Source organism: Symsagittifera roscoffensis, chromosome 5, assembly GCF_963678635.1.
Source record: "Symsagittifera roscoffensis chromosome 5, txSymRosc1.1, whole genome shotgun sequence".
NCBI classification, from domain to species: domain Eukaryota; kingdom Metazoa; phylum Xenacoelomorpha; order Acoela; family Convolutidae; genus Symsagittifera; species Symsagittifera roscoffensis.
In genome coordinates this window covers 4,154,130-4,224,230 of record NC_087066.1, presented here as the reverse complement: position 1 = coordinate 4,224,230, position 70,101 = coordinate 4,154,130, and the positions used below count along the sequence as shown (strand labels likewise).

Sequence of the window (70,101 nt, the reverse complement as noted above, 5' to 3'; positions counted from 1 at the left end):
CGTCACATCGACTCACTGCAGAATATAAATGGCATCATCCTACATCACTATAGCCTTCAAATTCTTTCATTAATCTGCACATTGAGGATATGACTTAAGATAAAACATATTTTCTGACTTCCAGTGTCAATATCCCGATTGAAACTTTTTCTCCTAGATTTAAAAGGTGTTGGCTTGCAGGACAGTCCTGCCAACCAACAAGCTAAAATTATCCTACTATGCTCCTTCCCTTCGGAAATCTTGCTTGTTTATTGTCCTGAATATTAAAACTAAGGAACTTTGTGGTTAGAAAGAACAATACAACAACCTCCCTCCTCAAGAAGTTACTCAAGTTTTTCATGTCACCACAAAGTGATCAGTCTTCCTAAGTGATTAAAAACAATCATGCAGGCTGGAATATTTAAATATACTCTTCCCTCAAGCCTTTCTAAATAAATAATAAGTGAGTGTCTCTAAAGCCACTCCAACTAAAACCAAAATGCAAATTTATAAATGCAACAATTTCCAAACTCAACTTAAATGTTTCAGTTTTCAATTACAACTTGGTTGCTTGGTTTCTCATTTGAGTTTTTCACACACATAAAACAATTTTGAGTTTTAACTTTTCTTCATCATCCCTTTGTTCTCTTCTTTTTTCGTCGTTTAGAAGTTCTAAAACTTCTAAATTCTTCTAATTTTCTTTCTTGTTGCCTCTTGTTTTCTCGACCATTCATCAATGCTCCATTTCCTCCTCCTGTGACGCTGACTCTGCACTCTCGGTCTCCGTGTCTTGTAGCACGTCATTGACTATCCTGACGCTGTTGGAAGCCGTCCTCCAACACTTCTGCTCTTCCACCCTCTGTTTACAGCAAGGTAGGGGGTCCACGTTTGATTCTCTGTTTCTACAGAAGCTGTTGTGGAGACACAACGTCACGTTTCTCTCCAAATCTTCTTTCAGCATCTCTGCCTTCTCATTTCCACTACGCTCGCTCGTCCTGGAAATTCTTTTCACAGCGGTGGTCACTGCATTCCGATGGGTCACGAAAGCTCGCTTGAAAGCTCCTGCCCCAATGTCCAGCTGATATTCACTGTACACTCTGCCATGTTTCGACATATGCTTTTTCGCATACTCGTACAACCATGCAGTCATGTTAGCTCTGAACCATGGCATCAATCGTTTTCTTGCCCATATCTTCTTCACTTCCATCGGAATGTTTAGAACTTTGCACATTGTCTCAAAAAGATCTAAATCTTTAGAGACAATCTAATTTCTGCAATTGTTCTCTCGTCGGTGCTTCCTGTCCATTATTTTTCTCTCACATGAGCTTCCAGCCATCGTATCGCCATCATAACTCCCACTATCACTATTGTTATGGGCTGTGATGAATCTGGGTAAACCCATGGAGAGCAGCTCTCCAGAGTCCCAGATCAACACCAGATTACTACGCTTGGGATACCACCAGGTCTGCAGCAAGCAGTGGCAAGGAAACTCATCATGTGTCAACATGATGCTCCTCCAATTCCGTTTTCCGGAAGCTTCCAGCAATGGCTCCACTTCCATCATCACTCGGTGGATCTCATCATTCTCATCTACTGCATTGTAATCTGTGACAGTTGATCCTCTCTGTTTCTGTTTTTCAAAGTCACTGAAGTTCCCGCTCACATATCCCATGAACTTCTTTCCTAGTATTGACTCCAACTCCTCTTTGGTTCTTTCTGGAACTGCTGAGAAAATCTTACACAGTAACTCGTAAGACTTTTCAGACATTCTTGCCAACCTCACGCACTTCGGCACTGAAAAGGCTTGATCCACGATCGTTCTTGTGCTCTTCACGTCCACAGCCACGAAATGTACAGGGTATCTGCTCTTGCACATTGGAGCCAACGTTGAACCCACCAAATATCGTGCTCCTGATGGTCTACAATAAGTTTCGCTGTGTCTGATGTTCATCTCCGTTTCGATTGCTTCCCTCCATTTTCCTATATACTTCTGCTCAGTCTGCAGAACTCCTGGGAATACCTCTACGCTGATGGCTGTGACCATCTCATGTTTCTGTTCTAGATTCAATAGTGACTCTAAAGAACCAAACATGCTGTAGAATCCTAGTGCTGTCACTAGATTCACATCGGTTCCTCCATGGCAATCTGCTATCAGTTCCGTTTCCGTTCTTGCTTTCATCACTACATTTCCAAACAATACCGTCAACTGCTTGTGTTGTTTCTCCAGGGTTTTCACACAGTCTAGACTTCCACAAACGTGACCCTCTAGTCCACAGACTTCCGCCAGACAGCTACCAGGTTTGACCCAGTCTTCTGGTCCCCAGCCAGGCAACTCCACTCTATCTTCTCCGTTGCTCTTAGAGGCTGTTATCATCACATTATATATGATGTTGAGGTCACGCAGGTTACAGTCCACATTCAGTTCCCTCTGTACGTCCTGTGTCGCCCGTAATATTGAGTCAGCGTTGGGACTAGGACACCACGATGGCTTCATCAATTCCCACACTGCCATCAAGCTCGTTCTCAGTAATTCATCTGAGAATCCCAACCCAAATTCCACTCTCTTGTCGGATTTTGGTACTGAAGGTGCAGTCACCTCTTCTTCCAAGACCAATCCCAATTTGGCCTGTGGATTGTTAACGCTCTTAGTCGTCACAATTCTGGACGTCCAGAATCTTAGTAACACCGCCTGCTCATAATCAAAGAAGCAATCACGTATGTCTTCACTCAGGAAAGGATTGTATGCTATCCCTATAATCCCGGACACATAGCTATAGGACTTCTTCTTGATCGGTCCACAGTATTCACTGGATTTTGGCAATGCTCCCATAGATTCTTTAGTGAGCCTCAACTCCTTGTTTGAGAATCTCCTGATCTCGTCTATCTTTTTCATGGGTTCCAGTTCTTCAGGTTCTTTCATGTTCACCCTCATCGGTTTACTTTGCTGCATATCCAGCATTGCTAGTAAGAACATGGCTTTCGTTCGCTCATCGCCTTCCTTCAACATTTTAACACAAGTGCTTAATGCAGGTACTGAAATCTGCTCTATCAGGAATCGAATGAAACAGAGAGCGTCTCTCCGCTTTGCACACGCTACTGCTGCTCCCTCCTGGACTATCAGATCCCTCAGATTCGTCATAAGGAAAACTTTTTCCTCCTTTGATCTCTTCCTTTCTCCCGAATCATATTCTTCGCTAGTCAGTCCCATCATGCACCAGGCGAGCCTGAGTTGTAATTCTGTCCTTACGTAAGGTACTGCCACGAGAGCATGTATTCTTGGCGTAGTCCTCATTTCCTCTTCGAAATACCTCAATACTACTGCTTTCCATGGAAGGCTCACCAACTGCTCGATCGTCTCCGCCTGTACGTCAGACGACGCCAAAGTTCCGTACGCCTTCTGCTTGAGGGTGGTGCCTTGCAACATTGTTTCCAGATAACCCTCCATGGCTTTTTCCTCTTCCAGGGCCATTACATGCCCTCTAGCCGAGTTTCGGTATTCCAACATCTCCATGTATCCACCGGTGGGTTCATCTATCGACACTGTCTCAGACACTGTCAGTCTGTTGTATTCCACTGGTGTTAGTTGTCCTGCAACACTTCCCTTTCCATGATTCATTGGAGATGGCTTGAAGTCCCTCATTTTACTCTCTCCACATTGACTGAGTATTTCCATTTCCAAAGTCGCTCCAGTCAGAGTGCGGTCACTCCTTTTGGATTTATAACCGGTTGACTTTAACCCCGCCATGAGAATGGGTGGCACCATCGCTATATCAGTTAATATTCTATCTGTGCCAGACAATTGGTAATCACCTTGCCCCAAATCCATGACTTCCTCAACTCGTTTTCTTTTCGCTGAGTTACCAGCTTTCATCGATATTTCCGAATCCACTTTCGTCTTTCCAATCCTCCTCGGCATCACTCTGCTGCCTAACTTCATTTTCATCGCATTGATTTTATCAATCACCATTTTCGATCGCATCGTTCCTCTCCTGGTCCTTGACAGGTACACCACCTCTCCTTCATTGTCCTGCGGTGTCATCTTGATGGGAGAATTCGCTTCACTCTCATCAGTGGCTGAGTCGATCAATAACTCACTCAGTCTCCCTTCACACTCATCAAGCTTGTCAAGTACTTCTCTCACCAAGGGTTGATTGAGACCTGTTTTGAGAATGGACTGGGTCCCATAGCTCTGAATCACAGTCCAGACTTCTTCCATGAACGCCACTCTGTCCAGCTTACATCCCGTCCTACTCTCGTGGTCTCGGTGATGTACTTCCCATTGTTCTTCGGGTAGCGTTCCCAAGAAAGGTACTCTGGCTGAGGCCTCTATTCTTCTCCTCCGAGGTGATTCCATGAGGATTCTCTGATCGTTATTTCTTGTATTGCCAGGAGAGCTGCTCTCCGGCAAATTCCGTTTCATCTCCTCAAAGGCTGACGGAGGTTCCAGTGTCGAGATGCCTTCATCCGCTGGCTCAGTCGTTTCCAACGTGTCTGCATTATTCTCAAGATCACTGAAGATATTGAAATCCAGGCTGGATGTTCCTCCTGTCGATGCCCTGTCGTCCTCCCCACCAGCTTGATCTTGTTGCATGGGTTCTTCCGTCTGACGGTTTCCACCCTGTCCGTCATCTCCTTCTGACTTGTCCCCATTCGAGTTCGATGGTCCTTGTTTGTCATCATCAGCTTCTTCCTGGAATCTCGGTATGAGCAATGTACCGGCTGATTTATCTTCCTCTTCTCCATGGACCACTTTAGTTTCTTCGCAGCCAAAGGGTGCTAGGAAAATTCTCGTCTGCAATATTCCCGCAACTTTCATCTCTTTTCTCACACTAGTCAGGATTACTGAGGCTTCAGGCAATTCAGTCCTGCCTCTCATCCTCATTGGAGCTGAGCCTAGTCGTCTCCATTCCTCATCAAATCCTTCGGGCTTGGGAGTAGCGCCGCTGCTTATTCGCCCTCTCGTCGCTTGATCCGTGTACGCAAATCGTGTGTACTGTAACACGGCGGCATTTCTCCCCACGAAGTATGGATCCATCGTCGCCGAGAAATTCCCTACTCTCCTTTCATTGGTTTCGAATGCTCTCAACCTAGGAGTTTGTACTACGGAGACTGCTCCGAGCAACATCCTTCTTATCAGAGGGAATTCGGGGATTGCTTCGGGTAGCTTCTTGTAATCGCCCCAGTCCTTCGTCTCTTCTCTCACCTTGTGATACGCTGCTGTGAGACGAGGCACTCGGGTCATTTCGCCATTCGTTTTGTCATAGGGCCTCAGATTCCAAAGCTTTGGAAACACCTCGATGTGCCCTCTCTCTACTTCTCCCATGCGGTCACAGAAGTGATCGTCAAAATTGATGACTGTCATCTCTGGCTCCGATATTTTCGCAAATAACAGATCTTCACTCATGAGCTCTCGCAATGCGTGCTGCTCACACCAGTTCAGTGTACTACCGTCCACTGCCGATATGAGGTTCAGGTGCAACACCGACCTCCTATATGCTTCCACTTTAACGTCAGGGAACGCAAAGGTGACTGCTGGTCCATAGATCACTGTCACGAACTCCGTGACTCCTCTGATCAGTGCCAAGGGATCGATTCTCATAGCTAAGCTCAAATCTGTTAACAGCGGCATGCCTCCAACATGTCGTCTAACATCTTCCTCTCTTTCAATTGTCTCGTCTTCTCCGGTTCCAAAGCGATTTTGCTGCAAGAGATACTGGATAAGAGTGTGTCTCAGGTCTCTTATTTTGTTCCACGAGTCTGTGGATTTCTTCATATCCAGATTCCTCACTCTCTCTTTCATCTGCTCTGGACAACGTGCCAGTTTCATCAGCCCTCCCAAGTTTCCGTGGGTTATTGCGATCAACGTCAAAAGTCCATCTAGTCGCAGGTTCTGTATTCCATCCGTAAGCAGTATCACCGGTCCTTTCACGAAATTCTCCGCTCCAAATGTTACAAACAGGGCTATTAATTCCACTATCGATACTTTCACTACCGCTTGGAGGAATTCCTTTATCAAGTAGTGCGAGACTTTCGGGTAGACTTTTGCCAAGAAGGACGCGGTCCATCCGGCTCCCAATCCTTCTAGCATGCTGTCTGTCCTTTCAAATCCCTCCTGTCCTTTCACTTCCTGGGTCCAGAAGGTTTCCAGAGTAATCTGACACATTCTGTTCACGAACTCAGCTGTCTTTTCCCCGGCATTTTCCGCCAGGTTCACCTCCTTCAACAAGTAGGCGTATATCTTAGTGATCATTACTGGGCCTTGCTGAAAAGCATCTGCACCCAATGCCGCTACTCTCGGATTCAGGTGTAGCCACTGGTTTGCTTCCGGCTTGGTTCTCAGCACCATCGCTTCCAGATGAGCTCTCGTCTCCAGTGAATTCTTTCTTCTCGTGTCTTCACTCGCCACTTCCATTGCTCGGAACCACAAGTCGTTGGACATTGCCGTAATCACTCGATGGTCGTCATCTATTCCTGGTTTCAGTTTGAGTTGCCGACTGAAGTTGGACAGTTCCAACCCCAGCACTTCGTCCAACACCAACATGTGTAGCGCGTGGTCCTTGAACCCTCTCATCGCGTTTGAGATATCTGACCATACTGCAGGCAGTTCAGCCTTAAGTGGCCTCAGGTTCTCCATTTCTATCATGCGATTCGGGGCTGATATGATCACATCATATTTTCCCTCCGAAAGTAAGGCTACCATTGCATACACAAATTTCAGTCCATCCGGGAGATATGCATATCCCGGAGACAACGCAAATACTACTCTCAACGCCACTTTGTTGAATGTTCCCTCCTTTGTCGCGTCTACCACTTCACCCATTGACTCCAGGATGTCTTTTATCGCGGGCCATACTGCGTTTTCTGCTGTTGCAGGATCTCTGAGCCTGCTCAGAAAACCTCTACTGTGTAGATGGTCATTGATGCCAGCAAACACAATCGTTATCGGGTTCATCTCTGTCTGCCTCTGTACCCCTATAGCCAATGACACTGATTGCAATAGGTCCAGGTCAACTGCGGCCAGCATTATGACGTCCGGCCAAAACAAAGACTTAGAGGTGTACACGAACTCTGAATTCGCTACTACCATGATCTTGGCCTTTCTCATTTCTGCTTTGTCGTAGGCGGCGAAGATGCTCTCATCTTTCTTTATTGCTGTCAATCCGCCATATCTCTGGGCATCACCATCTTGGTTCACTTGTTTTGGGTATACTCTCTCCTTCACATGACTAGGTGGTGTCGTCAGTTGCTTGAATATCTTCACGTGTTGTCCAATTGGCGCTCTCGCCGTCAGGAATCTTCCTGGCCTTTCCTCACGATTCCTCTCCTCATGGTTCAATCTGACATCCTGCAACGGTCTTGCATTCACAGGTCCCATTGTGTTATTGGAGGGCAGTCCTTCCAAGTCAGCAAATCTTAAGGCTGTCGTGGAGCTGAAATTTATGCTAGCGGCTATCAACCAGTCTACGCCGGTTATTGAGTATAATCTGCTGACGGATAGCGTCGCTCCATTTAGCATCCTCCTTGCATCTTCGATGAAGCTTACTTTCTGCAGGTCCAGCTTCATCAGTTCTTCTTTGTATATGTGCCAGGGAGACGGCATGGGTCTAGACCATAACAATGAGCCTCTGTTCGGTCTCTCTTCTCGACTGCTACTCGTTGTCTCCGATCTAGTGTCTGATCTGGACGTGCCTGCTACTCCTTCGTTTGGTTGGTTGACGGGTCCTATCCTTCTCCTAGGATGAATTGTCCTCCTCGTCGGTGCTTCTCCCAACCGATCCTGCACGTCAGTTCTTCGACCTGATTCGCTGGAGCTTTGTTGCCGGTAATTTATTGCGGCTGGGACTGTACCCAAACGCGTTTCCAGGTTAGGAGGCACAAAGGTAGTGATCACCGTATCATTCACCGTTCCCTCTTCCTTTAGTACTCCTGTGTCAGAGAGTTCTGCTTCTAACTCGTCCAACCGTTCTTGGAAGACTCGATTCAACCAAGCTTGTCCCTCGATGGTGTCAAAGTGGATGCCATCCGAAGTCAGTCTGGCTTGCTCCATGGCTCTCAATTCGTGTTCAATGTCCATAAGGATCATTCTTCCGGCATTTCGATTTGCTAGGTTTCTTATGATGTTGTTCCATCTCATGACTCCCTCGTTGTGCCTTCTTCCTGATGCTGTCAGGTTTCTTGCGTTCATTGGCACCGTGCAAACGGTCAGTACCGCGCAACTGAACTTCTGCCAGAGAGTGGTGAACAAACACACCATCATTGATTCCCACAGTGCTTCCTGCTCATCTGATCCTCTGGAGATGTCATTCGTCCCAACTAAGATCATCACATTGGGTATCTTCCCTGGATTCATCAGCTCCACCATGCGATATAATTGGGCAATCGTCGCGCCTCCAAAGGCCATCACCGTGGTGACCCACGAGAACCTCAAATTCGACAGCACTCTGACTAAGCTGTCTCCCAATATCAGGTGAGATGTCCCGAGTGGTGGTTGCTGCAGGTTCACAGCCGGGCTCCAGGTAGCTCGATTGAAGCAGGCTCTCGGATCTGTCTCCGGAACTCCCGTGAAATTATACTTTAATTGATTATTCTTCTGCACGTCCATTACACGAGACACTTTCTTCGCTGGCATCTTCCTTGCTTTTCTCTCTGTGATCTTCGAACTCCCCCTGAGTGGCGTCACGTCACTTATCCCTTGTCTGATTATTGTCTGGGAGAGTTGTACTCTGCCCGTATCGTCAATCGTTCCATAGGGTGCAGTCACCCCGGAACCTGGTGCATTCTTGTTAGCGACCAATCGTCCAGCGGTCTCTATCAGTTTTCTCACTGTCTGTTCTACGACGGGATCACCCAAGGTGTCACTAGGATCCGGGATTGTTACTCGGTTCGTCTCTGCTGGAAGCCGTGTCTCCGTTGTTTGACTCATTTCTCGAGGTGTCAAGAGCTCCATCGGGGACTGCCCACGAGGAATATCCCTTGCAGGTATCACTTTCTCAATGGACGTCGTCAACGCCACCTGCTCCGATCGCTCTTTGTATTCCTGCCTTAAGCGTTCGATCTCTTGACCCTGCTTTTTGTTGCAGTCTTCAAACAACTTTCTCCACATGTCCCGGTCTTCCTCCATCGCCAGCATGGTCTTCGTCATATCGTCTAACTCCTTCTTCGTACTTCTCAACTGATCGTTCATCTCGTCCAGATCTTGTATGGTTTGGTTCGTCTGAACCTTCTGTGTTACTCTCGCCCCTTTTGGTGGCACAGCTACTCTCAGTGGTGAACCAGACGAGGTCGCCTCACTGTTCATCTCCTGATGCATTCTCGTCAGCCCAGGTTTGGGCTTGGAGGGCATTGGCATCTCACCTGGTTGGTAAGTCCTAGAACTTCCCAACCCAGGCTCATTCGCCAAGTCACTCCCTGAGAGAGCCCCGTTTCTCCACCTCATCACTCTCATGTTCGGGCGGTCTAGTACTCCTCTTTCTCCATATGCTGCCATCAACAGGACTTCCGTGGGGCAGTCCCCACGGTTGTCGTGCCCCAAGATGTTAATCAGGGCGGTCAGCAACATGACCACCTCTGGGTCCTCCAGAGCGAAGTCTCGTTCGATCAGCCGACGATAGATCGCATCTACCATCGGTCCTACATATGCCTCTGCCAGGTCCATCAATTCATCCAGGTTGAAATTATCCATACTGTTCTTCTCCAAATTTATTTTGATTTCGATTTCAAGTTTTGACTCAAGTGAGCAATTAAATGATCAATCAGGATCTAGAAAAGAAATCACGAATGTCACACTTGTCAATTTCACCTTAACATACATCGTTAAAATCTGCTTAAAGACAGTTCAGATAAAAAGATATTTATCCTAAAATTTATTAAAATCAATTGGTTTCTAAAATTTTGGAATTCGACCTAAGATTGGACAATCCAAACTTTGGATCTATTCCCAAGATCGTCATCTAGTTGTTCATGGTCACTAACCCCTACTTACCCATGATCTTAATAACCTAACACATAACATAACCTAACATAACACACATATCACATATTACATGCAACTTGGTCCTTTGGCCTAACACCCTCTCGCACATCATTCAGCCTATACTTAAGTAATATTTCTTATGTAGATATACTTGTATGTTCGTATCAGAGAATATCACGTGTACAAGCGCGTACAATTCCCGAGGATGCAGTCTTCCTCTATTTGGATCGTACACTGGAAGCGAAAGCTCCTTCACGTCCATTTCCACAAGGAAGTCCCTCAGCCTCGTCAAAGACAAGACTAGATTTTCTGGGTCCACGTGTTGCTTCTCTGTCGCCCTCGTTACCAGGAAGCATAAGTACTTTCCCGGTATTTGCGACACCGCCGGGGGTAAGGCTGCTACGCCCCCTATCCCTGGTCTTTGCTTCCAAAGGAATTCCACGTTTTTATATTCCCTCTTAAAATCTGCCGCTAGCGCCGTCCTAAAACTCATGTCTGCGGTGATAGCTACCGCACATGTTCTGTTTGTGAGTATGAAATCACTGTCTGTTAGTATTATGTTACTCGAATATTCATTTGGTAAATTAAAATATGACTCAACTACCCTGCCTATGTCAGGTTTCTTAGGTTCTTCACCTGTTTCTGCTTCTAAGTTTCCTGTTTCTCTTGCTATTCTCAATTTTTTTATTATCAAGTTTTCAGTGTGGGTAAGTCCTACCCCCACTCCCCGGACAAAAATATCCATCGGCGTCCCCGTCGATCGCATACCGGGTATTAAGTCAAGATTAGAAGCTGGAATGAGAAGTTGTCCTTCCTGGGCAGCCCAGGAAGGATCATCTCGTTCGGTCTTAATGTATTTCGCGCTTTCGCGATCTACGTCTTGAATCGTAACGCTGGTCTTTTCAGGGTCTGATGTCATTTCGTTCAGCCACTCTAAGACACGCAGGTTCGTCAGGTCTTGTTCATTTGACTGCTGTTGCTCATCGTCGAACTCCACCTCGGGTTTCGACCAGTCGTCAACCCACTCATCGTTGTGATCATCGACTATGTCAATGTCCTGTGACACTGTTATTTCCTCTAAACCCACTACTTCCTCCACTATTTTCTTTAGATCTATCCTATCCACTACAAAGTCGTCACCGTAAGGATTGTATTTCTTTCTTAGTCTCGTCCCGTCTTTCTGACGAGTCTGCATCGTGAACGGAAGATCTGGTTCCATGTTCTTGGGAACCTCTGTCTGTTCGGAATCCTGCCAATCTTCCTCTGCGTAGGGCAAGGTTTCATCGTCCGCTTCGATCTGTTCGTTTGGATCCAGGTCCAATGGTGTATCCGTACCTTCCTCTACGACTTCGTTTCCATCGTTCTTCTCCCTGGTGCCTTTTTCATTGACCTCACAAGCAGGATCCATCATTAGATAATCCCCTTCTTCCATGTCTGCAGGTATACACCAGTCTTCTGTCGATGGATTGTGTGGCTTGATGTTCTCGTAGTGGGCGGCTCGGCCAGTACTCAGTCTATAAAAGCGTCCCTCTTGGTGCACCTCTGTAATCATGAAGGGTCCCCTCCACTTCTTCAGAAGCTTTTTTGTCCCTTTCGGTGGTATAACGTTCTGAAATACCCATACGTAGTCTCCCACCGAGTAAGCCTTTGCACCAGCTGCTTTCTTGTCGAATCTTTTCCTCTGCCTTGCCTGTGCCTGCTGAGTGTTTCGTCTACACAAGTCGTTCAACTCCTGTTGGCGTCTGATCACGTCCCTCACGTAGACCTGTGGGGATGTTTTCTTTCCCTCATACTCTGGGTAGAAGAATGTCAAGGGTAAAGACTTCTCGTGTCCCGTCAGCATCATGTGTGGACTGACTCCAGTGGTGGAGTGTTGCGTGCTATTATAAGCTCCCATCACCTGTGGAAGGTATCTGTCCCAATCGGTCATGTACCTGGAACAATATACTCTCAGCATCGACACTAACGTCCTATTCTGTCTTTCCGCTAAGCCATTCGTCTGAGGGTGGTATGTCGTGGAGTGAGCCTGAGCGACTTGTGACCGTCTCATAAGCTCTTTCGTAAGCTCGCCTACGAAAGCCGTTCCATTGTCCGATTGAAACGTCATTGGACATCCGTGTCTTGCTATCCACGTATTGATCAGGTGGTCGCATGTCTCTTCCGCCGAGGCAGTTATGCAGGGCACGGCCTCTGCATACTTCGTGAAGTGATCTATCATGACCAAGACTTGGTTGTAACCGCTGTCTGTCATGCATATCTTCTGGTGATCTATCTGCACCACCTCGTTGAATTCAGACGACTCAATTGATTGTAAAGGAAATCGCAACTTCCTAGGATCCTTGACCTGTTGGCATGACAGACATGCTGTCACCCATTTCTCGCATGCCTTTTTCATCCCAGGCCACTCAAAGCGCTTCAGGATCCTCTGATACACTTTGTCGATCCCTTGATGGCCCATCTGATCATGCGACCTGAATAATAATTCTGTCTGATAGAGTTGCGGCAACACTATCGCGTTATATTTGTATAAGACCTTGTCTTCTTCTCTTCTCCTGCAAGCCACGATCCCGTCCTTGTTCAGATATAATCTCCCCTCCTTCTGCATGAAGTATTGTCTTAGGATCCTATAGCTGTCTTCTTCCAGGTCACCTTTGTCAGGTGCACCGTTTTCTATCCACCTTTTTAGGTTGCTTGTCATGCGATCATTTCTCTGCGCCCTTAGAAGGTCCGAGAGTCTGTATCTCGCCTTCAAGTACGTCTTCATGATTCTCATCTGACTGTTCAGCTCGTTGGGCTGATGTGTGTCTTCTTCCATCTTAACGCACCAAATCTTCGCCAACGGTTGTGTTTCTTGTTGAAACGGCTGAAGATCAGTCCTGACTACCTCTTTCTGCGGCAACAGGCTTATCGAACGTTTCGATACCGCTATCGTTTCTAAGTCATCCGCTGCGTTGTCAAAGACTCTTTCGCTTGGTATTAGGTAGCGATCACTGTCAGGATCCTGGTACACCTCTCTGTCCAGGTTTCTCGCCCGAGTTTCCACTAGTAGCGTGTGTATCGCCAGTTCTGACAGTTCTGATCCCGAGGTCGAATCCCTGTCTGAATAGGTGTTCATTCTCGAGCTTTCTGACTTATCATCCGTCGAAGGTGTTGTACTGGAGACTGCACGCTCTTCCAGATCATGTCCGTATTTCCTTCGCATCCATCTGGACTCCCCGTACAAAACTTTGTTCTCTAGGTCCTGTTTCTCATCAGGAATTTTCTCGTCTATCTCGGACTCCCCGGACAAATTCACTTGTCCCGGGTGTTGATCTTGTGATTGCTGGTTTTTCTCCTCATCCTTCTCCCCGGACAAATAGTCTTGTAGCAGATTTTGTTCTACCTCTTCACCCTCTTTTTCCCGGTCTACAAAGGTGACGGTTTTCTTTCGCTTGCTGCTCCCCTGTTCTTTCCGTCCGTAAGAAGTACTGGTTAAAATCTCTTGGGGTATTGAGGATACTAGTTGCTGAACTATTGTCCTACAATCCCTCTTGTTCTCTTCGTGCTGTTGTCTGGACGGCATGATCTTCACTTTCTTACTGACTGTTAGCGATGCCACTGCTGCTGTCCACTCGGGGTCATCTCTGGTCACTTCTCTTTCTAACAATCCACCCAGCATCCGCATTACTTGTGGTGTGACTTGCACCGTTTTATCCAATAATGAGAGGCTGTTTATATTCATGCGAGAGAGTTCTTGCTGGACCAGGTTCGAGCGCAGCAACAAATCTAAGGGGACTGGATCCTCCTTGGACAGGATCTTTATCTCAGCTGCTTTCTCTACAGGTAACTCAGGATGCCCTGGAATTGGATGTCCAGACTTATCCAACCATCTCGTTAAGGGAAGCGCTTCATAAGTTTCTTTGTCCAGAAACGAGAATCCCTCCTTTACTTCCGCCTGATTGGCCTGCTTCTGCTCCAATCTTTCATAGAACTCAGTTTTCTTGCTGAGACTGTCAGCATTCTGATGTTTATCACGCATCCTATGTTCGATTATCATATGGTAGCCATCCAATCTGACTATCCATCTACCAATATAACTCTGATCCATCGAGTAGGTCTTCAACCAGGATAACGCTCTGTTGTCCACGCGTAACTTGAAGGGAGCGCTCCCCAAGTATGCACGGTACTTTTCCACGAAGGTGACTACTGCAAACATTTCTGCTTTCGGTGCGCCATATTTCATCTCTGTGTCACTCAAGACCTTGCTGCCGTATGCAATGGGACGGAGGACTGTTCTTCCGTTCCATTCTTGCTCCTGATGCAATATTCCTGAGATGGCCACTACCGATGCGTCTGTGTCAAGGACATACATGCCCTTTTCTGTAGGCATGCCCAGCACTGGCGCTTCGCACAGTTCCCGCTTTATGTTCTCGAAAGCAACTTGTGCCTCATCGTTCCATTCGAACTTTTTCCCTTTGTTGCGCATCAGCTTCTGCATCGGGTACACCTTGTCCGCGTATCCTTTTATGAATTCTCGGTAGTAATTGGCAAACCCTAGGAAGCTCATGAGCTGTGTGTCCGTTCTAGGAGCTTTCCATGTCAGCACAGCCTCTACTGCTTCTGGATCTGGCCTCACACCATGCCGGTCCACCATTCTCCCCAGGTACTTGATCGAATCCCTAAGGATTTCACATTTCGATGGTTTGCATTTCAAGCCTGCTCTTTTCATACATCCGAAGACCTCATCGAGTCGATCAATGTGATCCTCCAGGGTTGGTGTCGCTATGACTACGTCGTCCACGTAGCACATCAAGAGATTCCCGTACTTTTTGGTCACTCCTGTCAAAGCCTGAGCCATCAGCCTTTGAAAGGTTGCTGTTGCATTGCACAAGCCGAAGGGCATCCTCTTCCACTGGTACAACCCCAATTCGCACGCGAATCCTGTTTTCTCCCTGTCCTTCTTTCGCAGAGGAACCTGCCAGAAGGCAGAACCCAAGTCCAATGTGGTGAAGAACTTTGCATCACCAAGTTTGGATAGGCTCTCGTCTATTCGCGGTATCGGGTACGCATCTTTAATCGTTACCGCGTTCAAGTAACGAAAGTCGCAACAAAATCTAAGCTGCCCCCCTTTCTTTTTCGCCATTACTACTCCGCAAGCCATGGTGATTTCGAGGGTTCTATCATGTCGTATTCAAGCAACATTTCTATTTCCGCTCGGCACGCTTCCGATTTATGTGGCGTCATTCGCCTTGCGCCTTCCCTATGGGGAACGGCGCCCTCTTCTAGTTCGATTTCGTGTTCGACGAAATTACAGCAACCGATGTCCGCCTTATGTTTTGAAAATACTTCGGCGTTCCGATCTAGGAGGTCCCGCAATTTTTCAAAATCTCCCTCACCTATTTTTCCTTTTAAATGTTCTATTTCTGGCAAAACCGGTTTGTCAGAATCTAGTTCATATGACGAGGGGCGTTCCGGAAAATTCGAGCAGCTTGATAAGCCGTCGTCCGTTTCGGATTTCATTGAAAACAATTTACGAATAGATTTTAATTCATCAATCCTCTTTAAAATTTTATCTTTATTTGCATGATAAGGACAGTCTTTCACACTATATTTCTTCAAGTTTTGTGTCTCTTCATAGTCGGTCCTCATCGGCAATGCGTAACCAAGCTTCTTTCCACGCTGGATTGAAACCGTGGTGTCCAGTGTGTTCAACAACACACTGACACACAGTCCGTTTCGCGTTACCGAGAAGCTCCGGCCTAAAATCACCGAACTCTGACTATTTGGATTCGGTACTAAGCAAACCTGTTTACTATCACTTAACGAATTTAAATTTCTCATTCTAAAAATCGCTACTACAGCTTGTCCTGGTTGTAACTTTACTTTTCTATCCAAAAAAACTGGTACCTTATTTTCATCTGTTATTATCCTATTAATGGGTCTCTTAACATACTTTCGGTCCGGGTTTCTAATCCGTATTAGACCGTTGTTCAAGTCAATCATCACGTCAAAGTTCCTGACAAAATCTCTGCCCAAGATGAATTGGTCGGCTTCGTCCAGATTCTCTACCACCAAGAAGCTCATCCAAAGGTGAAGGACCGTCACCGGTGTTCTTCCGGCTACGTAGATAGCTCCTCGATTTGCAGCGGCTAGTCGGAGATTCGTAGGAATCAGATCTTCCCGCGTGAAGCCCATTCTCTCCCAGGTTTTTATCGGCATCACACTTACCACCGCGCCTGTGTCCAGAAGCCCTGTGACTCCGATTTTTGTTCCGTTGGTGTCAAGCAGGTGTGCTGTCACATCTGCTTCATATCCAATATGTACCGCGTCTTGTTCCATCATGGCGTCATGGCCTATCCTGCGGACTTTGAGTTCCTCTTCACCCAAATAGATCTGCCCCATTTGGTCATCATCTGTTGTTATGTAAGTCCTGGTGTAGATGCTGATTCCATCCACGTTCAGCATTATTTGATACGGCCCATAGACCTCCAAGTAGCGTCCATGAAGTTTCTTCATGCGAGGGCCACCCGTCGTTAGTAGTGCTCGCACTGCTCTCGACTCAGTGCGTGGCTCCACCTGCCTCAGATAATCTGCATATGTGTCCAAATGCATTAAAGTGAACTCTGATGGTTCACTCAAATTTCTTATTACCTGGTGTCCAGCCACTGAGATTATCGACTGTATCTTCTTTCCCTGTGGCGCCATGCCGAACCTCTTACCGGAGATCACTTTAAGTTTCATATCTAAACTGCTTGGTGTTTTCGTCTCCTCGAACTCCGTTGCTTCGAAGGTATTCAGTTGCTCCTGAAGCTTTTCATTTTCCAGTTCAAGTTTCACTTTTTGTTCGATTTCTTTCGTCACCAATTCCTGCTGTACTCTATTTAAAGCATCCTTTGCGGCTGCCTTATAATCGATCTTGAAGTCATCGGCCGCAGTTGCTGGTTCCGGTTCACGTGCTTTTCCTGTTACCGCTTGCATTTTCTTTGCCGCCAGCTCTTGAGGTTTGTCCTTCCTGCGTGCCTCTGCTTCGTTTAGAAGTCGAGCCTTGCTTGCTTTCACTCCTGATAAAGCTTCTTCATGCCTTGGATGCTTGATGTCTGCCACTGCATCCCAGAATTGTGGACAGTCTGATTTAAAATGACCTTCCAAGTTGCAAAAGAAACACCTCGGGCCGAATTTCGCAATTACTCCTCTCATGAAATCCTCATGTTCCAACTCTGACGCATCTTCGTCCTCGAGGCTAAAGCCTATTGCTTTCATGCCTTGTTTATAAGCTGGGCATGCTGACACATGATGGTCTGTTGAACTACAATTAGCACAAGAGCGTCTCTTGTCCATATCGTCCCTCGGTTTGTACCAATTGTTCCCTTGGTTCGCTGGTCCGTTGTTAAAATTGCCATAATTGTTCTTGTAATATCCAGATCTCGAAGGAGGTTTCAGCAATAGATACTCTTTCGATTTGAGTCTCAACTCCTCCGGTGTTGGCGCATTAGTTGATAGTGGTGTGTAATGCGTTGCTAGCATCGTACGAAGTTCATCGTTTTTCACACCATCGATGAATTTTGAGGCTACGGCCAGGTTCATCCTTCGATTTGACTCATCCGGTTGGCTGCGTCTTCTCAGCATTTCCAAATCATCGAGAAACTTGTCTATAGTTTCATCTTCCCGCTGCCTCCGTTTCTCGAAGCGCATCATCGCCTGGTGCCCCTGCACCCCTGATCCGAAACGGTTCAATAAGATTTCGAAGATTTTTTCAGCAGTGTCACGTTGATACTGTTTCTTGGCCATGACACAGTTCAGGGCTGTCCCTTCTAAGTTGCTGGTGAGCGCGCTGCATTCCTGTCTCTCAGACAAGTCTTCTTCCTCGAAATGCAGCTTCATTACCTCTATCCAGGTATCAATACAGCCATCAGATTCGTCTTTGTAGCATCTTGGTTTCTTAAAGACTCTTCTGGACTTTTCACTGCGTTCATTGGTTCTAGATAACCTCGTCAGGAATGTCTCCAAAGACCTGTTCAGGGGTTCAAATGCTGTGGCCATTGCCGTAGCATCCCTTGAGTGTCCCGCCTGAGTGTCCTCACACCTTGTCGAAGGCTCTGTGTGCGGTACATCCCTACAATCCGAATCACCATGAGCGTTTCCCGCTTGGCCCATGTGACTCCTCCTCGGGCTTGTATGCCCCATGTTGCCAGAATCGCTTCTCCCGGTCGCATGTGTGTTTTGCGTTGGTCGTTCGTTCGAGGTTTGTCTGTTCCCCGTTGAACTTGCTCTACTGTTCGGGCCCCATGCTGTATTACCCCTTGTGGCATAGCCTGATGAACTGCCCCTGCCTCTAGTGGATCCATTTGTCTTCCTCCTTTGATGTTCATTGAAGTTCACCCTCGGTTCCCTGCTGGGACCTCCCGAGTTCGGCTCTCCTTCTTTTGGTCCACTCTTGCTGCTTAGTAGCCCGTCCAACCTATCCATGATAGCCTGCGTTCGCCTCTCCATCATCGCGTCTATCTTTGTGTCAAGAGACCCAAGAGACTGCTCTTGCTGAATTCTTAACTTCTCCATGTCGGCTCTTAAGCGTAACTCCCTCTGTTCCGCCTCTCTTGTCATTCGCGACAAGTTCCTCGTCATATGTTCGTCTGTTCTTTCTTTCAAGCGTTTTTCGCTTCTGTCAACTTCTTGTCTGTTGCGGTTTATTTCTTCCCGCAGACTTTCTCTTTCAATGTGAACTGCTCTTTCCAGTTCACTCATCCTTATCGACATCTGTTCATTTTGTTCTCCTAAACTGCCCACTATGTTGTTTAAGGCTTCCTCTAGTGCCGCCCCGTTATCCATGAGTGGCGTCACATGTGGTGGTGTAACTCTGTCGGTCCCAGGTAGCTTCGTGCTGGTAGAGATCCGGGCCTTGACTCTCTGTCTTGACGTTTTATCATTATCTATTTCAGGATCCGCTAACGCGTTGCCTAGCCCTCCGGTTCTACTCTCTCCAGTTTGTGGCTCTGAACTTGTCCTAATCGCGAAGTCTTTTGACTGGCCTGGTGTGTTTGCCTCTTTGCTTATCGTTGTCACTACACCAAATTTATCCATAGTTCTAGTCTCTCTTCCGACGTGTGCCTCACTCTCCTGGATCGAACTATTGAGACTGACTTGAGATCCAAAGTCCCCTTGCTCCTCTTCATCCTCTTCCTCCTGGGACTCCCCATCGTTTCCTGCTCCTCCTCCCATGCTGAATGGAAAGATGTTTCCGAAGGTGTTCTTCATTCTTTCTGAGAACGATGATGAGGTTGTTTGTTTTCCAGTTCCGCTTGCCATCATAGTGTTGTCTGTCGGAGATCTTCTAGTTGCCGTTACTTCAGTTGAGATGTCGGACAGTTCCGACATCTCCTCTCGATCCAACGTCCCGGTGGAAGTGGCAAAATCATGGCCTTGTTCTACCGGAGTAGATTCACTCGCCAGCCTTCTGCCTCTCCCTTCCAGTCCATTTACTCCCTGGTTGTCGTTCATGGTATGGTCCGTATTGACCTCCACTTCCAACAGTTCTCTTCGCTCTTCTGAGGTCTTTTGACTTCTCGTTTCAACCATTCTGCCTGAAACCGTCCCCTTTTTATCGGACCGGGTTCGCTTGATCCAATCCACAAAAGGATCGGTCATCGTTTTTCTTTGCTTTTCAGGTATGAATTTCCTAGAGCTATTACCTCGTTTTGGTATCCTTGACTTTTCTAAACTCATTCTTTATTTGTCACTTTCCTATGCCTACTCTTGACTCAATTGTTAGAGACCTTATAGTTTCATTAACAATAATAATGACACAACACAATAAATTTCACCAGATTCTATTAAATAGTGACCACGAATCCCTGTATGTTGTCAGAGTACAGTTTGTATAAAATTTATTCACACTAGCCGATTATCGGTCCAAAGATCTGGAAACTAGCACAATATGATGTTATCAGTCAATTTAAAAGATAGTGTACTCACTACCCAATCAAGCTCAGTTTAGGTTGATTTAAAATCAAAAAACAAAAAAAATATATATTGACACAATATGAATGTATATATATAAAAAAAACGTATGTGTCTTGTACTCTTAGTCAGTCGCAGTACAATAGTCGAACCTGTCTTTTAAAGAAAAAGCTTTCCCTGCTTGGTGCTGCACCAAACAGACAAAACTTTGAAGGCAGCAATTTTCTCAAGTGGGCGTCTATTGCACCCACCGAGTACTGTGTTACCTATCTGCCTTCGGACTGCCCGAGCTAGACCTACTAAAGTCCTCAGGGCAGTCACTTTTCCCAAAAACGTATTATGTCCAATCCACACCAATGAACCACGTTCTCTTTAATTTAGACTTAGTGTCGCGAATATCCGAGTTTGGACTTGTTTTGTATTAGTCTTGTTCTTATCGAAAGGCAAGTTACCAGCGCAGTCACTGATACCTAGCCTGTGTATTAATAACTTAATACTTCTCACTTTTTAGTCTTTCTTTCGTTCACCTAAGTCCTTAATAAAATAATACCCCTCCGGATTGGCACAAATAGGACCCTTCCGGATTTGTCAGAATATGGACCCCTCCGGGTTTGGACCCCTCCGAGTTAGTTAATAGCAGACCCCTCCGGATTTGGACCCCTCCGGTTTTGTGGAAAGTAGACCCCTCCGGATTCGGACCCCTCCGGTTTTGTGGAAAGTAGACCCCTCCGGATTCGGACCCCTCTGACTTTGAAAAATTTCGACCCCTCCGGATTGGGAGCCCTTAGCTCTGTCAAAGTAGCTTTTTGTAGTTTTCTTAATTTCAGCTTATACCCCTCCGGATACGTTCTCCGATGCAATTATGCTGTTTTAATTAACTGGGAAGGGTATAGGGTCCTTTCCTAGACCCCTCCGGATTGAAGTTAAGCCTCTTATTTGACAATTCACACTAACGGTGAAGGGTCTTGTCACTGGCCTAACTTTGGCTCGGTTAAGCTTTTGCGGTGACTTTAGCCCTCCCTCTACGCCTAGAATGGCCTAAAGTTACTTTACTCAACCGCTATTACCTTTTGGTAAGGGTATCAGGGCTTTTCAGAAAAATTTGTAAAACGTGAAGGGTGTACCCCTCCGGATTTGTGTAATTTGCTAAAAACAATCTCAAAAAATTTTCTCGCTCGCTTTTCCGAAAAATTTCTGATCCTATCAGTAAGCTCAGCTAATTTCTGATCTATTGGTACCAAGATCAACTCGATATGCTCAGTAGTTCCAAAGTTATTAACCAAAACGTCTTTTTTTCAAACTCAAAAATTTTCTCTCTTATAGGTTCCGCCTAACTTTTTTCGCAAATCTGATCCTTTCGGCCTAAATGTTATTGATCTGAGCTCAGAAGGCCTATACTCTTCTAGTTCAATGCAAAAGACCCGATCTAAAACGCTATTGTAGAAAAATTTTGCGAAAAACTATGCTACCTGGACCCCTCCGGATTGATGAATCCACCAAATCAAACACGTTATGTTCGATTTCTCTGCAACCCGGAAGGCTTTCGGGTAGCGGATTTTAAGACTTGTAGATTCACTAGTGGACGTTGTCCGAACAACTATTTTTACTGTCCTACCTCAAAAATTTCAAAAAATTTTCTAAATTTTTAGTGTTTCTTACTATCAAAAATTGGGAAAATTTGGTTTTTGGTACCAAACTAGTTCCAACCACTTCCGAACTAAAGTTAACCGGTTCTACTTGTTACAGTAGTGCAGTTACGATGTAACACACTAACTTAGCGCTTTTTTCCGTCTCAAAAAATATCGATATCTCAAAAATCGCGACTTGTGGGGGGATCAAAATATCGCTATTTTGACCCTAAAAACCGGTCAGTTCTCGTTGTTTTTGTCTGAAAATCGATATAAGACTATTAATATAGGCTATATAAGTAATAATATTAGGAATACTATACCCCTCCGGGTTTGTTTAATCTCCGAATTAAGGTGCTTAACTCGGATATTCGCAGTTCGGTGAAGGGTCACTACAGTGCAGCACTGTCGAGCCCCCCACAGATTACTATCTTACTTTTTGTACCAAAAGGGATACAAAACTTGTTAACGATACCCAACAGTCGATAGTAGTTGTCGTTGAGCCTCTTCCTGTTGTTCCCTGTACTGCTTGCCGGATCGGTCTTCACCCCGGACCCTTCCGAATTGAGCGCAAATCAGCTGACCCTTCCGGATTGGGCGCAATTTATCATTAACGTGCTTAAATGCTCAAATAACCCTACAGTACAAGCCCCACAAACGGGCTACAAAAATGATCTTAACGATCCTGACTGATATAAATGCCTGTAACAACAATATATCTATCAACAACAAACGGGGGGTTTGAATCACATCTTGTCTGAGGGGATGATTTCTACTGATTTTTTACTTTTTTACTGTTTTTGGTTTTTTCGGTTATTTTTTATGTTTTTTTGTTTTTCTTGGATACTATACTATTTTTTGTTTGGTTTTGCTTATATCTTTAAGTGTTTTTGGTCACAAACCACTCAGGGGATGAGGGGTTCGCGATTCCCCCCACCCTTCCTGGTTCGTGAATTTTCGGTCTTAACTAGGTTAAAAAACTATTCACGGCAATCCGGAAGGCTTCCGCGTTCCGAACTACCCTTCCGCCCCGGCGGTTTAGGCCTAATAAGGGCGTTAATGTGAGCATCCGCTCGGCGCGGAATGCTCGTTAACGGTTCTGCCGGTCATGATGTTAAAAAAGAATAACACCCAGGAGCGCCATAAAAACATACATGTAACATTCGCCCGGAAGATACATATCGACGGATAACAAAACTAAGTCTTAAGACGACTGGCTAGCGTCTAAACAGAGCTTTGCATGTTTTTCACCGTCTCTACCAAGCCAGTACTTTTCGGTGGTCTTTCTTACATCAGGCTGACAAAAACGTTACTGTTCTCCGGCTTCGACCAGAACGCTCAAATTAACTAGATTACATGCAAAAATAGTGAGCTCATGGCTGGGTCTCAGTATCCCCAGACCACGAGGTCACTCCTAAAAACAGGGCTACTACTTATTATATTACTATTGTTTTTGTTCAGTAGATAAAAATCATCATCCCCATCGAAGATGGATCAACCCTTTCCCCTCTACTTCTAGCTCCTCATTCTTGTCAAAACGAATTAAGATCTTAATTAAATTCAAGTCAGGACATGACGGATGCTAAAATTCAATATAAGTTCATAAAAGTCCACGTCCCGAGACCCTTCCGGATTCTTGAATCTGGTGAATCAAGCTTCTTAATATCCAGTTCACAATAACTCGGAAGGCTGGGTTTTACCCTTCACCGTTGCTCGCAACGGCCTTGCAACTATTGTAACAGCACAATAGTTGCAACTCGGAACGTCCTCTGCTGTTCGGTAGTTCGTTGTAGTTTTTTAGTCTCGATTTCGTACTGTTCGTAATCGCAGATAAAAGTTGTTCTGTTTCTTTTTGCTATTTTAGCTAAAAATGGCCGTTTCTGACGTTTCTCAGAAATATGACGTCATAATTCGAATTTTTAAAAATTAGAATTCCAGAATCTTCTAGCCTTCACCGTTTGGCTAATCGTTCAAATAACGTCCTTATCCGTTCTAAATCGCCAATTCGGAAGGCTTGCTGCTAAAATACCGAATTCTGCAGAGACTGCATTTTGGCCATTCTGGTCGAATGTCACAACTATAAGGATACTTTTTCACAATGGTAAACACCAAACAACCGATAATGACAAAGACATAGGCAGGTTTAACCCCATCACCGAAGAAGAAGTCATCAAACACATGAAGAAGTTGAAGAACAAGAAGGCTCCAGGAGCTAATGGAATCAAAGCAGAAGACCTGAAGAACATGAAGGCCTGTCAAATAGCTGAAAAGCTCAATACCATGCTAGAAAACAGAGATGAAGGTTTGCTACATGGTTTAATTGTACCTGTCCTGAAACCTTCGAAGGAGGCACATAAACCTACAAGCTACCGGCCAATAACCCTGTTATCAGTGTTGAGAAAACACTATCAAGAATAACAATGGGGCGCATAGGCGGGAAACTAGAAAAGGTCATGAGTTACACCCAACATGCCTACTGCAAGAACAAAAGTACCACAGACGCGATGTTAGCGCACAAACTACTCATACCAGGTAGTATTAAGATAAATTTCGAGACCACCGTGGTTGGTATAGACTTGTCTAAAGCCTTTGACACGGTTTGACACAAGCAAATTACTGGAAATCTTGGAAGGAATCTTAGACAAGGTGGAATGCAACATGAGATTTCTTCTTGGAAACACGACTCGGGCAGTCAAAGTTGGGAAGAACACTAATGACACGTTCAGAACTAATGTAAGAGTTCCACAAGGCGACATTCTCAGCCCCAAACTCTTTACTTTGTACCTGGACGCCGCTCTGAAAGAGGTAGATAAAGCACGCGAAGGTACCCAAGATCACACTTTCGCTCTACCACGTGTACTTCTACCTCCTCATATAGAATATGCCGATGACGCTGATTTTATTTGCAAAAACTCAGACTGGGATCGCAAAAATTGACGGCAAGAGTAACCTAACGAAGAGCAAAAAGCTTGGTTCAATCCTTGGCGACACTGCAGACATCAGCAGACGAAAACTGCTGTCCAACATTGCGCTGAACAAGTGTAAACCTGTCTGGAAGAATCCCATACGTCACCATCAAAAAGAATATAAGTACCTACCATACGTATCTTATATCCATATCCACCAACAACTGTTTCACGTGGGCTACGAACAAAGGCACTGGCAAAAAACAAGACGTTGTACTACCCAAAAATTATTTCCAACAAAGAACTGTACTCTAGAACAGGAGAACCGAGTTTATCAACAGTAGTGGCTGGAAGTTGAAAAGCACAAACCAGCAACGTCAATATATGAGCACGTGAACAAACTTATTAAATAGTTCCTCTTCCCTCGTTCAAACTGTGTGTTTTCAGAAAAGTTGTAGCTAGGAACAAGAACGCCTTATTCGAAACGAAAAAAGTCCCGTCCGTTCCTAGCCGTGGATGGGTGAAAACCAATGAGATTTCACATATTCAAGAAATCGTCGTCGCAACACTTGTTGATCGGAGACTCACAATTGAAAAATCTAACTTTCCCAAATTTCAATATCCTCAGCCTTCCTGGTGCAGGTATCGCGGATGTTCTAAACTTCCTGCCCCGCAAGAACGAATACGATATTATAGCTCTATTCATTGGTGCTAACGATCTATTTACGAAAGACAAAAAAGACTCAACGAGAACACCCGAAGACGTTGCTGAAGAATTATCCCAACTTGGCCTACGGCTGACAGAACGTTGCCATAAAGTTTTCATTATCGCTCTACCACCCAGACTCGGAAGACCAGCCCGAACGGAACGTGTAAACGATATTCTTCGCAAAAAGAAAGAACTCTGGCGATATCGCGGTATATCGAAAGGAATAACCACCAAAACTGTTCTATCTTCCGACGAAGTGCATTTAACAACAGCATCGCTTGCGAGTCTCCAAACGATTTTGAAAAAGAAGATCATCTACAAGAAGTTCTGTGTAAAAACTGATAGCGAGGGCTACTCGAATATATACCACTGCGGCAACAACACTTGTCGGTGTCATCATTTTCACAGAGACTGAATTTTCTATTGATACCCTTTAGGTATCGCCAGATTTGATGTCTTTGTGAATTCACATCTATAAATAAAACCGTTTTCTCCCGCTAGTCATCAAGTACCCTTAAGGTCCCAAACAACTGTTTTCATAACCCTAATACTGATACTTCAGTCCTCAATCGGCGCCCTTTAGGTACCACCCTGAGGACTCGAGTACACTACCTAAACCTTCATCCCCCAAACACAGTTTCCACAGAGATAAGAGGACGCAAACATAAATAAAACTGAGAATGTCAAAAGACAAAAAACCTTGCAAAACATGCAAGAAACCCATAAACGAAAATGACCCAATATACAATTGCATCACCTGTAATTGCTCTATGCACCTTGAAGTTGTCTGCACTGGCCTCTCGACCGTTGCACTCAATGGAATACTGGAACTTGGGAACAACGCACTACTGATATGCAATACCTGTTTGTCCAACGGAAAAAGAGATCAAGTAATCAGAAGCGCAGCATCACATGACAAAAGTGAAAACATCAAAAAAATTGAAGAAGAAATTTCAAAACTAAGTAAAGTAGTAGCCGAAGTCTCGACAAAAATGGAAAATATTAAAGATCCCATCCAAAGCCTGCCAATAGCAGAACAGGGTAAAACCTGGTCACAAGTAGCGGCGCAAAACATAATCAAACCCCTGAGCAAAGGATTGAGAATAAGAGGGGTCCCCGAGATCAAGGAAAGAGATGGAAGAAAAAGACTTGACCATGACTATGATGAGGTAAATAAAATCATGAAATTCTTAAACCTCGAATGCAATATCACTGATCTCAAGCGTGTGGGAAAGTTCAGCGAAGAACGAGCAAACCACAGAACTATACTGGTACGAGTAACCTGTCCAAGAGAAATAGACTTGATACTATCATCAACACCGGCCCTGAAAAATTATGACAAAAATGTCTTCATAAGTAAGGAACTCTCAGTCGAAGAAATGAAACTGGAAAACGCCATCCTGAGAGAACGTAGAAATCTCATCAGCAGTGGTAAAAACCCCAAAAATCTTCGAATCAGAAACCTAGAACTGCATGAAAAAGTAGACGACACCTGGACGAAAGTTACAATTAAACCGGAGGAAAACAGCACAGTTCAAACTAGAAATGACAACTGACTAGAATCGCTGAATGTTATGTCATTCAATACACGAAGTATACTGGATATAAATAGACGTATAAAACTTAGCAATATAATACTATCGAACGATTATGACATCATTTGCTTAAGCGAAACTTGGTTAACTGAAAATATCCCTGACAACGCGCTTTTTCTGCCTGCACACATAATAACTAGATGTGACAGACCTACCAACTCAACAAAATCGAAACACGGGGGCGTGCTTATTGCTGTTAAGCAATCCCTAGCTTTCACAAAACTTGAAATACACACTACGGACTGCGTTGGACTCCTCCTTAACACTCCGACACCTCTCATCCTATGCTGTATCTACAGTGCCCCGAACGAAAGCAAATATAAGCTATCCACAGATGACTTCAACAAACTATTGAATCTGCTAACTGACTACTCAAATGAATTTCAATGCCCAAATATTTTATTGGTTGGTGACATCAACTTCGCTAATACGCATTGGCAAACCTTGCAATCAACCCAAAAACACGAACAATTAGTACTGCAGACTTTTACTGATATGAACTTTCAACAGTTTATCGAACCCCCTCATGACCAATTAGATATTGTCCTTTGCAACAACCCCGACATTATTTTAAACACCACGATAGACAACCATATGAAAAAACACTTCTCACACCAAGAAAGAGAATTATCAGACCACAACCCTTTTCTAATCACGATATCATCTCTTAAGCTGATAGCACTAGAAAAACATCTCACGATAGCACTAGAAAAACACATGAAAAAACAGACCAAACACCGTATGAACCTAGCACCTTGGATCACACCTGAAACCTCCAATATTATCAAAAGACTCAATACAGCATCAAAAAAAGTAGCCTTTAAAAATACTCATACCAATAACCTCAATCTTGAAAGACTTAAAAACCTTGTAGATCATTTATCCGAATTAGATCAGAAAAATTTCGAAGAATCAACTTTCAAGGGCAGAAATTTCTCAAAGCTCCAAAAATACTTTAAAAGCATACGAAAAAACTCAAGTACTCCAAAAACAATGTACTGGAATGAAAAAACCGAATCAACAGAGCACGGTAAAGCTAATATTCTAAACAATTACTTCGTAAGCGTTTTTATCATTAAACAGAATGAAAACATTTTACCAATAGCTGAATTACCTGGCTCAATCAAATGCTTCAATTTCTCTGAAAATGAGATATACGACATCCTTAAAACATTAAACCTCCAAAAAGCAAGAGGACCAGATAGACTCGGTAACACAGTCCTAACCAATTTAGCAGATAGCATAACTCCATCTCTAAAACTGATTTATAACACCATCACCAACAAAGCAACATTTCCAACGATCTGGAAACTTAGCCAAATCATCCCAACTTTTAAAAATGGAAACAAGCAATCGGTCACAAACTACAGGCCCATCAGCCTGCTAACTGCAGTATCCAAAGTCTTAGAGAAACTGATCTTCCTTAAAATCTCACCAAAGATCTTCTCGCAAATCCATGACAGCCAATTTGGCTTCTGTCCTAAACGATCGATAACTCTGCAAATGCTCCAATTCCTCGACAAAATCTATGATGACTTTGATAACCCTAATATCAAGTCTCTACAGGCAATATACTTAGACTTCGAAAAGGCTTTCGACAAAGTTCCTCATGACTTGTGCATATATAAACTCAATAAATTTGGCATATCAGGAAACGCACTTAAACTATTAGCAAACTACTTAACCAACAGAAAACAGCAAGTACGAATAGGTGCGGCAGTATCCAGCCATCTTGAAGTTAGTAGCGGCGTACCTCAAGGCTCACTGTTAGGGCCAGTATTATTCATTACATTCATCAACGATTTACCGTCATCACTCACCAACTCGTGCTATGGTTACGCAGACGATTATAAAATTGTTGCAACGAACCCTTCCCTGCTCCAACATGACCTAATCACGATCAACTTATGGTGCAAAGATAATTCCATGAGTCTTAAGTTGAAAAAATGTCACAATATAATATTCAAAGACCCCCAACTTGACCTAAACATGTATCTCGGTGACCATATACTTGAAAAAACCTGTTCAGAAAAAGACCTTGGTATACAAATAACCAACAACCTAAACTGGTCAGCACACGCAAAAATAAGAGCCCAAAAAGCAATAGGCTGCTTATTTTTAATTAAAAGAAATATTTCAAAATCAGCGAGCTTAAAAATGAAACTGAACTCCTACTGTGGATATATAACCCCAATCGTGTCATATGGCTCACCCATATGGAAAGCAAATAAGTGTGAATTAAAAATTATTGAAGATGTCCAAAGAAAAGCTACACGTTCGATACTGTCATGTAACAACATCAACTATAAAGACGGACTGATTAGATTAAACCTGCTTCCACTGTCTCTCTACCACGAAATGCAAGACATTCTCTTGCTTCATAAAATAATAAACGACCAATACAACTTCCATTGGAGACAATTTGTTCAGTTCAAAGAATCTACAGCCCCAACAAGAAGATCAACGAAAAATAACTTAGCGCATAAAAATTATCATTACGAAAAATCGAAAAGCAATTTCTGGCACAGAACACCTATACTAGCAAACAAAATTTTACAGACTCAGGAAGAAGAAGACCTGTTTGCGATGAAATACGAAAGACTCAAATCAAGCCTCAAAAACGTTTTCTGGATATATTTTATCAGTAAATATGAGGAAAGTGTCCCATGCACATGGAGAATAAACTGCTGCAATAGCTGTGTAAACTCAAAGAAACTATAAAACTCAGTTTAAAACTCCCAACGCGGGGCATTTTAGCCCCATGGCTTTATGTCTAAATCCTTGTTTATTATTATTATTATTATAGGAAAAGAAGAGGACAGAAAGCTGCAAATATTTATTAAAACTTTCAGAAAAGACTTCGAGTCTGACGACTTCCAAATGTTGGAGCGGCGAGAGATGTCACGGACATTATAACTTTAATGATTTCTTGTAGATTGATTGATTGAATGTACCGTTAATGTCTGTAACATCTCTGGGCACCGGGCCTCCAATATCACACTCTCCCGGAAATAATGTCGTTAATTTTCTGATTTCATGGCACGGGAGGGTTCGGATCCGTCCCGAATGTCCCAGTGGACCTTCCGTTTACACGATCTTCCAATAAACACCCTATCGAGCCTTGATGTCGCGATAAGAAGCTTCGTTTTTTCTTCTATTTTTCGACTAGGTTCCGTCCTGTAATCCAGTTGTTGTTTTATTTCGTTTTTTCCTGTCAAAATGGCCGTTTTTTGCATTTCTCAGAAATTTTCTAGCTCGAATCGAAACCTTTGAAAACTTAAACTTCTAGAACATGTTCTTTTTGACGTGCATCGGCAAGCTTGACTGTGCCAATCCGGGGGAATGGCACAATTCGATCTAAATCGACCCTTCCTAATCCGCTCTTTTCCACAATTAGGATCGTTAATTGTCAGAATTGCTAATTCGTACGATCCTACTCCCTGAAAAAATACGTTCGCCGAACTATAAAATTCGTTTCGTCGAACAGTTTTTTGGCGGCTTTCTGGTCGAATGGTACAATTTTGTTCACCTGTTCAGCTTCAATTTTTGTTTAGTTTATTTGAACAACAACAACAAAAAAGAATTAATTCCCTTATTAAAAATAAGGCAAAATTTATATGCAGTTTGTTTTATAATTTTTTTGTTAGCTTTTAGTTAACCTGGACTCTCTGAGATCTATTTTTATGTGTAAAACATTGTTCCTCCCCAGTTTAAATGGTCGGAACAATTAACAAAAATTCGGGATCACTCGTTTTTTTTCAGAAAATTTATGGTTGAAAACAAACAGTATCTGCTGATTGTAGTGTCAGTTCAAGCCGGTAAATTCTATGTTTCTCTGAGACTATTTTATCATATTAAATTGTTTTTTCTATTTAATCAAATCAGCCTTCTTCAGGTCGTTTTTTCCCCAAGAGAAATCGTTGGAAGCTATGTGTAGAGGCAAAGTTTGACGGGGAACACCTTTCCACGGACCCTGTGGATCATGTAGACACTCCAGAGATTGGCACTGAACTTGCGTGGGAAATTGATAAGAAGTCATTCCGGCAGCATCGGTGAGATAATCGTAGTGCCGTTCACATAATAACACAAGCCAGCGTAGTGTTATATTTGGAATCCACAATACCCAACTCGCAAATGAAAGTGCTTATTTGGTGGAATTTATGGTGCATAGCCTTAAATAGCATCTGTTTTGTTGGTGGTACGTGTTTTCCCTTCAATTCGCACATATGGCGTAGAGGTAAAGCTCAATCCTGCGAACATAAAGGTACGGGGTCCGAATTCGGCCAATACCTGTGTTTCTTAAGAAATTTTTCCTTTTGACAAAAAATCTTCGTGGGGCTTTTATTTGTCTGCTTGTTTTCTGTAAGTTTTGTTGCCAAAACCCAGAATTTGCCTATGATGTAAGCGTTTGTGGTAAATTTCACAATTATTTCAATGTATTCTCGTCCTGTGCGAGGAATGTCGTTTCAAGAAAGTTTCGTGATGTTCTTATATAATTTGGCAATTTGTTATTAAAAATAGTTGGAGCCCATTATGAAATTTTTACTACTTTTCTTTAAATCATTTTTGTTTTCAAAAGAATGGAATATTTTGCGTCTTCTAATCAATTTTTTGATTTTTATTATTGTTAAAAGTTATTACTCTTGCGGTTAGCAAGCGTTATCAAATCGGAAAGTAGACCTTTTTTTTCGGTTTAACAACTAGGTTAACAAAATCAGATGGATCACTTATTCAAATTCAATTTTAGTTATTAATGATCATATAGGCCATTTTGATGATGCTAGGGTACCATTTAGGCGATTTTGATGATGCTTTGGGACCTGAAGCCTAATGAAAGTTTTTCACAAAATCTTTCTGGGCTCAACTGGTGCCTGCTTGTTTCCAGCTCTTAAGTTTTGTTCAGTTGCTAATTTGAATATCAAATGTTTGGCTTGGCATGTTTGCCTGGAATTCATGTTTGATAAAAACAGGTTTTATGAAAATGCATGGGATAGGATTTTTTATATATTTTTTGAGACGCTTGGGATGTTTCTTTCATTTTTTCAAAAACTAACCTACCAAATATAAAATTTTGGTTTTATTGAATAGAACTGATTTCAAAAGCTCCCTTCTATAAGCGGCTACGCCGAAATTTTTTACTCATAAAATTAGGTCCCTCGGAATAGTGAAATTTTTGATTTTTTGATTCCTTTTAACTTTTCATAACTAACCTCCCAAACCTGACGTTGTAGATTCAATCGAGATAACGGCTTGATTTTTTTTGGCGATTTTGAAAGGTAAGAGAGTAGAACAGACTCTTATAGAGAAGCACCCACCATCTGAACCAATTGATGAGAACTAGATTACACTAGTCTCAAATGAAACAATTCCTTTCCATCCATCGATGTTTCATCAGAGAAACGGTCAACATATCAAGAAAGAAGCCATGAGAACGCACAGATCTCATGGACCATCTAGCCTTTATGCAAATGAACGGAGACGTATTTTAACACACTTCGGGAAACAATCAGTCGAGATTTCGAAAACATGCTAAAATTGCCAAAAAATTGGCTACCGAAGAACTAAATCCAGAACTAACAGAACCATATAATGCATGTAAATTAATACCCTTATAAAAGAATCTAGGAGTAGGACCCATAGGCATAGGAGAAGTTATGCCTAGGATAAAAGTACGGACAATAACCAAATGCCTAAAAAGCGAACTCATGTCGCTCGGTTCAAACTATCAACTCTGTCTTGGATAAAAATGTGGCATTGAATAGGCGATCCACTTGCTAAGAGATCAATACAGCAAACCCTCCGCCGATGCTGTTTTACTGATAGATGCCGAAAACGCTTTCAACTCGCTAAATTGAAAGCTGGCATTGAAAAACATCGAAAATACCTACCCATCTCTTTTAACAGCAATTAAGAACTCCTACTACAATCCATCTAAACTGTTCGTTAACAAAAAAACCATCTACTCTCAAGAAGGGACAACCCAGGGGGATCCACTAGCAATGGTCATGTACGGTCTAGCCATATTACCCATCATAAGACTTTTATCAGTAGACAACGTAACCCAGAATTGGTACGCAGACGACGGAACCGCATCGGTACATAAAGCAATCTACGAACCATCCTCGATAAATTTGTATCAATGGTAATTTTTTTGCTACCATGTTAAAGCATCCAAATGCCAACTCATTGCCAAAGATGATGAATTCGGTGAAGCTGAGAAAATCTTCGAAAATACAGGAACCAATGTAAAGGCAGGGGCCCGAGTGCTTGATTCAGTTATAGGAACAGAATCTGAATGCAAAAAATTCAACAGTTTCAACAGAATGAGCAAATCAAAGTTTTGAAAAAACTTAACGAAAATCGCTTAAACCTCCCCCGAGAGCGTTTATGCCAGCTATACTAAAGGATTTCAAAAAACTTTCATTTCTTACCAGGACAACGCCTAGCACTATAGAAAAATCAGAAGTATGTGAATAGATTATCGGTAAAGACCCATTGAACCCCGAGTTCCGTGAGATTTCTTCCTTACCCCTTAAAATGGGCGACCTTAACATCAAGCTGCCATCCGATCATGGAAGCTATCTAGAATGGTCTTAGGAAAGATCACTAGAACTGGAATCTCAAGATCCTCTTACAGCAATAACAGCAAGAAAAAAATATGAAAGAAAATCAAAAAATTGAAAACTGATAAAATAAACCGAAAGAAAACAAACATCATTAACTCCTTAAATAAAACAGATAAATACGCAATCGACCTGACCTCTGAAAAGGAAGGCTCTAACTGGCTCAACGCTTTACCATTCAGCAGATACAACTTCAACCTGAATAAATCAGAATTCAGAGATTTTACTTATTAAGATACGGATGGGAACCGACCAAAACCCCACTCACATGTGCACGTGGTGCTAATTTTAACTTGACACATGCGCTACACTGCAAAGGGTGGTTACACACATAAGACACAATGATATTAGAGACACATTCGCCAACCTCATGAACGAGGTTTGTCATGACGTTGCGATTGAGCCGAAACTTGAGGCGTTGCAAGGCGAAAGCTTTGTCAGCAATTCAGCTACAACTGAAGATGAGGCACGACTTAACATTAAGGCAAACGGACTTTGGGGTTCACGATTTAGCCGCGCTTTCTTTGATGTGAAAATAATCAACCCTCATGCCAAAACATCGCAAAAACTGCATAAAGACGCGTATAAATATCACGAAACGCTGAAGAATTCCAAATATCAGCAAAGAATTTTAAACGTAGAGCAGAGTAGCTTCTGCCCGCTAATTTTCGTATGCAATGGGGGCGCTGCTCCAACAGCCACGCGCAAGATGCAGCGACTAGCCGAAAAACCAAGTGAAAAAGACAATAAAGGCATCCAGAATCGATAAATTACATAAGAACTAAAAATAAGCTTCGCTCTCCTGAGGAGCTCTATACTATGTATAAGGGGGAGCAGATCGCTGCGCAAAGTTCAATTTATCGATAACTCCATTAGCGCTATCTATTACAGAGGAAGGATGGCTAAGATAAATTAACATTACGACGATGCATTTAACGCTGACTTATGACTTCATTGATAAAATGATATAGTTTGCTGATATATATGCATTTTTTAACGCTGGTATGACCCTATCCAGCTTGTGCACTTACCGTAACTAAACGGAAGGCCTCTTTTGTAATCTAGTTTCCAATGGAAATCGAGAATATGGGTAGTAATACGCTCCTCTGCACTAACGGCTTTTCACATTTTTTTTCACTCAAAAAGTCATCGTCCTCTGAGAAGTCAATTTTCTGATTTTTTGAGCGTTTTAAAACCGATTTCTACCAAAAAATACCCTCCCGTATCTATGATGTTGGGTTTAATACAAAAAAAATGATAGTAGAAAGCTCCTTTTATACGCGAGTGCCCAAGTTTTTGACAAAAAAGTTAAGGCCCTCGGAGAAGTCCAAATTTTGGTTTTTTGACTTTTTTTGGACTTTTTTGATTTTCTCGAGAATTACCTTGTCAAACCTCAGTTTTGGATTCAATCGGAATAAGAGATTCGGCGAACTTTTTCTGTATAAGCAGTCACACAACTTTTCAACTCAAAAAAAATAGCGTCATCGGAAAAATCAGTTTTTTGATTTTTTGAGCGGTTTTTTGTAAACTTTTTTCGAGTTTTACTGAAAAATGCGTCCCATATCTGAGATTTTTGGTTTTGGCAGGATTTGGGTTTAATCGAAATTCTTCTGCATAAAAGATCATCCAAAAATATACACAAAAAGTTATCGTCCACTGAAAAGTAAGTTTTTTTTTGTTTTGAGCGTTTTTTTCTAAATTTTATCAATATTACGGAGAAATACCGTCCCATATCTGAGATGCTGGGTTCCATCCAAGGAAAGGGTCGTAAGAAGCTCCTATGCATGCGCGACTAGGATCAACTTTTTGGAATAATTTTTGGCCCTCGGAAAAGTCAAAAACTCAATTTTTTTACCGTTTCCTGAAACATTTTGATTTTTTCTCGAGGTCAAACCTGAGTTTTTCGGTTCAATCGAAATAACAGGTTGGATGAATCTCTTCTGATCAAGTGGCTACGGATATGATTTGAACAAAAATCTATGATTCTCGGAAATGTTAACTCTGATTTGTTGACAGTTTCTTGGGCTTTTCTCGATAACTATCCCGCCAAATCTGATATCATGGGTAGTTGTAGGACAAAACAGGTTTTGTTGATAATTTGCTACGCCCAGTTTTTTAAGAAAAAAATATGGCATTCAAACAAGTGAAGGTTTGGAAACTCTGACAGTGTTTTGGAAGTTATGACTTCACTTGAGAAATACCGTACCAATTCTCAGGGTAAGTGTTCAATCGAGAAACCCGATTTTAGGAATCTTGTTCTATACCAGCCTTAAAATCAAGTTTTTGAACTTTGACTCGTTTTCTAGAATTTTTAAAATTTTTTCTCAAAAATAACCCTATCAAATCTGAGTTGAAATTTTCAATAGAAAGAAGCGGTCGCGCGAATTTTTCCTGCAGAGAATTGTTCCTGAGATTTTTTTTAAGAAAAAGATTATGCCTATGAAAGAATTCCAAATCTCAAAAAATTTCACTCTTTTAACAATTAAGGTTTTAAGGCAAAGTTCAATTTTTGAGAAAAACGATTTTCGTCCCGCATGAGTATAGCACTTTCAAAAAGTATCAAACACGTACTCACTGTTCTTCATCGAGACATAAAAAAATTTTGGTTCACCTAATATTTTTCATTTTTTAATATTTTTTCTTGATTGCGTTGTATTGCTCCGCTTCGCCTCTTTTCTTGATCGCTCCGCTTTGCCTCTGTGTGAATATTTCTGTAATATGGCGTAAAAGTGTACCAATATTCCTCCTTCACAAATGTTCCAGTTAGACAGAGAATGGCTGGATCGTACCTACTTTTGTAATATTTTGAATTCTTCAAAAATATGAAATATGTCGCTGTTTTTACAATATTTTACGCTGTAGTTCTGGCACATTTTTTTATCGCTAGTGGCGTGAAGCTCTGCTTCTCCGTTAGTTTCCTTCTTTTCGTAGTTACTAATGATTATTGAATAATGGGATACGATCCTTTCGCCAACCAAACGGTGGACCCTCTCGCCATCCGTTTTCGGCCGACCAAGTCTAAAATTTTACTTATGTGCCTTCGACGCCTATTTTGATATTTTGAAAATACATACTAATTTTGAGGGGAGCGCGCGCCAAAAAAAACCAGCGAGCTTCCAAAAAGTGTCTAAAAATGGCATTTTTGATCTGTTTACCCAAAAACTTGCCTGCGACGCAGAAACTTCTCGAAATAGGGTCTCTATAGTGTTCTGGGAACGCTCACAAAGTCAATTTGGTCGACCAAAAAAATGACAAATTTTTTAAAAGTTTTTTGAAAATCCGCTCCCTCGAGAAAATCCTAAATCCGCTCCTGTCTGTATATATATATTTGAAAGAACTGTTTTTAATTTAATTTGATATTGAAACTTCTGATCCGAATGTAAGCTGGTAGGTTTAACCGCTGAATCTTTGTTTTTCAGACTAAACCGGACTCCAATAAAGTTGCAAGTTTTTGCAGTAGATGTAAGCTCGCAGCAAAAGGAATTCATTGGCTTGGTCATGATTGATCTGAAGAAGGCTGACCAGAAACCTATGGTACGAAACTAATATGAGAACTTCATTAGAACGTTTTTTTTTGCTTTGGTTTTTTCGAAGTTGCGTTTTGTTTGTAGCAATCGCAATGGTACCCTCTTCTCAACTGCTCATACTCTAATTCAAGGCCTGAAATAAAAGTGGGCATCATGCTAGAGAATGAGAAAGTACCACAGGCGAACACGAAACCAGAGAAGCCTGCAGTGCAGCTGCGACCACCGACAGGTTAGTTTGCTCAAGTGTTGCTTTGTGCCGAGAGGCGATGGCGGAGTGGGTAAGGCACGATTCTCTCAACATGCGGCTCGCGTGTTCAAATCCTGGTAACGGTTGGATGGGTCATAGTGTCATCCGCCTCCTCAAGGTGGCTTCTTCGGTTACGGCGAAATGGATGACATCTGACATCCCCCTCCCCAATGGTTGATCCTTCATGCCTGCTTTTTGAAAGGCCCTTATGTTACTTTGCTCTAAAATGACCTTTCCTAGACACACATATCGCCGTCAGGGGCTTTTTAAGCTTATCGTGGGGTTAGCCAGCATCAGCATACTAGACGGCGGCCTACATCCTAGAACAATACAATAATAACTGATTTGATCGCGTCAAACCGTCTTAGCGTACGTACGTCGACGAGGTGCTATAGCAGTAGTTGGAATGAGCTGAAAAAGATAACGATTATTTATACGGATGTAAAAACAAGGGGCGTCAACAAGGGCCCTAACACCATCCTCATGAACTGTATTCAGATGCAGCTCATAAGTACAGTTTTCAATGCTTAAAAAACGCTCGCTTGGCAATTCGTATTTATGAGTTTCTTGTGGTATTCCTTGATTTGCCTGCACTGATGCAGTGGTCAAAAATTTGTTGACATTTTTTGACGATGATGAATGTATTTTAGAGCATGATGCAAATGCTGCTCGGAAACTAGTCGGCGATAGCCCTACAATTTCAACCGACAGAGATTTCTCATCAAAACATACGTTACAACACGAGCAACAGGTGTCTAGTATACCCTCAGCAGATAATGATTCACTGCTTTGCTCAAAAGTAACATGGGTAAATTTTTCTAGAGTGATCGTCTGCCGCAAGCTCCACCATTTGTTATGCCAGGAGCACAAACGAATAATCATCCTAACCTGGTAAGTTGCATATCATTTTGACAAATCGAGTAGTTGTGAAAATTTTGGTGTATTTAGATGGCTTTTTTGAGTTATTGCTGCTATTAAACAGGGATGTTATTCATTGAAAAGTATTTTCGATTTATGGTGTCAAAAATATTCCTTTTTTTAAACTGATATTTTTTTATAGCTAAATCCCGAACTGTGTCAGATGATACACACATTAGTGGGGTCATCTTCTCACAATAATAGAGGGGAAACTAAGCCGATGGGTGGACGAGGAGAGCAGCGTTTGAACAATGAACAGCAGCAGCAAACAGAGACAGAAGGCGACTGTGTGGGTAGACATGTGCAGGTAGAAGACACTGATGACTTGAGGGCCACTAGCGAGTACCAAGTGGCACTGGAGTTGCAGCTGTGGAAAGAGCAGCAACAGCAGCTGTTTCTAAATCAGGTAACACAAGTATCCAATAGGTTACTCAATTGAAAATAGCACACCATAATCTCAGTACACTGATTACGCTTGCCAAAATCATTATTAAATCGGAACATGCATTTTTTCAGGTGTTTAACAACTTGTTTAAAAAATCATTTGGATTACTTTTTGATTTGGTCAACAGCAGATATATTTCGAGCATGTCTGCATTGCCTTATTAAGAGTAATGAACGTAGTGAAGTCTCTTATATAGGTCTTGCTGATTTTTTTTTGTTTCTTTTTCAGGAAAAAGTCTTGAAATTTTGATGCACTTAGGTATATTGCACTTTTTGAGTTCAATTGAAATTCATCTGCTGAAAGTGACCATATTGCACTCTCCAAATACGAGCGTGGAAAAAATGGCGCAAAAAACGTGAACTATTTCTAGTTTCGAAAGTGGAAATTAGTTTTTAGATTTCCCAGCGGAATAAAAACTTTACCTATTGATCCAGTTTTCTCAAGTTGGGTTCATATTATCAAAAATTGCTAATCCTAAATTGTTCTAGAAATTCAAAGAGCTTAAAGGGCATCTATTTTTTTCTTTGAAACTCGAAAGTCAGTGTTTTTTTCTGTTTACTTGGGTTCATTACTCGTTTCCAGCTGTGAGTTGTCTGTTTGTGTTGTTTCAGATGAAGGTGAAGGAGAGTGAGAGGATGAAGGCGTTGTGTGAGGAGTGGAAGCGGAGAGACATGGAGAGGGAGTTGGTGTTGAAGCAGAAGATGGCAGACACAGCAGAGATGGAGCACAAACTGCACACAGCCATAGCTCACATTGAGAAGAGGGAGAAACTACTCACTAAAAATGAGGCACAGGTGAGTGAAGTTGATGAGGCACTGGCGGGATACCAAGTTACCAGCTAGTTCCCTTTATAATCAATTCGGAATAAAGACTTGTCGGACAGGGGGTTGCATTAAATGAGCGTATGCTCTTGCAATGTTTTATATCAATTCTCTATAGCAAAAGGTTCAATTGAGTATGCTCGCTTGTCTGTATTTTAAGCGCTTAGCTCAAATTCTCGTCTTTAATGCACGATGATTGGTAAATTTAATTTGCTTTGTAATTACGTTTTTCTTAGGCGATTTTCTCGAAATTTGGGGAGATATGTTTTTTCAAACCATTCTAAAACGGCCCTCGAAAAATGGGTGATATATTACAATAGGTGGTTCGTTCAATTTTAATAGCCAAATCGCTTTTTGTTATAATTCGCACATTATTTATAATTTGTTTCGAAAGCCAAGTTTTTTGGCAAAAGAAGTGTAAATTTTGACTGTTTCATGCATAATAGTTGTGAAATTGAATACATGCTGTATACTCTAAATTAGCACCTTATGTAACATATGAGGGGAGAGTGTTGTGTAAGCGAATGGGAGTATTGTTACGGCGGTGTGTTTAGTTGGAACAGCAGAAGGTGGAGTTGACACGGGAGTGTGAGAAGAAGAACTCTGAGATGAGTGACGCATGTGCCAGGATGGAGAAGGACTGTCTCCACAAGATAGAACTGGAGAAGTAAGTGGCAGTGGTCGTCATTATCTTAATTGTAGTCTCATTTCATCTCTCATTCAAACTATATTTAAGTACAATCGACTCAAATTTTATATGAGCTTCTTCGTACACTGGCCAAACGGGAAGTATTTTAGGCCTGAAAAGTTATCTGGTTCCAAGAGTAACCTTGAGTTTGGACTATGAGAGAAATATGAAAATGATCTCTTGAGGCAAAGCTTAAAAGTATACCAAGTATTTCCTGGAATGTAGCCGAGCTCAATTTACAGAAGCGGCATCAGTGTAACACGTGGCCAAATAAATTCCACCCTTCAGATGTTCTTCTTCTTTAGATCTTTCTTAGATCTTTTTCCGTTACGTTTTTCTGTTTCTATTAGGGAGAAGCGTAAGTTTGTGGAGGAGGAGTTGGCCAAAGTGAAGAGTGAGTTGTTAGGGGCGGAGAGGAGAGTGCGCGAGAAGGAGAGTGAGTTCGAACACTTCAGACAGCAGCTGGATCTCAAGCCAGAAGTCAGGCTTCAAGCACAGATCAACGTCCTCACCTTAGAGAAGGTGAGTGGGTGGGGTGGATGAACACTTCTCCCACAAAAGCGCCTTTTCAGTCTATGAAAATCTTACAGCATTTGAAATCAATCAACTTAATACAAAGATGTTTTTTTGATTTTGAACCATACATTTGAAAAAAAAACAGAAGAGTTGCTGTGACTATCTCGAATGTTTTGAGAAGAGCATCAAAAAGCAAATCGGTTGATTACACTTCTGATCAGCATAAAGTTTTATTATGAACCTTCTTTTTTTCCCTAACCCTACTCGCAAGTAAAAGTGTTCATTAAATGTGTTCACTTATTTGGAAATTTCACTGTAGCGTTGGAAATTGCATATTATTTGTTCTCTGCTTTATTTGTTGTGGCTAGCGTTTGGTGTCTATTGAGCTTCCATGGCTGAGTGGTTAGTGTAAAGTGTGTGAGACTCTTAATCTCTTGGGCGCATCATCGAATCTCAGATGTAGACGAATGTTAACTAATTGGAGGCTTATTTCTAATTTTTATTACTGCACTTTCTAGAGCTGCTTTTTGTGTTCTCGCAAGTGTTTGCGAAGTCAAGCTTCGTCTCAGTGTAATAACTTTGATTGTGTTTTTGTTAGTTTCCACGTTTTTGGGAAAGTAAATATAGAAAATAATCAATAGAGGTAAGCATTGATAACTCATTTAAATTAGAAAGTTTTCGTGTTTGTAGTAATTACGTAATATACGCATTATACTCGATCACCTCTTTCTCTTTCTAGGTGGAACTGGAGCGGAAAGTGGAGGCGCTGTCCTCTAGCAAGACGCACTACAAGCAAGAGTGGGGCAGAGCACTGAAGGAGTTGTTCAAGTTGAAGCAGACTATCCAGACCCAACAGGAGGCGGAGTTGCGGAAGGAGAAGCAGCAGCTGGAACACATGCGACTGGTCCACATGGCGGCCGAGGAGAGGAAGTTGGCCAGCAAGGAGAAGGACGAAATAGAGGAGCTCAAACTGGAAATCACAAAGTAGGTTCTGAACTGAAGCAGTCAATACTATTGTTCCTAGATGATTTTTTTGTAATGAGTTGTGAAAATAGTAATCGAGTCAGTCTGTTCCCTTCTTGAAAACGAATTTATTATGGTGATTATTATATCAAGCCAATTAAAAGACTTTCGTTTCAATAATTGGCTTTAAAAGGCTGAAACAAAAGATTACATCCACATAACATCTTCAGAGTACACTTCATTTTTCAGTGCGTTGACGCGATGTTTCTGACTAGAGAATCAATCTAGGATCCGTGGCGATTTTTCTCAAGTTTCTGATTGTCGATGCTTAAAGCTAGGAAGCGATAAGAAGCTAAATTTTCCAAGCAGGAAAAATATCAAACCTCATTTAATACAGGGCGGAATTTTACAAATTAATCAACAACCTCGTTTCAAATTAAATGAGACTTATTGTTTATTGAAGAATGTGTGTTTAAAATCGATTTTGCCTCTGAATACTTTTTGACATTTTGACACAATTGTCCAATTTTTTTTTTTTATGTTGGTTTATAAAGGTTTCATGTTTGACCTTGACGTTTTATGCTAAACTATGTGCTAACTGCAGTTGTTCTTAATGCAAATTTATCTGGGATTAAATGCTAATTGATCTTCTAAACATTTCAACTGTTGTTTACGTTAAACCTCAAATCTCCCAGGGATCCGTTGTTGTTATTGCCCAGGAACTTGGCTCCGTTTTCCTGACTTAAAGCCGAATGCAACTAATAGTACCAATGTAAACGTCTTCATTTCTTGGTGGTATGCTACGTTTGATATGCTTTTCAGTGTTTTGCAGTTTACTAGAAATAGCTCATACAAAATGTACGTGTATTTACATGCATATTAACTGTTTAGATTGAAAGACATGCAATCTAGTGGCAAGTCAGGCAAAGGAGGTCAAATGGACTCAGCAGGTGACGGTGCACCTGACTTTTTTAACCAATCAAATGACGAGTTGGAGAGCCACGTGACCAGACTGATAGAGGAGCGAGACACTCTGCTGCGAACAGGCGTGTACAACTCATCCGACAAAATCATAGCCGACTTAGACAAACAGATTCGTGATGCCATTGCTGCTAAAGTGTCATGATCAGAACAACCTCAGCTCCAAGACTCTGGTCGAAACAGTTTCTGGAAACAATGCCTTATAAAGGAATCCAAAACCAAGAATTGAATTCTTCTGGGAATATTTGAGAGGATTGGCTTTGAAGTTTGGAGTCTTCTAGTTGTGTATTATATGTACAGTCTTGCAAACTAACTCCTTGTTCTTGCCTTTCGAAGCTTTCCCAAAACTAACAACTCTTAGCTTTCTTGAAGTTTACACCTCTAGTGCCTCGCAGAACCTAATTGAGTGAAGTTTGCCAAAGGTAGACTCTTATTTTACTAGTTTTGCTCTAATGTTTTACGGTCTCTCTCTAGTGTAAATTTTGTACAGATTTAGTTTGGATTTTGTATTTCTACCTGCTGTTAGTTTTCTTTCTTGACTTAATTGAACTACTTCTCTGGATCGCTTTTTACCAACCACTATCTGAGGAGAAAATTCACCCTGATTTGTTAGACTGGCTGCGAAAGCAAATTGATATAATTCACTCAACTGATTGAAAAATAAATGTGCTTAAGTTCACAAGTTTTTACACTCGCAACAATTGCTATCATTTGAAAACACCCAAATTTTCATTCCTTTCATATTTTTATTAAGGCGCAAGCTACCAAATTTTGAATAATTTAAAGAACAGCTCTAGAACTTTTGTTTGTGTAAACTAGGACACGAGTTTGCTGCATTCAAAATAGCCTCTCAAAATAAGCAATATAAAATCAAGAAGTTTTTCATATTTGAGCAAAAGGACGATATATTGAAAACCGATTGAACTTATCTGACAAATTGTTTCAGATAAAAATCGATTTATTTTACTTGAAATCTGTACTGTATTTGTTTATTCATCTGACTGGCATCATGGATCCCTTTTATTCAGACGGGTCTCAGGGCGTCTCATTAATGCACTCATCCTCATCCCCTCGAAAATCGGAGAAGAAGAAAAAGTGCTGCTGCGACTGCGAATCGCGCAGTATCCAGACTTACATCATGATAATAGCCAATGCTTTCTTCCTATTGGCTGGTATTCTTCTAATTGTGGTTGGATGTCTCTCATTGGCGCATAGAGATTACTATGGAAACTTCCTATCGGGAGCTACATATGGATTCGTGACTTGGACTCTCGTGTTTGTGGGCGTTTTCGTGGTTATCGTGTCACTGTTTGGCCTGTATGCTGCATTTAAAGAGGGAAAACTTCTGCTTAAAGTAAGAATAAATAGAAAAACGACTGCTAGCATCAGGGCAAAGCCCCGAATGTTCTTGACTGCCTATCAACTGGTCTCGACTAGTCTTACGTTAATGAAATATTGATCATGGATGAATTTTAGGCTAATAGTATCAAATTTCAAGTGCTAGAATATGAGTCGTGTATGAAATTAACAAGACTGTTCGTATCAGGGCGAAGTCCTGAATGTTCCGACTCCCTTTTAAGGTCTATGAAGCAGTTTTCGCTAAAAAATGATGACTCATCCTTCCAAGCGCCATATAAAATACAAAGTGCTAGATTTCGCTCCTAGTACTGTTGCACTTAGGACAAACAGCCTATAAATGAACCTGGAGTTTTCTGGGAAAAAATGTTTTGTCGGCCTTTTGATTTTCTCCTGTAATTTAAAGTTTACTCAGTCTGGATTCTCGTATTTCCTTTTTTTCAGTTGAAAGTTTCATTCTGTCTTAATGGTTTTTGCTTGTTGTATCGGCTAACTATTTTGTATCATTTGAAAAATAAAAATTGGTTTTTTAAATTGATTCTTAGGTAGGTTGTGGTGTAAAAATTCAAAGTTTTATAACTTAATCGCTCAGTCTTTAAAGACAACTTTTTTGTTTCTTTTTCTGCTTTTGACAATTTTTTGACTTAGTTGTTTGTCTCTGTTCGCTGGCTTGCAATGCTATGCTTTTATTGTATCCCAAGGGATGCGAAGCTCCGCCTATGTGTAAAAAAATTCCGTCAAACTTTCTAGTTGAAAAGTTGAAATTTGTTTGGAGAAAAAACCACCCCGAGCACAAATATTCTGTTATATTCTTCGAAAGTCGGAACAATAAGACCAATTAGCTTGCCTCAATTGAATTTGGAACGATTTTGTAGTGCGGGATAAGTCGCCATGCGTAAATAATGCGCGTGACATTTTCAGCATCAAGCTATAAAACGAGCAGCTCAGCGAGGATCGTGTCATGATAATGTAGTGGTGTGCAATGCTAGTGTGGTCGCCTCCAGTTTGTTATATTCCCGATTATTACTTGCAAAATTGAATCTTTGTTTTTGGTGCCTCTTTTGCTGGAGCGTAATGGCAATTTATTAGCATATGTAGCTGCTTTATTCATGACTAGTGTTTGCCGGTTGTTAAGCTTGCGTAGCTGAAGAGACAGTGCGTGAGACTCAGAATCAGTAGGTTGATTGCAGTAGGTAGAAGACGTTGATTGCATTAGGTAGCAGATTCCGAGTTAATTCGAGGCTTATTTCAACTTTTTCTAATTTCCTTTGATAGAGCAGCTTTTTTTTATCATGTTCTCGCAAATTTTTGCGAAGCGCAGATTCGCCTCTGTGTAAAATTTTCAAAGCGCACATAATTTAGTCCAGAATTTTGCCCAAGTGGCATTTTTCTAACCCCCAGAGCTTTACCAAAAATCATTGCATGTGAAAGTCGGAACAAAAGGTTTCATCCTTCTTAGTAAAACGTAATCGTTGCTGTCTAAGTTGAGGAGTTATCATAACTAATCTTTGAGTGATATAAGGCACTCGTGGTTTTCGACTAACGAGCACTATGATAGACTGGTCCCTTGAAAGTTACCAGATCTCTTGAGAAAAAGACACCTAGAGCTCGTAAATCGTTAAATGATTATCATTTGGCTCTTCAGAAAAATGTCCCCGTATATTTTAGATTTTATGTGTCGAAAGGTACCTTGATTGAATTTCGTTTTGTGTCGAATTTTGAGAGCATCATTTTTTAGTGCATGGATTTGAAAGGGAAGCTTCAACTCAGTTGAAGATCTAGAAGCTCGTACTGACTGCATCAGTTATTCATGCTTGTACCTATTTTTGTTATCATAGTGTTGTGATTTGTTTTTGGTTTTTTATAATGACCTTCGGTATTTTAATTAATACCAGTTTAGTTACGACCATCGGTCGATATGAACGGAAGTTCAGTGGTCCTTTTTAAACGTCTTAATTCAACTACTTCCTTTTAACGTTTTAACACTTAAGCTTATGTACATACATTGTACATAGACACTAGAATTAGAATAGTTTATTATGGCGCAGTCAAATGATTCGAACGTGCGTGGAATTCCCCCTTTTGGCCTAATCACACTCTAGAGCCACCGCATGCCTGGACCCAATGGAGCGACCAATTCCAATTGGCGATCATTGCAAAAGAAAATATGGATTTAGAGAGCCTACATGGACCAGAGATACCGGAGACCCAAATTCCAATTTTGGAACAGGCGACAGGCAGCGAGTCGGACGCGGAAAAAGCCAACAGAGAGAGCAGGAACAAAAGCACAATGAAACAGTACGAATCCGCAGAAGAGAAACGGATCAACGAAGAGAAAAGAAAATTTAATGGAATGAGACGAACGGAGGCGGACAAGAAACTGCGATCAATTTTATTTTTAGCCCTAGGGAGCGAAGGAAAAAGAGTTTTTACGCAAAAGAACCCGAGAGTCAAGATTTTAGCAATATCGTTCTCTGAGTTCTGGACTCTACTAGACGCAGCATTTAACAAACCGCCCAATACTACGTTCGAAAGATATAAACTTCTAAATCGAAAACAAAAAGATCGTGAGTCGTACGAACAATTCTGGGGAGCACTGACGGACCTAGCCAGCACGTGCAACGTCAAGGAATCCGACGAGGCAGAATGGATAAGGGATATCTTCATTTGCAATATGAAGAACACAGACACCCAGAGGAAGCTACTTTCAGCTACCATAAGCCCGTCGGAAGCACTTAATCAAGCCCTAATCGATGAAAAGGGATATTTTAACCACCAGAAACTGACAAATATGTCACGGTCATCGACCAACGGGACAACTTTTAAATCGTTTAGTAACCACAATCATATCAAAAAAGAACCAAGCTTAAACATCGAAAGGAGTAACTCATGCATGAAATGCGGAAATACATTTACGAAAGGGCACTTAAATGTTTGCCCAGCGAAGGACATAACCTGTAAAAACTGCAACTATAAAGGACACTTCGCCAAATTATGTAAATCACGCAATAAGAGACCAACTGTAAATAATGTATCAAATAATTTCGTAAATACTGAGAATTGTACATACACTCCTACGGAAAACTCGTGGATGGAAGAAAAAGAATCGTGCGACGTGATAAATGCGTGGAATGAGTACGGACAGAGTGACGATGACGACTTCTCGGTGTTGAGTGTCAGAACTATTTACGACAATAATGGTCTTGAAACAAAGAAACTCCTGAACCTAGGCATTGGCTGGGACATGATTGTAAATATGAACATACCGGTAGATTCAGCAAGTCCTGTAAGCTTTTTAAAACATAATGTTCTACATGAAATTAAACTAAGATACCCAAACCTCAAGATACACCCAGTGGAGAAAAGAATAAAAGACCTATACTGCGGATTCACCAACGATACGATCAATATCTTGGGAAAAATAATTGTCAGAACAAAGTCCAATGGGTGGATCAGCGAAGAAACCCCATTCTTCATAACCGGCGGACACGAGCGTAACATATTGGGGAGCGACAATTTACACAAACTGGGCATAGAAATTTCGCAGAGGAAATGCCCGCAACCAATCTGCATGGTCAATCAACCCACACCTGAGAGTGAGTACAAAAACTTACCTTCTTTATCAGACAACATTTTTAATGAGTTTAAGAACTTATTCACTAGAGTGGGGAAAATACCTAACGATCGGAAGGTAACCCATTTTCACACACCTTTTAAACCAATACAGTCCAAAGGGAGAAGAGTACCACTCCATTTACTCGCGGCAGTGAACGATGAATTAAAAAGAATGGAAAAAGAAGGTCACATAATAAAATTAGAGAAATGCGACCAATTGTAATCACTCGGAAAAAGGATACTTCAATAAAACTGGCACTGGATTCCAAGCTTTTAAATGATCAAATTTTTAAAAATAAGTATCAAATGCCGAATATCCATGAACTGATTGATAACGTGGCACTCCAAATTTCAGAAAAACCCAACGGGCGAGTGTGGTTTAGTAACTTAGACCTGAAAAACGCATATAGCCAACTTCAACTTTGCAATCAAACCAGTAAACAGTGCAATTTTAGCATAGTAGGCGGCGAAACGACTGGAACGTATCGGTTTCTAACGGGATTTTACGGATTAGGAGACATGCCCAATGAATTCCAACGGGTCATGGACTCAATGTTGAAAAATATCCCGTTTACAAATTGTTACATAGACGACATCCTGGTAGCCTCGCGTGGATCGCTGGAAGAACATAAAGCAATAGTGCACAAAATTTTATCAATCTTAGATAAGAACAACATGGCAGTGAAATGGGGGAAATGTGCATTTTTTAAATCCGACATCGAATGGCTTGGCTTCAAGATCTCAGGCAATGGAGTACGACCGTTGGTCGGTAAAGCCGACGCAATAAAAAATTTGCCAACCCCGAAGAATATTTCTGAACTTCGCTCATTTTTCGGCTCAATAAACCAATATGTAAAATTCGTCCCTAATTTATCCACGTTAAGCTCCCCTCTTCGACCTCTTCTAAACAAAAAATCGCTATACAAATGGGATACCAGCCATTCAATAGCGTTTGAGAAGTTAAAAACCGAAATTGTAAATATTGCAGAAAACAGCCACTTTGATATAAAAGAGAAGACAAGACTAAAAACGGACGCTTCACATAGCAGACTAGGGGCTACCCTAGAACAATTACAGGACGACCAGTGGAAAACAATCGCATTTGCATTCAGATTTTTAAACAACCATGAAATGAAAAATTCTACCAACGAACTAGAGTTGCTGGGAGTCGTATGGGCTGCAGAACATTTCAGAAACTACCTGTACGGAACAGAATTCTAAATAGTCACTGACCATAAAGCATTACTATCAGCACTTTCGGCAAATCATGGCAATGAAACGATGCACAGTCGATTGACCCGCTGGGTAAACAGACTCTTACCTTTCAATTTTAAAATTTCACATTTACCAGGAAAGGACATGGGCTTTACCGACCTTTTATCTAGACTTCATTCGGGCAAAGCCCTTCCAATTTCACATTATGACGGTGAATTTGTAGTCGCTTCAATCGACAGAATTCAGAACATTTTGTCGACTAAAATAGATTCTAAATTACTTACTGTAAATTTGGTAGATAGACCAACGGTCGCTGTAAATACTAATTCACGAGTTAATACAATCCCATCGGGAAACGAAAATTCAAGCGACGTGATTGGTCAGAATCAGCTGAATAGCTCGTTAGCTTTACTCAATCTCAAGATTATTGCTGCTATCATATCTTGTATCGCTCAGTCGATAAAAATTTGCCACAATAATCATTCTCGGACAGAAAATTGTACTACAAATTGCCAACCAGTCGATAATTCAAAATTTAATTTTAAAAGTATTACTTTTTCGGACAAAGTCCTTTTACATTTTTTACTTCTAAACAGACACCTCATACCACCTAACAAGAAAAAACAAGAACTCCCAATGGACAAAGTGATCGAACCCCTTTTGATTATCCCCGAAGAACATAATATTGCTCTCAAATTCAGAGACGACAGACTTCCACCAGACCACGCAGATCTCTTAAGAAGATATAAGGCCGATCTGAATTTGCCGAATTCCCCAATTCGCCCAGAGAACCACTGTTCGAAGAAATTGCTGCAGATCATGACGAGAGAAGACAAGGTGCTGTGGGATCTGATAGAGACGATAAAGCGGAATCGACCGATGGGCATACACGGGACTTACATGAAGAACTACACTAAAGACTTACACGTGAAGGATGAACTACTCTTTTTAGACAACAAACTATTCGTCCCAGCTACCATCAGGGGAACTTTTAATTCTATGTTACACGAGACTCACCCAGGACAGTTCGGGATGAAATCCCTCGCAGAATATTTGTGGTGGCCACATATTTACCGGGAAATCTACCATCACGGGAGAACATGTACCCAATGTTTAAAAGCGGGTAAGAACATTAAAGTGATACTAGGCACCAATAATATTTCGAAACTCCCGACGTTGACATTCGCGAACGAAGAAATCAATTTGGATTTTGCGGGACCGTTGGACGCTAGTTGGGGTAACAACAAATAGATTCTTCTTTGTATCGACCGCTACACTAAGTTTCCTTCGGCCAAGATTGTCAATAACACCTCTACAAGAAACGTAATTTCATTCCTAAACGATTACTGTCATCTTCACGGATTCCCAAGAAAAATTAGAGTCGACCATGGGTCATGCTTTCTTTCACACGATTTCAAAAACTTCTGCGATAAATTTAATATAGAAATCATTTACTGTACGGTCGGAGGCCACAGATCCAACGGGCTAGTGGAAAGACTTGTGCACACAATTAAATCGAAATTACTGGCAATGTCATTCGAAATACCCAAACCATCTCTAAACGATTCGATCGAGAAAATCATCTGGAATCTGAGAATCTCAAAGCAAACGGCGATCGGCTGTTCCCCGTTTGAAAAGCATTTTAATAGAGTAGCGAACACTAGGTGGAAAAATCTCATGTCCAATATTGAACATTTAGATAAAGGAAAGGCTATATTGTCCAAAGAGCGGGCTACTAACTGGGAACTACACGACGGGGCAGAAGATGGCTATCTGGACGAGGAAAGGGACAGCACGTCGGACCCAGAAGAAAACTTGCCATTAGCTAGGACGTTCAGCCTACGCACAACCCCGGACGACACTACCCGAACGTTAGATCCACTGGGAAAAAGAAAAGCAGTAACGGGAGGTAACTTATATAGAAAGGTGTCTAACAGAAAAAATGGGGACCCTTATTTTAATCTAGTTAAGAAGGATATAATCGATTCTTCAGAGCACACAGTTACCCTCGACAATGGTCACGTTTTACGTAAATCGGATCTGGCTATAAAAGGAAAAATACTCCCGGGGCCCAAAAAGATAATAGTGAATCGGACACCCTCTGGGCATAATACTCATATTCATTCGAGTTTAGCTGGGAAAAGGAAACTCTCTCCACCGAAGAAAGCTGGAACGATATCAGCTGGCCACTCGAGACAAGGCACCCCGAGAACGGAGATTATCAGTTCAGGGACTAGCGCACCGACTGCGAGCTCGGCCACTAAAGACTCTCCTAAACTTTCTTCAGGTTCATCTTCCTTAAATCTAGATTCGTGGGACGGGATAATCGAGGATTACTTTGACGATGTGACCAATAACAACGTACCTCAAAACCCCTACACCGAGACTAATCAGGGCTTAAGTATTACAGGTCATGCCGAAACCCCACCATTGAGCTCAGAAGGGACAGCAAACAACGACTCACGGGAGATTGTAGTCATACACGACGCGAATACTAGTGAAGGATCACAGGACAATCCTATTATGATAGACAGTATTCCGGAACAGACGATCAGTGTGACTCCAAAGACCAGAAACTCCAGACCACGTAGAAATGTGGGCCCCCCACAGTTTTACGGAAATCGACGATTTATAGACGTGGTGCAAGAGAAAGACGACCTAGGGGCGATAACTTCGGTATTCTCGCAGGCACCGGAATTGTCTACTTTCTCGGTCAACTCTCCTTCGGATCTTTTGACTCCATTAGCGGAGGCACCCCCGAGACAGATCTTAGTCGCAGAAACTACTTTGTCATGGTCTTCAAGAAACTCCCTCCCGACGGGCAGACTTGCAGCATCAACCACGAAGACCCAACTCCTCGAAAATTCTTCGAACTCAAAATTATCTGACCCGACCTCGAAAGACCCTTCATTAGAGATGGATAACTACAGCGAGATCTCATCAACTATAGATTCAGATGTGAGAGCTAAACTGGATGAGTTCGAGGACCAATTCTTATAATCGTCATATCAAATCAAACTTATCAAAACAATTTTTGTAATCCATATTTTCGCCGGACTTTTTAATTTCACCTGTAGATACAATTGTACATGTTAATGTACATGTTGTGGATTAGTTTTATTTAGTTAGTTACCGTATTCTGTAAAAAATTGTAATTCTGTATAGACACCCTGTACATTGCTACATTCTCTTTCAATTTGTGGATTTTATTTTGCCGCTGTATATTTACCCTCTGGGCGCAGTTTGTAAAATTTCTTCCATCTTCTGAGGGGGAAAAAGGGTGTATATAGAGTTATATAGTTAGTTTGCAGTTTCATTTTTTTTCCCGGTGGGAAATGTTGTGATTTGTTTTTAGTTTGTTATAATGACCTTCGGTATTTTAATTAATACCAGTTTAGTTACGACCATCGGTCGATATGAACGGAAGTTCAGTGGTCCTTTTTAAACGTCTTAATTCAACTACTTCCTTTTAACGTTTTAACACTTAAGCTTATGTACATACATTGTACATAGACACTAGAATTAGAATAGTTTATTACATAGAATCCTTTTTTAATTTATGTTTGTTCAGGTTGTTTTGAAACACTTAGTTTATTGCATTGTGAATGTGTTGGGTAGGATCTCGAGAAATGTTGCGGTCTTTAAAAATCTTTTCTTTGGTCATTTTTGAAGACGAGATTAATATGGCAAATTTGTAACTTCGCCCGATCTCGGTGACCGAAATTAGTGGCAGCCCAGATAGCGCAGAGTCTCAAGCTACCACCTGACAAAAATCAAAAAATACTGAAATTTGTCACTGTCCCGATAATTTGATTTGTTCTTCAAAACATTGACACACTACAAAATTTGAGATTTTAACGTACACAGCTGTTCGCTATTTTCTGAATTGCCACCTAACTCAAAAATATGCATTCATTTCTTGTTTAGGGGTCCAAAGGCAATTGTACCCTGAGCAAGAAATATGCGCATGCTTCTAAGTTTGGTCAGTACCTAAATGAAAACTTAGCGAAAGATTTCAGATGCGCAAAATTTTCGAAGTCACTATAGTTTTGTGGTCATCTCAAGATTCGAAATAAATGTCTCGGGTAGAGAGGCAAAGAGTTTACCAGTAATCCACTAGTAGAGATAGTAAAACTTCAATAAATTTTATATGAAGAAAAATTTTTCAATGCTGAGATGAAGCAAACAAAAATTCCTGGCAGTTTTGAACTTCGGTATGCACCTTTTTTTCGTCCGATGGGTGATGAATCTCTAAGCTTCTGTATGTTTCTGTCACGAGTTCCAAAACAATTTGGACGTCTTTATAAAAATGCGGTAAGTTCATGTCCCGGCTTTGTCTCGTCAGGATTAAACCGCATTTGTATCTCGACCCTTACTCAAATTGACATCAAATATTTTATGCGATTAAAAATGCATTTTTGAGGCACAACTCATCATATTACCAAGTCATTTGCACCGACAAGATTGCATGAAATTTTTTTAAACGTATATCTGAGTTTTTGCTTTTCTATTGAAGTGGTTAGTTTTATTTGTTGACATATGTGTTTAGATATACGCAGTGTTGGTGGGTGTGGTGATCGCAATTGAGTTGTCAGTGGTGATAGTGGCACTAGTGTACAGGGGGAAGACCTACAGGAAACTGGAGTCCCACTTCAACAGCACAATAGTCAACCAGTACGGGTCAAATGGTGACGTCACCAAAGCACTGGACCAGCTGTGAGTAGTTGTTCAAAACAAGTCAATTGTATTGATGATGCTCTAAAAATTTAGCTAATTTGATGAAATTTTTCAATCTTCATCGGACAAATATGACAAATCCTACAGTAGGAAGTTTTGCCGCTAAAGATTTCAAAAAGTTTTAATACGAGTGATTTTAATAATTTCTCCCTTATAGTTTTTCAGGTTCCCTAAATTCAATTTTCATTAGTATTTTTAAGCTACTCACATTATAAATTTCTCTAGTTTCCTCGGACTCAACTCACATTAACGGATTCGCATGAGAATCAGTCGTTTTATTCCAAAGGTTTGTCTGGTCCATCTATATGCAGCTTTAATGATATGATCTCTGGTGCGATCTCTGGTGGTACACAAAGGTAAAGACAATCAATAACAAGGCTGCTGTTTTTTGTTTCAGACACCAAGACCACCAGTGCTGCGGCGTGAACTCATTCATGGACTGGCAGTATTCCTCCTGGGTTCAGAACCAGAACAGAGGCAAATCAGCCGACGACGGGGACGAGATGTTTGTTCACGTGCCCGACTCGTGCTGCAAGACAGTGTTGGACAATTGCGGGACTATGAGTCACCCTAACAACCTGCACAATCAAGGCTGTTTCAAACAAGTGGCCGATTTCTTCGCCAGGAATCTCTTAGTGCTGTCTTTGTGTGCGATATGTGTGATACTTTTGCAAGTAATGGCTTTAGTTTCGGCACTGGTTCTACTTAAACGAGTTCGCAAACAAGTCGTGTGGCAGTGGTATTAATAAAAGTCTCTAAAATTACAGATAGTGATAGCAAGTTTCAGTGCCTTGTTTGCGCGTCAAAGACGGTTTAAAGTGATAACTATACTATTTTTTGTCAAATATATTTCAGAACTTGCGAAAGCAAGTGTTTTGAAATCGTTTTGGAGACTTTTCCGGTTAACATCTTTGTCTACGCGCGTACTTAAACAGGTGACAATAGTAACAAGTTGTTAGGCACCACTTAACCAGAAGCGTTGAGCAAGGAATAGATAGGATTGATGTGCGAGCTAGAAATTTATATTTTATACTTAAAATTTTGATAAATTTTTATCTCGTTCAATCAAAATTAATTTTTCCTGTAATGAGTTATGGAAAGTAATAACGTTCTTCTTCGCGTGGATATCAATTTTCGAAATTTTGCTGAAATTGTTATTTTTTAATGCAATTTTTCAAACCTTGCAATCGATTCAGGCTACTAGTCAGGAAATCTTTTTAAGAAATTATTACAAGCGGAGTGTAGTGTCATTTGACGATCTCCTTTTTTTCAAACCATTAGGCTAATAAAAGTGTGCATTTTTTTGACTGCATTTTTGAAGCAATACCATATCTGGTTTACTTACTACAAAGCATTAACCCTTCGCATCTGTTTTATTGGTGGCTAGTGTTTTCTAAATTGACAAGCGCGCATAGTGCAGATGATAGGTTAATTTTTAATCACAAGGTCAGGAATTTGATTCCGACAAATTGCAGACCTTTCATTAGTTTTAACTTTTCTTTCCTATTTTTAACTTTTCGACTATTTCAGATCTACTCTTTGCAGTTTCTTTGCTTGTCCTAGAAATTGCAGCCTCGTCTCTGTGAAAATAATTTTTCCTATATGAAAGCAAGTTCGGGCACAATCACAATTTTCGTTTTCGGGAGTATCCTCATAAGTAGTTCATCGTTTTTCTTTCAAGGACTTTTTGGGCGATTGAAAATTGGCATATCCAATTTCATGTAAATTTTGAAATTAAAAAATCGATTTGTCCTTTATCAAAATTGACATATTATAAAATCCGAAGTTTGTATATTTTTATCCTTATTGGAAAGATAGATGATATAATGAAAGCTGGAATGAAACATTCTTGGACTTCGATGCGATCAGACGATTGTCGAGAAAAGTTTGTGCTGACGCAAAAATTAATTTTTTCCTCGCAAGTTTTGTGTTAATCACAATAAGTTCGATCAAAGAACTCCAGGGTTATTCAAGGAATTTAGCTGCACGGATATGGCAGCCCTCTGCTCGCAGACCTACTGTTGTCTCGACGAGCAAAAAAAACATTAAAACTTAATTCGAAAATAATAAATCAGTCAGCTATCGTCAGTAGTTTAGTAAAAGTGGCTAGGAAAATGACCACTTTTAACCCCCCCATTTTTCGGTGTGCCGTTGTACTTACGACTTTTAACCCCCGAAGTGTTTAAAGACCCTACTTGTTCGGGCACGCATGTTTTAAGGGGGGTTAAAATTGGTAATTTTCCAGCCACTTTATGGAAACGGGAATGGAATTAAGTTTTGGTTGGTGCATGTTTTCCCTTCTAAAGTTTGGGGGTATGGGCTTGTTTACATGTAAAATGACGTTATATACCTATTGTATACAACCAAACTATATGGTATATAGGAAAGCACAAGATTTTGGCAGCGTAGCTTAAGTGTTGGCTGCGGTGAACGATTTCTTCAAAAATGCATGTTTTATTGCTCAATCTCGAAGAAAGGAAAATTCGTCAAGTGCGGCGGCCGCAACCTCTATTTAGGCAAAAATGAATGATCCATTTGAACAAAATAAGAATGACTTACCCGAATTTAGAGATCTCTGAAAACTCAAAAAATTTTGTTTCCACCGAGATTGCACCAGTTTGGGGGTTTATTATTTAGTTTGATAAGCTTTTTAAAGTTTTTGTGGCTGAAGCTTTGTTTATGTTTTGTTTCTGATTTTTTTTCTAATTTAAAATTTGCTTTGTAATTTTTTTCAGAAATCTTTGAAAGAATAAAACTAAACAAAAAGAAATAAATGCTGGTATCAAAAACTATCCTCTGGTTTCGACCAATAGTAGGTGATCAACTTAGCTAATGAACGTTTGCTTGTAAGTGCAACACTTAACATGTTATTTCTGTTCAAAACCGAAACCAGAAAGTATCCAAATTTTTGTTTCATAAAAATTGTCACAAAATGTTTTCTTGAACTGCAACTTTTTCTCATACTGTTGCTATAATAGTATTACGGCTGATGAAACCCGGAGTGCCTTGATACAAGGCTTTTTGAAATGTATTTTTCGAGATAATCGAAATTCGTTGAAAATCATCGTTGGCTAAGTGTCGTTCACTATGAAGGCGTGCTCAGAAATGGTTGAAACCAATTTTTTTAGACTCAGCGGGGTCGAAAACTAAGCGTAGCCGCCGTTTTCGAGTCTAGGCGGCCACGTTTGAAAAGACATTTGGTGGTTTTTGAAAGGACTGCAAATCCACTCAGCCAATGGTCCTCAACACCCTGCAGTGGAAACCATCTAAAAGTAAAAGCTGAAACACTGCAAAGCACCCAACAGATACTGAATCAGTGAACATATACGCTGAATGAATTTAATAAAACCAAAAAAAAATAACAAAATTAAATTGACCTGTTTGGTTTTTTCGATTTTCAGGGTTAACCCTCCGAAAGGGATTTTGACTCTAAGTATGATGGCATCTAAAACAAGCAAATTAACATTTTAAATCACATGAAATTGTTTATCAAATAAAAACTTTTGGAACAGCAGGTTTCGAAAGGTGATAATTGTGCTAAATTTTTCCTAAATTTTCCCCGAGTTTAAAATACGCTTATCACGAAAACACAGACAGTAAATTGTACTTTTAGCTGCGTGTTATTTTCAACCAGTTTAGAAACAAAAACTTGTAAAAACATTTGATTTGTCGAATGCTACTTCTGAAAATTGATTTGACTTCTTGTTTGACTTTGTCACTAAGCTGATTGTAAGAAAAAATAAAGCGCAGACTGAAAAATTATGTTTATTAAAATGTTAAAAATATATGAAAAAGGCTGATGGTCTAATTAAATGCATATCACCGAGTTGTAGATATCAGCTGTTGGTATCTAACAGGTTACTTTTATTTCCACTGTTTTGAAATTCAGCAGGCTCAAAGAGTGTTGGAAAAAATGAAATTGGAAAAACGTAGAGTTACCTTCACGGCTAGCAATCTCTGAACTCCATTCACTCACTGATAGGGAGCACTTGGATATGGCAGAAAACCTGATCAGGGGGGCATTGCCAGTGTGTTTGAAAAAAGACTTGTTTCTACCAACAATAATAAATTTGTTAAAAATTACGACCCTAAACAGCCTAACACTTTCCTCTTTATGATAGACGCGAACAATTTATGTGGCGGGATTATGGAGAAATTTCCTCTTCCACTTCACTCATTTGAGTTTAATGACCAAGTTACTATAGCCGAAATTCTCAACACGAGCAGAGAATCCGAAATTGGATACATTTTGGACGTCGATCTTTTAAACCCCGATCATTTGCACGATGCACAATCGGATTACCCAACAAAAGAAGTTGTGTCCAAAATGTGGCTCAGTGAGCTTCAATTGGACATGTTGAAAAAAATGAACCTTTCGGATAAAGTGGGCACTACGCCAAAGCTCATACAAAACTTTTTCCAAAGAAAAACTATACTGTACACTACCTAACACTTCAGCATATGTCAAACTTGGTTTGAAAATTGAAAAAGTAAATCGAGTACTGCAGTTTGCACAAGAAATTTTTTTGCACCATATGTTCAGTTGAACACTGAGCTCCGAAAAAAAGCTGCTATCAAGTTTGAGCAAGATTTCTTCAAGCAAATTATAAATAGTGCGTTTGGAAAATTCTGCGAATCAAAAAGGAATCGACTTATTGTAGATATTGCTCGCAATGCCGAACTGCAATATTTATCAAGGAAAAAAAAGGTTAAGTAGTATTGTAATCCGGCGTAATACAAAGACCCCTCTCTTAGGACACCCGACAGACAAAAATACTTTGGTTTTTATTCTCGCGCTGTGGTTAAATTTAATCCCTTCCAAACTTTCCCACTGTTCATTTAAATAAGTTTGAGACCTCAACAAAAAACTGACCTGCTTGAGAAGGACGTGACAAATAATAGATTAAGTAACATATAAAAAAAAGAAAGAAATAAAATAAAAACGGAATGTTGACAGGAGTACGGATAGGAGAGCAGAGGAAGGGTTTACGGCCACATCCGCATGTCGTCTTCGGGATCCGACCAAGGGACCTGAAGAATACTGACTAAACGCTCCATTTGAAATCTGAAGCGCCACTTAGTACTCTCGAATCCCGCAGCCAGAGACTCGAACAGCCAGAAATTCTCCATGCTCACCACATCAACAGATACATATTCAAATATGCCCTCCTTTTTCTCAAAAGCAACCTTAATGTAATGCAGCTTAAAATTCGCTGCAGTGGTGGCCGGGTTAAACTCCACGGTCACACCAAAGATACTCTTGCCTTCGTGAGTTCCAGGTCCCACATAAGACAAATCAATGGGTGACTCGTGGAGACCAGCAAAGGAAACATCCATCTAAACACATGAAAACCAGTGAAAGTCCCACTGCACCAACCTTAGTAACTGAGACGCCACCTATCAATGCTTGCTATGCGCCGAAAAAATGCAAACTGCAATTTAGAGATCTCTGAAAACTCAAAAAATTTTGTTTCCACCGAGATTGCACCAGTTTGGGGGTTTATTATTTAGTTTGATAAGCTTTTTAAAATTTTTGTGGCTGAAGCTTTGTTTATGTTTTGTTTCTGATTTTTTTTCTAATTTAAAATTTGCTTTGTAATTTTTTTCAGAAATCTTTGAAAGAATAAAACTAAACAAAAAGAAATAAATGCTGGTATCAAAAACTATCCTCTGGTTTCGACCAATAGTAGGTGATCAACTTAGCTAATGAACGTTTGCTTGTAAGTGCAACACTTAACATGTTATTTCTGTTCAAAACCGAAACCAGAAAGTATCCAAATTTTTTTTTCAAAAAATTGTCACAAAATGTTTTCTTGAACTGCAACTTTGTCTCATACTGTTGCTATAATAGTATTACGGCTGATGAAACCCGGAGTGCCTTGATACAAGGCTTTTTGAAATGTAATTTTCGAGATAATCGAAATTCGTTGAAAATCATCGTTGGCTAAGTGTCGTTCACTATGAAGGCGTGCTCAGAAATGGTTGAAAACAATTTTTTTAGACTCAGCGGGGTCGAAAACTAGGCGTAGCCGCCGTTTTCGAGTCTAGGCGGCCACGTTTGAAAAGACATTTGGTGGTTTTTGAAAGGACTGCAAATCCACTCAGCCAATGGTCCTCAACACCCTGCAGTGGAAACTATCTAAAAGTAAAAGCTGAAACACTGCAAAGCACCCAACAGATACTGAATCAGTGAACATATACGCTGAATGAATTTAATAAAACCAAAAAAAAATAACAAAATTAAATTGACCTGTTTGGTTTTTTCGATTTTCAGGAGTTTGACATTTTTTTGATGTGAAGCTTAATCAGTTCTATGACGTTCATCAATAGCTGAAAAAAAAGAACACCAGTTTTTGTAATTAGCTTGAGCGATTAATCAAATTAACAAATTTATCAATTACAACAACATAATACAATTTGCAATTTAATCAAAAATTTTGATTTTAGATTTGATCTTTTTTTATTTCTTTGACAAAAACCGCCTATCATTTACAGTAGCGCCTTTCCTTGATCACCTTGGAGTTGCTCCCTTCCATTCAGTCTGAGCTATTTTTACAGCTCAATTGATGATTAACTACATTCGCTGTAAGGCTTCAATTTCACTCTGCTGGGCTTAGGTCTACTCGGGTGAGGTCTTTTTGAATTGAATTCCGATGAAATGTTTGAAGCTACAAAATTTGTGCAGGAACTTCTTGGTTAATTCAGACGATTTGGTTGATTTATGAGACTATTTTATAGGTTAATAAAATGAGCTGAAGTTGTTTTCTTTGATGTATCTGTGTGCACTTTGGGTGCACCCTCTCGAATTTATTAATCTAAGCTCCACCTTAGGAAACCACTCCTAGTTCGGCAATTAAGCAAATGATAGAAAGAGTTTCAAAATCTAAACTGATTTAATCGCAGACAGCTTTTGATGGAGCAGTCAGGACATACGATATAGTGCCGATGGAAAAGAAAGTGAACCTACTAGCGCTATTCGTGACTAAGGGAGAAGATATCGAATAACTCATACTTCAAAATACAATGTATGAGACTCAGAAAGCTCAATTGTCGGCAGAAGTAACTCCTGAAAAAGAAAAGGCAGATGGCACAGAAGAAGTAATAACCATCTTCGCCAATTGCAAAATGCTTGCTGTAGACGTTCAAGGATGGACCCGGGACCAATTCTATGATTGCGTAGATAAAATATTGTCTACTGTCCATCAATATGCGTCTCATGGTAGCGGCTGGAGAATCCGCACGATTGATAAGATTGTCCGAAAATTGGTGAAGTCTGCACCGATCAGGGGTTCATCGTACTTGCCACTACCAGCCGATCTTCTGAAACACAAACGTTTGTTGTTGAATATCCGCAATTATGAAGACGATAGATGCTGAGTATCATCGGCAGAACAATATCCCGCGTACTCTTCGTACGATGTAGAGTTAAGAGGAGGATAAAGCGAGATGCTATGATTATCGCAGAAACTCAAGAGCGCACGAGCCAATTGTCGATTTTGTCTACCCAATGGGACTACCGGCTATTGGACGCTTCGAAATTCTGAATGAAGTGCAAGTGATTTTCTTCAGGTTAGTTGCAGTTTTAATCATTACTTTTTTAAATTGGTGAGAAGCTGAATGTAAGCACATCAGAACAAATGGTTGGCTGCACATTCGTTGATGTGTTATTATAATGATGACATAACTAAATTAGTATAAAAATATCATTCAAAATTTTTCTCTAGGTATAATGAAAAGACTCTTCTACCCTTGAGAGTGTCGAAATATCAGTCTAATTTTGTTGTGGATCTGCTGCTTCTAAACGATATGGGCACGCACCACTACGTCGTGATAAAAGACCTGAACAAGTTAGTGAGCAAAATGCAAAAAAGAAAACTGAGATTGAGAAACATGCTGTGCCAAAACTGCTTCCACCGGTGTTCATCTGAGGAACGACTTGAGCGCCACCAGTTAATCTGCTTGGGCAACGAACCAGCAATCGTTTTCATGCCAAATGTTGACAAGAGCAGTGTAGGCTTCAAAAACATCGGTACCCGAAGCTATAGCCCATTCGCGGTTTACTTTGATTTGGAGTCTGCGCTGGAGAAAGTGGAGACAGTCAGTAATAATCCTACCTGCTCGAGCACAAACGTAATTGAAAAACATAAGCCCAGCAGTTTTTGCTTTGTAGTTGTGGAAGCTGGAAACCCGAAACCGGCGTTTTTTTTCCACTTAATCAAGGAGTGGACGCGATGACTAAATTCGTTCGAATGCTGGAAGTATTGGCGCGTGACTTTCATAATAAAAAACGACGATACCCGAACTACCTCGTAAGCACCGCTATTCTTGAAGACAGTGACAAATGCTGGATTTGCGAAGAGGAATTCTCCGAAACTAACGCGAAAATATTGAACCATAATCATTTCGATGGATCATTCCTTAGATGGGCTCACAACAGATGCAACTTCCCGAGACGTACCATACAACTCACCCCTGTCTTTGCGCAAAATCTCCAGAACTATGATTTGCACCATGTACTGAAGAGTCTGCAGGATAGTAGGGGCATGCCCCCAACATGTCTCACGTCTTCCTCCCTCTCAATCGTTCCATCCTCTCCTGTTCCAAAGCGATTCTGATGCAGGAGGTACTGGATAAGAGTGTCTCAGATCTCCTATCTTATTCCACGAATCCGTGGCTTTCTTCACATCACATTTCTTCACATTCTCTCCCATCTGCTCTGGGTAACGTGTCAGTTTCATTAGTCCCCCCAAGTTTCCATGGGTAATCGCAATCAATGTTAGAAGCCCATCTAACCGCAAGTTCTGGATTCCTTCGGTGAGCAGTATCACCGGTCACTTTACGAAGCTCTCTGCTCCAAACGTCACGAACAAGGCTAGTAGTTCCACAATCAACACTTCCACTACTGCTTGGAGGAATTCCTTTATCAAGTAACGAGAGAGTTTCGGGTAGACTTTTAAGATCATTAGGCAAATCAATGGGTTACTCGTGGAGACCAGCAAGGGGAATATCCATCTAAACACATGAAAAGCAGTCAAAGTCCCACTGCACCAACCTTAGTAACTGAGACGCCACCTATCAATGCTTGCTATGCGCCGAAAAAATGCAAACTGCAATTTAGAGATCTCTGAAAACTCAAAAAATTTTGTTTCCACCGAGATTGCACCAGTTTGGGGGTTTATTATTTAGTTTGATAAGCTTTTTAAAGTTTTTGTGGCTGAAGCTTTGTTTATGTTTTGTTTCTGATTTTTTTTCTAATTTAAAATTTGCTTTGTAATTTTTTTCAGAAATCTTTGAAAGAATAAAACTAAACAAAAAGAAATAAATGCTGGTATCAAAAACTATCCTCTGGTTTCGACCAATAGTAGGTGATCAACTTAGCTAATGAACGTTTGCTTGTAAGTGCAACACTTAACATGTTATTTCTGTTCAAAACCGAAACCAGAAAGTATCCAAATTTTTTTTTCATAAAAATTGTCACAAAATGTTTTCTTGAACTGCAACTTTTTCTCATACTGTTGTTATAATAGTATTACGGCTGATGAAACCCGGAGTGCCTTGATACAAGGCTTTTTGAAATGTAATTTTCGAGAAAATCGAAATTCTTTGAAAATCATCGTTGGCTAAGTGTCGTTCACTATGAAGGCGTGCTCAGAAATGGTTGAAACCAGTTTTTTTTAGACTCAGCGGGGTCGAAAACTAGGCGTAGCCGCCGTTTTCGAGTCTAGGCGGCCACGTTTGAAAAGACATTTGGTGGTTTTTGAAAGGACTGCAAATCCACTCAGCCAATGGTCCTCAACACCCTGCAGTGGAAACCATCTAAAAGTAAAAGCTGAAACACTGCAAAGCACCCAACAGATACTGAATCAGTGAACATATACGCTGAATGAATTTAATAAAACCAAAAAAAAATAACAAAATTAAATTGACCTGTTTGGTTTTTTCGATTTTCAGGAGTTTGACATGAAAAATTCCCATTATTTAATTTAAAATTTTTTTTGATGTGAAGCTTAATCAGTTCTATGACGTTCATCAATAGCTGAAAAAAAAGAACACCAGTTTTTGTAATTAGCTTGAGCGATTAATCAAATTAACAAATTTATCAATTACAACAACATAATACAATTTGCAATTTAATCAAAAATTTTGATTTTAGATTTGATCTTTTTTTATTTCTTTGACAAAAACCGCCTATCATTTACAGTAGCGCCTTTCCTTGATCACCTTGGAGTTGCTCCCTTCCATTCAGTCTGAGCTATTTTTACAGCTCAATTGATGATTAACTACATTCGCTGTAAGGCTTCAATTTCACTCTGCTGGGCTTAGGTCTACTCGGGTGAGGTCTTTTTGAATTGAATACCGATGAAATGTTTGAAGCTACAAAACTTGTGCAGGAACTTCTTGGTTAATTCAGACGATTTGGTTGATTTATGAGACTATTTTATAGGTTAATAAAATGAGCTGAAGTTGTTTTCTTTGATGTATCTGTGTGCACTTTGGGTGCACCCTCTCGAATTTATTAATCTAAGCTCCACCTTAGGAAACCACTCCTAGTTCGGCAATTAAGCAAATGATAGAAAGAGTTTCAAAATCTAAACTGATTTAATCGCAGACAGCTTTTGATGGAGCAGTCAGGACATACGATATAGTGCCGATGGAAAAGAAAGTGAACCTACTAGCGCTATTCGTGACTAAGGGAGAAGATATCGAAGAACTCATACTTCAAAATACAATGTATGAGCCTCAGAAAGCTCAATTGTCGGCAGAAGTAACTCCTGAAAAAGAAAAGGCAGATGGCACAGAAGAAGTAATAACCATCTTCGCCAATTGCAAAATGCTTGCTGTAGACGTTCAAGGATGGACCCGGGACCAATTCTATGATTGCGTAGATAAAATATTGTCTACTGTTCATCAATATGCGTCTCATGGTAGCGGCTGGAGAATCCGCACGATTGATAAGATTTCCGAAAATTGGTGAAGTCTGCACCGATCAGGGGTTCATCGTACTTGCCACTACCAGCCGATCTTCTGAAACACAAACGTTTGTTGTTGAATATCCGCAATTATGAAGACGATAGATGCTTCGTTGCTGAGTATCATCGGCAGAACAATATCCCGCGTACTCTTCGTACGATGTAGAGTTAAGAGGAGGATAAAGCGAGATGCTATGATTATCGCAGAAACTCAAGAGCGCACGAGCCAATTGTCGATTTTGTCTACCCAATGGGACTACCGGCTATTGGACGCTTCGAAATTCTGAATGAAGTGCAAGTGATTGTCTTCAGGTTAGTTGCAGTTTTAATCATTACTTTTTTAAATTGGTGAGAAGCTGTATGTAAGCACATCAGAACAAATGGTTGGCTGCACATTCGTTGATGTGTTATTATAATGATGACATAACTAAATTAGTATAAAAATATCATTCAAAATTTTTCTCTAGGTATAATGAAAAGACTCTTCTACCCTTGAGAGTGTCGAAATATCAGTCTAATTTTGTTGTGGATCTGCTGCTTCTAAACGATATGGGCACGCACCACTACGTCGTGATAAAAGACCTGAACAAGTTAGTGAGCAAAATGCAAAAAAGAAAACTGAGATTGAGAAACATGCTGTGCCAAAACTGCTTCCACCGGTGTTCGTCTGAGGAACGACTTGAGCGCCACCAGTTAATCTGCTTGGGGAACGAACCAGCAATCGTTTTCATGCCAAATGTTGACAAGAGCAGTGTAGGCTTCAAAAACATCGGTACCCGAAGCTATAGCCCATTCGCGGCTTACTTTGATTTGGAGTCTGCGCTGGAGAAATGGGAGACAGTCAGTAATAATCCTACCTGCTCGAGCACAAACGTAATTGAAAAACATAAGCCCAGCAGTTTTTGCTTTGTAGTTGTGGAAGCTGGAAACCCGAAACCGGCGTTTTTTTTTCACTTAATCAAGGAGTGGACGCGATGACTAAATTCGTTCGAATGCTGGAAGTATTGGCGCGTGACTTTCATAATAAAAAACGACGATACCCGAACTACCTCGTAAGCACCGCTATTCTTGAAGACAGTGACAAATGCTGGATTTGCGAAGAGGAATTCTCCGAAACTAACGCGAAAATATTGAACCATAATCATTTCGATGGATCATTCCTTAGATGGGCTCACAACAGATGCAACTTCCCGAGACGTACCATACAACTCACCCCTGTCTTTGCGCAAAATCTCCAGAACTATGATTTGCACCATGTACTGAAGAGTCTGCAGGATAGTAGGGGCATGCCCCCAACATGTCTCACGTCTTCCTCCCTCTCAATCGTCTCATCCTCTCCTGTTCCAAAGCGATTCTGATGCAGGAGGTACTGGATAAGAGTGTCTCAGATCTCCTATCTTATTCCACGAATCCGTGGCTTTCTTCACATCACATTTCTTCACATTCTCTCCCATCTGCTCTGGGTAACGTGTCAGTTTCATTAGTCCTCCCAAGTTTCCATGGGTAATCGCAATCAATGTTAGAAGCCCATCTAACCGCAAGTTCTGGATTCCTTCGGTGAGCAGTATCACCGGTCACTTTACGAAGCTCTCTGCTCCAAACGTCACGAACAAGGCTAGTAGTTCCACAATCAACACTTCCACTACTGCTTGGAGGAATTCCTTTATCAAGTAACGAGAGAGTTTCGGGTAGACTTTTAAGATCATTAGGCAAATCAATGGGTGACTCGTGGAGACCAGCAAGGGGAATATCCATCTAAACACATGAAAAGCAGTCAAAGTCCCACTGCACCAACCTTAGTAACTGAGACGCCACCTATCAATGCTTGCTATGCGCCGAAAAAATGCAAACTGCAATTTAGAGATCTCTGAAAACTCAAAAAATTTTGTTTCCACCGAGATTGCACCAGTTTGGGGGTTTATTATTTAGTTTGATAAGCTTTTTAAAGTTTTTGTGGCTGAAGCTTTGTTTATGTTTTGTTTCTGATTTTTTTTCTAATTTAAAATTTGCTTTGTAATTTTTTTCAGAAATCTTTGAAAGAATAAAACTAAACAAAAAGAAATAAATGCTGGTATCAAAAACTATCCTCTGGTTTCGACAATAGTAGGTGATCAACTTAGCTAATGAACGTTTGCTTGTAAGTGCAACACTTAACATGTTATTTCTGTTCAAAACCGAAACCAGAAAGTATCCAAATTTTTTTTTCATAAAAATTGTCACAAAATGTTTTCTTGAACTGCAACTTTTTCTCATACTGTTGCTATAATAGTATTACGGCTGATGAAACCCGGAGTGCCTTGATACAAGGCTTTTTGAAATGTAATTTTCGAGATAATCGAAATTCGTTGAAAATCATCGTTGGCTAAGTGTCGTTCACTATGAAGGCGTGCTCAGAAATGGTTGAAACCAATTTTTTTAGACTCAGCGGGATCGAAAACTAGGCGTAGCCGCCGTTTTCGAGTCTAGGCGGCCACGTTTGAAAAGACATTTGGTGGTTTTTGAAAGGACTGCAAATCCACTCAGCCAATGGTCCTCAACACCCTGCAGTGGAAACCATCTAAAAGTAAAAGCTGAAACACTGCAAAGCACCCAACAGATACTGAATCAGTGAACATATACGCTGAATGAATTTTAGTAAAACCAAAAAAAAATAACAAAATTAAATTGACCTGTTTGGTTTTTTCGATTTTCAGGAGTTTGACATGAAAAATTCCCATTATTTAATTTAAAAGTTTTTTTGATGTGAAGCTTAATCAGTTCTATGACGTTCATCAATAGCTGAAAAAAAATAACACCAGTTTTTGTAATTAGCTTGAGCGATTAATCAAATTAACAAATTTATCAATTACAACAACATAATACAATTTGCAATTTAATCAAAAATTTTGATTTTAGATTTGATCTTTTTTTATTTCTTTGACAAAAACCGCCTATCATTTACAGTAGCGCCTTTCCTTGATCACCTTGGAGTTGCTCCCTTCCATTCAGTCTGAGCTATTTTTACAGCTCAATTGATGATTAACTACATTCGCTGTAAGGCTTCAATTTCACTCTGCTGGGCTTAGGTCTACTCGGGTGAGGTCTTTTTGAATTGAATACCGATGAAATGTTTGAAGCTACAAAACTTGTGCAGGAACTTCTTGGTTAATTCAGACGATTTGGTTGATTTATGAGACTATTTTATAGGTTAATAAAATGAGCTGAAGTTGTTTTCTTTGATGTATCTGTGTGCACTTTGGGTGCACCCTCTCGAATTTATTAATCTAAGCTCCACCTTAGGAAACCACTCCTAGTTCGGCAATTAAGCAAATGATAGAAAGAGTTTCAAAATCTAAACTGATTTAATCGCAGACAGCTTTTGATGGAGCAGTCAGGACATACGATATAGTGCCGATGGAAAAGAAAGTGAACCTACTAGCGCTATTCGTGACTAAGGGAGAAGATATCGAAGAACTCATACTTCAAAATACAATGTATGAGCCTCAGAAAGCTCAATTGTCGGCAGAAGTAACTCCTGAAAAAGAAAAGGCAGATGGCACAGAAGAAGTAATAACCATCTTCGCCAATTGCAAAATGCTTGCTGTAGACGTTCAAGGATGGACCCGGGACCAATTCTATGATTGCGTAGATAAAATATTGTCTACTGTTCATCAATATGCGTCTCATGGTAGCGGCTGGAGAATCCGCACGATTGATAAGATTTCCGAAAATTGGTGAAGTCTGCACCGATCAGGGGTTCATCGTACTTGCCACTACCAGCCGATCTTCTGAAACACAAACGTTTGTTGTTGAATATCCGCAATTATGAAGACGATAGATGCTTCGTTGCTGAGTATCATCGGCAGAACAATATCCCGCGTACTCTTCGTACGATGTAGAGTTAAGAGGAGGATAAAGCGAGATGCTATGATTATCGCAGAAACTCAAGAGCGCACGAGCCAATTGTCGATTTTGTCTACCCAATGGGACTACCGGCTATTGGACGCTTCGAAATTCTGAATGAAGTGCAAGTGATTGTCTTCAGGTTAGTTGCAGTTTTAATCATTACTTTTTTAAATTGGTGAGAAGCTGTATGTAAGCACATCAGAACAAATGGTTGGCTGCACATTCGTTGATGTGTTATTATAATGATGACATAACTAAATTAGTATAAAAATATCATTCAAAATTTTTCTCTAGGTATAATGAAAAGACTCTTCTACCCTTGAGAGTGTCGAAATATCAGTCTAATTTTGTTGTGGATCTGCTGCTTCTAAACGATATGGGCACGCACCACTACGTCGTGATAAAAGACCTGAACAAGTTAGTGAGCAAAATGCAAAAAAGAAAACTGAGATTGAGAAACATGATGTGCCAAAACTGCTTCCACCGGTGTTCATCTGAGGAACGACTTGAGCGCCACCAGTTAATCTGCTTGGGGAACGAACCAGCAATCGTTTTCATGCCAAATGTTGACAAGAGCAGTGTAGGCTTCAAAAACATCGGTACCCGAAGCTATAGCCCATTCGCGGTTTACTTTGATTTGGAGTCTGCGCTGGAGAAAGTGGAGACAGTCAGTAATAATCCTACCTGCTCGAGCACAAACGTAATTGAAAAACATAAGCCCAGCAGTTTTTGCTTTGCAGTTGTGGAAGCTGGAAACCCGAAACCGGCGTTTTTTTTTTCTCACTTAATCAAGGAGTGGACGCGATGACTAAATTCGTTCGAATGCTGGAAGTATTGGCGCGTGACTTTCATAATAAAAAACGACGATACCCGAACTACCTCGTAAGCACCGCTATTCTTGAAGACAGTGACAAATGCTGGATTTGCGAAGAGGAATTCTCCGAAACTAACGCGAAAATATTGAACCATAATCATTTCGATGGATCATTCCTTAGATGGGCTCACAACAGATGCAACTTCCCGAGACGTACCATACAACTCACCCCTGTCTTTGCGCAAAATCTCCAGAACTATGATTTGCACCATGTACTGAAGAGTCTGCAGGATACCAATACCAGAAACACCTTTTCGGTCATTGCACTCAATGACGAAAAATTTATTTCACTTACAATGAAAGTGTGGATTAGATCGTACACTAACGAAAAGGAAATGTCCATAATGTCTACGAAGAAATCCATTTTGTGGACAATTGCAAATTTATGAACAGCTCACTAGATGAGCTAGCTCGGAATCTACCCGTGGAAAGGTTCATATATCTCAATAACCACTTTGCTAGCCGACCGGAAAAAGATAAAGCATTGATTCGACAAAAAGCTTACTTCCCCTACTCGTATGTTGACAGCCATGCAAGATACACAGAAGATGGGCTACCTGCACGGGACAAGTGGACCAACACGCTGCAAGGAGGTGCTGTTAGTGTCAGTGAAAAAGAATACCAACATGCATTGTTAGTGTACACTCGTTTCGGTTGTCAGACTTTGGGCGAATATAGCGATTTGTATCTAACGACTGATACCTTGATTCTTGTATGCGTTTTTGAAAGGTTTAGACGAGTGTGTTATGAAACATATAAGCTAGATTGTGCTCAATATTTCACGGCTAGCAATCTCTCAGGGGATGCATTTTTGCGAACATGCAAGGCTGAACTCCATTTACTCACTGATAGGGAGCACTTGGATATGACAGAAAACCTGATCAGGGGGGGGGGGGGCATTGCCAGTGTGTTTGAAAAAAGACTTGTTTCTGCCAACAATAAATTTGTGAAAAATTACGACCCTAAACAGCCTAACAGTTTCCTCTTCATGATAGAC

The 70,101-nt window shown here is 41.0% G+C and overlaps 2 protein-coding genes across 2 annotated transcripts; both read left to right on the top strand.

Moving 5' to 3' along the window:
• Positions 1-24,823: 24,823 nt before the first annotated feature.
• On the top strand, positions 24,824-43,014 carry LOC134846497 (centrosomal protein of 120 kDa-like). The gene is made up of 13 exons (XM_063863877.1): positions 24,824-24,832; positions 30,486-30,541; positions 30,619-30,775; positions 36,766-36,880; positions 36,958-37,102; positions 37,771-37,871; positions 37,943-38,011; positions 38,181-38,444; positions 39,095-39,277; positions 39,859-39,971; positions 40,343-40,514; positions 41,248-41,492; positions 42,363-43,014. The coding sequence occupies exons 2-13, from the start codon at positions 30,493-30,495 to the stop codon at positions 42,595-42,597; spliced, it is 1,848 nt and encodes a 615-aa protein (XP_063719947.1). The 5' UTR covers positions 24,824-24,832; positions 30,486-30,492; the 3' UTR covers positions 42,598-43,014.
• A 426-nt stretch (positions 43,015-43,440) lies between these two features.
• On the top strand, positions 43,441-54,217 carry LOC134846498 (tetraspanin-11-like). The gene is made up of 3 exons (XM_063863878.1): positions 43,441-43,806; positions 53,188-53,354; positions 53,773-54,217. Exons 1-3 carry the CDS (start codon positions 43,462-43,464, stop codon positions 54,119-54,121), a joined length of 861 nt encoding a protein of 286 aa, XP_063719948.1. The 5' UTR covers positions 43,441-43,461; the 3' UTR covers positions 54,122-54,217.
• The last annotated feature ends 15,884 nt before the right edge of the window (positions 54,218-70,101 follow it).

Coding starts and splice junctions, on each gene's coding strand:
- LOC134846497 (XM_063863877.1), top strand. CDS start 30,493: ATGGTTGAAAACAAACAGTATCTGCTGATTGTAGTGTCAGTTCAAGCC. Junction 39,972..40,342: donor CACAAGATAGAACTGGAGAA/GTAAGTGGCAGT, acceptor TGTTTCTATTAG/GGAGAAGCGTAAGTTTGTGG. Junction 40,515..41,247: donor ACGTCCTCACCTTAGAGAAG/GTGAGTGGGTGG, acceptor TTCTCTTTCTAG/GTGGAACTGGAGCGGAAAGT.
- LOC134846498 (XM_063863878.1), top strand. CDS start 43,462: ATGGATCCCTTTTATTCAGACGGGTCTCAGGGCGTCTCATTAATGCAC. Junction 43,807..53,187: donor AGGGAAAACTTCTGCTTAAA/GTAAGAATAAAT, acceptor ATATGTGTTTAG/ATATACGCAGTGTTGGTGGG. Junction 53,355..53,772: donor ACCAAAGCACTGGACCAGCT/GTGAGTAGTTGT, acceptor TTTTTGTTTCAG/ACACCAAGACCACCAGTGCT.